Raw genomic sequence first — 72,089 nt, forward strand, 5'->3', positions numbered from 1 at the left:
GTCTCTTGCATTGCAGGCAGATTCTTTGCCAGCTGAGCCTCCAGGGAAGCAAAAGATGACATGGTTCTGTGTATTTTGTAACATTTCCAATAGAAAATCTCAGGAACGAACCTTAAATAAAAGAATTGCTATTTTCATATGCATATGATATTCTGACATTTTTTGTTCTTTTAATCTCTCTTTACTCAGTTTGGATAGTATCTACTGACTTGTCCTTGAGTCCACTGAGCCTTTCTTCTGCTGTATCCAGTCTGTTTTTAAATTAAGCCCCTTTAAATTCATAAATGCACATAGTTAATTTTATTTCAAAATATCCCTTGGTTCTTTCTTAGATTGTTTCTCTGTGAAAATTTTTTCAGTTTCTCAGCTTCTTAATATTGCTTTAGATTATATGAGTTATACTCTTTGCTAATGTCAACAATTGAGCCATCCATAGTCTACTTCTATTATTTTCCTGTTAATTATCAGTTACATATTCCTGCTACTTATACATCATACATTATTTTTTCTATTTTAAATCCTGTGTTAAAAAGAACATTTAGTTCTGGCATGATATGTGTGTGTCTTAGTCATCAAATCGTGTCTGACCCTTTGTGATCCCATGGACTGAAGTCCGCCAGGTTTCTCTGTCCACAAATTTCTCCACAAAAGGATACTTCAGAGGGTTGCCATTTACTTCTTCACAGGATCTTCTCGATCCAGGGATCGAACCCAGGTTTCCTGCATTGCAGGTGGATTCTTTTCCATCTGAATCACTATTCCTCCACAAATTATCTACTCTCTCTTCTATGAGGCATAAAAGATTAAGGTGTGATCACTTCAATCCAAGCAAGTATTAAAGCCTGTTTGAATATGGATTGTAAATTTTATAAGACTTAGTACACCTCAAGTTTGTTCCTGTTCCTTGGATATATCCCTTCCAAGTTTGGATGATGATTCTACAGGATCTTTTTCTCCTCAGTCTCAAAGAATTCAGATGATTCAGTTTTGCCCTTCAGAACATTTACGCTTAGAACTTTAGACTTTAGTCTTCTTCCTTCTCTTACTACTTTCAAAAAGTTTGGCAAATTACCCAAAGAGAAATCTGGCTTTACATTGCTCTTTTTAATTAATATACCTAACAAGAATTCATTACAAATACAAATAAAAGCAATGAAATAATTGTCAATAGGAAAAACATAAAATGTACAACTGAAATGACTGATAATCCTAAATGAATCTTGGATCACAATACTCAAACATAGGGTCCTTTCAAGCTCTGCAGGGAATTTGGCTCAGTCTTCTAGTTATCAAAGTAAACCATAAATTAAATTAGTTTTGTTATTTATACAGGTTATACACAATAACACATACTTGAGACCCATGTTTTGACACAAAAATGTTATATAAGATGAGTTATTAGAGAAAAATAGTCAGCAAATGATTTGGACAGAATGGCTGTCAGCTAATGATAATAACCAGCCAGGCTACGGTCAGACCAACATGTTCCAATGTTGGAGGAATATTCATTGACGGATCAAGTCATAATTTCAGAAAATTGTGAAATAACAACATATTCATCAATTTCCTGTCCAAAGCCAACTGTAGATGACTTGAGTCCAGAACTGAGACAAGCTAGCGTGAGATTTAGTAGCCAGAGGCCAAGCTCATGAAATATATTATGAGGTTCACCCAAATGCTTTTCTTCTACATTTGTCAATCTCCCTTTATTAGGCTATCTTATCCATCTTCTGTTTACTTCACTTCTATTACACTGTTTCATTTCTGCGGGTTTTAAATCCCCACTCACACATTTTTTATCTTTCAGTAAAAATATGATTTTTTCACATCCTAACTTGAAATCAAAGGAGACTTAGATATTTCACAACTCCCTCAAACTTTTGACAGTATGAGTTATATTAATTCAATTAATTGAATTAAATTGATTAATTGAATCCAAGCAGGGTGATGTATAAGGCGATATACTAGGCAGATTCGAAGTGTAGAACTGAGAGTTTTTCTAAAATTTCCACCAAGCAATTCCTGGGATTAATCTGGCTATCAAACAACTTGTTACCTAAAGAGTTCAGTGTAACCTCATAATACATGGTCTAGTCTGAATATTATAAAATGGTGACTTTAGGGAAAAAAATCCCCAAATTTTGTATACTTACTTAAGCATTTTTATTGCATGAAGTTGTTTGAAGTAATTTGTGCTCTCATGAGTTACTTAGGAGACCTTCCTCCAACTCAGGAGCTGACTACTCAGTCTCCTCATTGCCGTCCTCATGTCCTTTTTCCTCAGTGTGTAAATGGCAGGATTGAGGATGGGTGTAACCAAAAAGTCTAAAATAGCAAGAAGCTTATCCTCTGGTACCGTGGGAAATGGCCACATGTAAACAAAGATGCATGGTCCAAAGAACAAAACCACCACAGTGACGTGTGCTGACAGAGTAGAGAGGGCCTTGCCACAAACCACCTGAAGAGCATTTCCATACAGTGACCAGAATGAAAATATAGGAGAAAATCAACAAGAAGGAAGTGCCATGGATATGAACCCACTGATGGCAATAACCATCAATTCCATTCAATAACCATGAACTCCATTCTGTAGGAATCTATGCAAGCAAGTTTGATAAACCAAGGAAGGTCACAGTAAAAGCTGTCGATGTCATTAGGACCACAGAAAGGCAAATGGATCACAAAAACTAACTGGACCAGTGAGTGTATGAGGCCAATAGCCCAAGCACCAGACAAAAGCAAAAGGCATACCGTGGGTTCATGATGGTCAGATAGTGCAGGGGCTTACATATGACCACATAGTGGTCAAAGCCCATGGCAGTGAGCAGCACCATCTCAGATCCACCTAGGGTGTTAGGACAGATATCTGGAAGACATACCCCTGGAAGGGTATGGTTTTGTGCCCAGAGTACAGGTCAGAAATCATCTTAGGAACTGTTATGGTAGAAAAACTCAAATCAATGAATGAGAGGTTGGCTAAAAGGAAGTACATGGGGGAGTGTAGATGAGGGTCAAAGGTCACTGCAAACACAACAAGGAGATTTCCCAGAACAATTATTACATAAAACACTGTAGAGAAGACAAGGAGGAAATGCTACACTGGTCTAGAGGTAGAAAGTCCCAGGAAAACAAATTCAGACACCGAAGAGTCATTTGCTTCATACATTGGCTTGGTCTGTTGATACATAAAGACTAGAAACAAAACATAACCAAAGCATTTATCAGCACTTTTATTTAGAGAAACAGATTTAAACTTTCATCAAATATGGTTTTAAATCAGAAATCTTCACTAACAGCCATTAATATATTTTAAAAATATAATGCATTAATTTATTTCTTCACTAATGCAGCTAAAGAGTGTAACTGATATTCCTAATAAGTATCCACTATATTCCAAGTTCAATGTCAAGTTCTGAGGTGAAACAGCAATTCTGACTTTGAGAGTTAATGGACTAGATCTAGATGGGTAGATACAGGTAGATACATAGATTAAATGAATTTAAATACAGATACACTTCTGACAACTGATTTTAAGGAAAAGAACAGAGGGCTATGAGAACAATATGACACAGCACCATCATAGTTACTCAGACTCTGCTAAATATGAGTTATTTTCAAAGAGTAAATACAGTAGACCAGACTTTGGAATACCGTGTGTAAAGACCCTGAGACACGAAGGCCACTGAGGAAGGAAGGTGAATGATTGAGCTCAAGAGGAGAAACAGGCCAGAGAGGATGGAATCTTGGATCCATGATATGAACTTTGCTTTTTATCCTAGTTCAGTTCAGTTCAGATCTGTTCAGTCGCTCAGTTGTGTCTGACTCTTTGCGATCCCATGAATTGCAGCACGCCAGGCCTCCCTGTCCATCACCAACACCTGCAGTTTACGCAAACACATGTCCATCAAGTCAGTGATGCCATCCAGCCATCTCATCCTCTGTCGTCCCCTCCTCCTCCTGCCCCCAACCCCTCCCAGCATCAGGGTTTTTCCAATGAGTCAACTCTTCCCATGAAGTGGCCAAAGAATTGGAGTTTCAGCTTCAGCATCAGTCCTTCCAATGAACATCCAGGACTAATCTCCTTTAGGATAGACTAGTTGGATCTCCTTGTAGTCCAAGGGACTCTCAAGAGTCTTCTCCAACACCATAGTTCAAAAGCATCAATTTTTCGGTGCTCAGCTTTCTTCACAGTCCAACTCTCACATCCACACATGACCACTGGAAAAACCATAACCTTGATTAGATGGACCTTTGTTGGCAAAGTAATGTCACTGCTTTTTAATATGCTATCTAGGTTGGTCATAACTTTCCTTCCAAGGAGTAAGCGTCTTTTAATTTCATGGCTGCAATCACCATCTGCAGTGATTTTGGAGTCCCAAAAAATAAAGTCTGACACTGTTTCCACTGTCTCCCCATCTATTTCCCATGAAGTGATGGGACCAGATGCCATGACCTTAGTTTTCTGAATGTTGAGCTTTAAGCCAACTTTTTCACTCTCCTCTTTCACTTTCATCAAGAGGCTTTTTAGTTCGTCTTCACTCTCTGCCATAAGGGTGGTGTCATCTGCATATCTGAGGTTATTGATATTTCTCCCAGCAATCTTGATTTCAGCGTGTGCTTCTTCCAGCCCAGCGTTTCTCATGATGTACTGTGCATATAGGTTATATAAGCAGGGTGACAATGTACAGCCTTGAGGTACTCCTTTTCCTATGTGGAACAAGTGTGGTTCCATGTTCAGTTCTAACTGTTGCTTCCTGACCTGCATATAGGTTTCTCAAGAGGCAGGTCGGGTGGTCTGGTATTCCCATCTCTTTCAGAATTTTCCACAGTTTATTGTGATCCACACAGTCGAAGGCTTTGGCATAGTCAATAAAGCAGAAATAGATGTTTTTCTGGAACTCTCTTGCTTTTTCAATGATGCAGTAGAAAATCTGGGGGATATACAGTTGTATCTGATAATTATTTTGCTTTCAAATGGTTACAAAAGCTTCAATGTAAAGAATGGAAGGAGAAGGTAAACTTAGAGTGACTTCAGGAGACTGTAGAATAATCATTCTCATCCGTGGACAAGATGAAATATTCAATCAATAGTGTTGGGACAACACATAAAACTTGGTAATACGTAGATTATTGCCTCTCATCATAAACTCAAGAAAGTTTCAAAAGGATATTTAAACATCAAAAAAGGCTAACATATCCAGAGAAATAAAAATAATATTTAAGCAAATATTTAAGATGAAGTTTTCATTCTAAAAATATCTCTTATTAACAAATGAGAGAGGAAAAATAATTGGCACTATCCAAAATATTCAGTCCTGCTATACTTAGATATAAGTGGATGTACAAAATTTTTTGTATAAATATATACATACAGATATCTTATATGGATATATAAACACTATAAAATGAAAAACACACTCTGAAAAATAAGATAAAATATCAGACAGATGACTAATATTTTTATTATGAAATCAGTTCCTCCAGAAATATAAATAAAGGAAGTGTGATATACAAATTTTAAAATGAGAAAAACATGTAAGACAACCAACACATAAGATGTCCCAATAGTTGATAGTCATATGAAAAGTAAAATTCTACTAGTAATCAAAGAAATGTAGGTAAGATTGCCTTAGGTGCTATTCTATACTACAAATTTCAAAGGTTCAAAAAATTGATGACATCATGGATGAGGCTGTGAGAAGAAAGTCATACTCATACACTGATAAAAAGAATGAAAACTGATGCAGCTTCTTTAGAAGGCACATTAGAAATAGCTAAACTTCAAAATTTTCTTTACTTATGACTAAGAATCTCAATCAAGAAAATATAACATATACACATTACTGTATATAAAATAGATAAACAGCAAGCAACTATTCTGTAGCAAATGCAACTATATTTAATATCTTGTAACAATTTTTAAAGCAAAAGAATCTGAAAAAGAACATATATAAATATGTATATATAGATATGTGCTTCCCTTGTGGCTCAGTTGGTAAAGAATTCGCCTGCAATGCGGGAGACCTGGGTTTGATCCCTGGGTTGGAAGGATCCCCTGGAGAAGGGAAAGGCTACCCACTCCAGTATTATGGTCTGGAGAATTCCATGGACTGTATAGTCCATGGGGTCGCAAAGAGTCGGACACGACTGAGCAACTTTCACTTTACTTACTTATAATTAGATATATACAAACACATATGAATGAATCACTTTGCTGTATACCTAAAACTAACACAACATTGTAAATTAACTATACCTCAATAAAAAGAAAACTTGCCTAGTGTATTGACACTAGATAAGCTAAAACAAACTACAAGGGATGCTGATGATAAAAAAAATCATGAAAAGAAAAATAACGTAATTATCAACAGCAGAAAATATTCATAGTTAAATCTATATGAATTAAGTATTCATAGTTCTTCCATCTGGAGAAAAGCATTATTATTCATATACAGAACAAAGTTCAATCTATGAACATATGAATAACAGACTTTTTAATAAATGAGACATTTGCAAGAGGGTTATATAGGAAACCCATGTTCCTATATACATCTAGGGAAAAATAGAAAACTGTTTATCTTTAGTCCTTATCAGTAAATTGTTCATCTACAGGCTTATGTGCATTTATTAATTTGAGTCATAAGAAATTGTTCTTTCAGTTAGTTCACATTTGGTCAAATGTCAATTTTATAGAATTCAATCTAATATATAAGCTATTTATTCATACAAGATCTTCTAAACAACTTTAAACAAACCAAATTAGTGATGCTTTTTCCACATCTGAATTGAATACCAGGAGGCCCCCACTTGCACTGCCACCACTAAGCTTTCCTCCAGGCCCCACACCACTAACAACCACGCTCTCTCTGTCACTCTTCTCTTGGCACTCCACACCACGCCTGGGCCTCCTGTGGGCACGACTTTCCATTGCCTCAGTGAGAAAGTAGCATAAGGTGGTTGGAGCTCCCTGAAACTCTTATAGCCAAGAATAGACATGCAGGCAGCCAGGCCAGTCAGGAAGGACATTGTGAGGGTAGTTGATGTGAAGCGAGTCTTGTAGCCAAAAGAGAACACTGCAGGGGTGCTGCCAGGAGGCCCTGATACAGGGGCGGTGAATGGAGGATTTTATAGCCAGTAACAGAAAAAAAGAATTGGTCTGAGCAAAAGAGAATGAATGCGACAATCATCAGAGCTAACTGCAGTGGGTGTGACATTTCAAAGGAGCTATAATCAAGTTTCTGTCTAAGGCTTTGATCATGCAATATGTAGATTTTAAAATATACATTGTCTGGTATACAAAACAATGTATATTTACTTTGTTTCCAAATGTAAAAAAATAAATTAAAATGTTTCAAAGACCAAAAGAAAGTTCAGCTTAAAATAATACTGATAAATTTTTGTATTAGTATTAGGAAAACTAGGTGATTTTTTTCCTGTTTTTCTCTTTTCTAAACTTTCTAAACATTAAAAATCCATTAATAACACATTCTTCATTTGTTATAGGTCAGTAAGAAAGGCAAAATATTGGCATTAGTCAAACAGAAGATTATATTTGATGCAAAGGTCAATATAGTAACTGCGCAAGGAGATTAAACTTGAAAAAGTGGAGATACGTACACAGGCACTGACAGCAGGAACAATAACAACAACATGTACAAGTGACCAATGAACATATTGATAGATGCCTAGCCTTATCATCAGGACTGAATAGGAGACTCACAGTTTTCTGTTTCACCAACTGACAGGGAAAAAAGAAAGAGAAAAAGAAAAAGAGAGATGAAAATGAAAAACAATTTCCAATATTATGAAGCTATAAAAATGAAATAAATAGTTCTATATATATATAGATAGATCTGGAAAGATTTTCAGTTTAGCAGACACAAGAAAGTACATAAAAATAACACTCTGCCTTCCATTCTGGAAAAAGTATTGAGGTTCTCAAAGCGCTAAAATTAGAACTATCCTTTCATGTAACGATTTCACTTTTATATATGCAAAGGAAATGGAATCTGTATCTTGAAGAGATATTGGCAGTCCCATGTTCATTGCAGCATTACTCACATGAACCAAATTATTGAAATAAACAAAATTTCTGGTGATGAATGAACAGTTAAAGCAAATGTGATACACACACACAACACAACACAACACACACATACCAAAATATAGTTCATTCTAAAAAAAAAAATTGCGGCCGTTTGTAACAAGGTGATTAAGAGCAGAGAAAACTCTAGTAAGCCAGTCATAGAAAGCAAAACACTGAATCATATCACATATGAGAAATCTAAAAGAGTCAAATTCATGAAAGTAAAGAGTAAAATTATGGGTTTTGGGGTCTGAGGGGAGGGTGAATTGGGGAGATGTTGGTCAAAAGAGACAAAATTTCCCATATCAAGGTGAATAAGTTCTGGAGACCTAATGCACAAGCAAGTTATGCTTTATACTTGAAATTTGCTGAGAGGTAAATCTGAAGTGTTTTCACACACAAAACAATGGTAACTGTGCCAAGAGGTGGATACATTCATTAGCTTGATTGTGGTAATTATTTGATAATTATTGATAATTATTTGTCATACATAATAAAGACATATAACAAATGCTGAAGAAGCTGAAGTTCTACAAGACCTGCTAGAACTAACACCCAAAATAGATGTCCTTTTCATTATAGGGGACTGGAATGCAAAAGTAGGAAGTCAAGAAACACCTGGAGTAACAGGCAAATTTGGCCTTGGAGTCCAGAATGAAGCAGGGCAAAGGTTAACAGAGTGCTGCCAAGAGAACGCATTGGTCATAACAAACACCCTCTTGCAACAACACAAGAGAAGACTCTACACATGGACATCACCAGATGGTCAATACCGAAAACAGATTGATTATATCCTTTGCAGCTAAAGATGGAGAAGCTCTGTAGAGTCAGCAAAAACAAGACTGGGAGATGACTGAGGTTCAGATCATGAACTCCTTATTGACAAATTCAGCCTTAAATTGAAGAAAATGGGGAAAACCACTAGACCATTCAGGTATGAACTAAATCAAATCCCTTATGACTATACAGTGGAAGTGAGAAATAGATTTAAGGGACTAGATGTGATAGAGTACCTGATGAACTATGGAGGAGGTTCATGACATTGTACAGGAGACAGGGAGCAAGCACATCTCCAAGAAAAACAAATGCAAAAAAGCAATTGGCTGTCTAAGGAGGCCTTACAAATAGCTGTGAAAAGAAGAGAAGCAAAAAGCAACCGAAAAAAGGAAAGATGTATCCATTTGTATGCAGAGTTCCAAATAGCAAGGAGAGATAAGAAAGCCTACCTCAACGATCAGTGCAAAGAAATAGAGAAAAACAATAGAATGGGAAAGACTAGAGATCTCTTCAAGAAAATTAGAGATACCAAGGGAACATTTCATGCAAAGATGGGTTCAATAAAGGACAGAAATGGTATGGACCTAACAGAAGCAGAAGATATTAAGAAGGGGAGGCAAGAATACACAGAAGAACTGTACAAAAAATATCTCCATGACTCAGATAATCATGAAGGTGTGATCACTCACACTCACCTAGAGCCAGACATCCTGGAATGTGAAGACAAGTGGGCCTTAGGAAGCATCACTATGAACAAAGCTAGTGGATGTGATGGAATTCCAGTTGAGTTGTTTCCAATTCTAAAAGATGATGCTGTGAAAGTGTTGCACTCAATATGTCAGCAAATTTGGAAAACTCAGCAGTGGCTACAGGACTGGAAAAGGTCAGTTTTCATTCCAATCCCAAAGAAGGGTAATGCCAAAGAATGTTCAAACTACCGCACAATTACACTCATCTCACACGCTAGTAAGGTAATGCTCAAACTTCTCCAAGCCAGGCTTCAGCAATATGTGAACCATGAACTTCCAGATGTTCAAGCTGGTTAGAGAAAAGGCCGAGGAACCAGAGATCAAATTGCCAACATCCACTGGATCATCGAAAAAGCAAGAGAGTTCCAGAAAAACATCTATTTCTGTTTTATTGACTATGCCAAATCCTTTGACCATGTGGATCACAATGAACTGTGGAATATTCTGGAAGAGATGGGACTACCAGACGATCTGAACTGCCTCTTGAGAAACCTGTATACAGATCCAGAAGCAACAGTTAGAACTGGACATGGAACAACAGACTGGTTCCACATAGGAAAAGGAGTACCTCAAGGCTGTACATTGTCACCCCGCTTATATAACTTATATGCAGAGTACATCATGAGAAACGCTGGGCTGGAAGAAGCATAAGCTGGAATCAAGATTGCCAGGAGAAATATCAATAACCTCAGATATGCAGATCACACCACACTTATGGAAGAAAGTGAAGAACTAAAGATCAAAGTGAAAGAGGAGAGTGAAAAAGTTGGCTTAAAACTCAACATTCAGAAAACTAAGGTCATAGTATCTGGTCCCATCACTTCACGGCAAATAGATGGGGAAACACCGGCTGACTTTATTTTTGGAGGCTCCAAAATCACTGCAGATGGTGATTGCAGCCATGAAATTAAAAGACGCTTGCTCCTTGGAAAAAAAGTTATGACCTACCTAGACAGTATATAAAAAGCAGAGACATTATTTGCCAACAATGGTCCATCTACCCAAAGCTATGGTTTTTCCAGTAGTCATGTATGGATGTGAGAGTTGGACTATAAATAGCTGAGCACAGAAAAATTGATGCTTTTGAACTGTGGTGTTGGAGAAGACTCTTGAGAGTCCCTTGGACTACAAGGAGAGCCAACCAGTCCATCCCAAAGGAGATCAGTCCTGGGTATTCATTGGAGGTACTGATGTTGAAGCTGAAATTCCAATACTTTGGCCACCTGATATGAAGAGCTGACTCATTTGAAAAGACCCTGATGATGGAAAGATTGAGGGCAGGAGGAGAAGGGGACGACAGAGGATGAGAAGGTTGGATGGCATCACTGACACAATGGGCATGGGTTTGGGTGGACTCCGTAAGTTGATGATGGACACGGAGGCCTGGCGCGCTGCGGTTCATGGGGTCTCAAAATGTCAGACACGACTGAGCGACTGAACTGAACTGAATGTATAATAGACCTATATCAAAGCATCTATTTGTACACCTTAAATATACACAATATTCATAACAGTTATACCACTATTTTTCTGAAAAAATAAAAACATTTTATAAGCCACTTGCATTTTGTTGTTTGTTACTGCATAATATCATTGTAAACTATCTGAAAAAGCTTCTATTAATCATCATTTGTTGGGTCTTGTGTAGGCCTAGAAAAAGAGCTTTCCACCCATAGCAATTCAGAAATTAATCTAGTTAAGTTTGATGTTACATGAAAATGTGGTCCTGTTCTTATGAGTAATAATACTATCACCTGCTGCTGCCGCCGCTAAATCACTTCAGTCGTGTCCGACTCCATGTGATCCCATAGACGGCAGTCCACCAGGCTCCCCCATCCCTGGGATTCTCCAGGCAAGAATACTATCACCACCTATGTGCAAAGTCAAAAATATTAAAGATATCTGTGTATGTATATTCATAGCTGGTATTGACTCCTGCAAAAATTGTTACATGATGACCAGTACTACATCTTAAATTGGTATAATGTTGACGTCAGTTTATTATATTTATTTAAGTACCTGGAAACAACCATCCAAATACTGAATTAAACCTCTAATGGCAAAAAAATATTTTTATGAAAATATGTTTGTTCTCGTAAAAAACTTCTAAGACTGCACATTAAATATTACCAATAGTGAATCCTGAAAAATAGGACTACATATGGCTTTTATTTCCTAAGGCCTATATTTCTGTGTTATTTAAATGGTCTAAAACAACCTGATACTGGCTTTTGACTTAAAAATGAAATTTATTGATAAAACACAGAATAAGAGGCTCAGATGAACATACAACCCTTCAAATTCAGACTGCAGTGATGGCAGTACCATTTAGTCAAATGTTTAAAATTAGTTTTACAAGTGTGTTGATGACTGTGGCTTTGTAGTGGAGTCTGAAGTCAGGCAGGTTGATTCCTCCATTTCCATTCTTCTTTCTCAAGATTACTTTGGCTATTCGAGGTTTTTTGTATTTCCATACAAATTGTGAAATTATTTGTTCTAGTTCTGTGAAAAATACCGTTGGTAGCTTGATAGGGATTGCATTGAATCTATAGATTGCTTTGGGGTAGAATAGCCATTTTGACAATATTGATTCTTCCAATCCATGAACACGGTATGTTTCTCCATCTGTTTGTGTCCTCTTTGATTTCTTTCATCAATGTTTTATAGTTTTCTGTGTATAGGTCTTTTGTTTCTTTAGGTAGATATACTCCTAAGTATTTTATTCTTTTTGTTGCAATGGTGAATGGCATTGTTTCCTTAATTTCTCTTTCTGTTTTTTCGTTGTTAGTGTATAGGAATGCAAGGGATTTCTGTGTGTTAATTTTATATCCTGCAACTTTACTATATTCATTGATTAGCTCTAGTAATTTTCTGGAAGAGTCTTGAGGGTTTTCTATGTAGAGGATCATGTCATCTGCAAACAGCGAGAGTTTCACTTCTTCTTTTCCTATCTGGATTCCTTGTACATCTTTTTCTGCTCTGATTGCTATGGCCAAAACGTCCAACACTATGTTGAATAGCAGTGGTGAGAGTGGGCATCCTTGTCTTGTTCCTGATTTCAGAGGAAATGCTTTCAATTTTTCACCATTGAGGGTGATGTTTGCTGTGGTTTTGTCATATATAGCTTGTATTATGTTGAGGTGTGTTCCCTCTATTCCTGCTTTCTGAAGAGTTTTAATCATAAATGAGTGTTGAATTTTGTCAAAGGCTTTCTCTGCATCTATTGAGATAATCATATGGTTTTTATCTTCCAATTTGTTAATGTGGTGTATTACGTTGATTGATTTGCGGATATTAAAGAATCCTTGCATTCCTGGGATAAAGCCCACTTGGTCATGGTGTATGTTCAGACTCTACTACAAAGCCACAGTCATCAAGACAGTATGGTACTGGCACAAAGACAGGAATATAGATCAATGGAACAGAATAGAAAGTCCAGAGATAAATCCATGAACCTATGGACACCTTATCTTTGACAAAGGAGGCAAGGATATACAATGGAAAAAAGACAATCTCTTTAACAAGTGGTGCTGGGAAAACTGGTCAACCACTTGTAAAAGAATGAAACTACAACACTTTCTAACACCATACACAAAAATAAACTCAAAATGGATTAAAGATCTAAATGTAAGACCAGAAACTATAAAACTCCTAGAGGAGAACATAGGCAAAACACTCTCCAGCATAAGTCACAGCAAGATCTTCTATGACCCACCTCCCAGAATATTGGAAATAAAAGCAAAAATAAACAAATGGGACCTAATGAAACTTAAAAGCTTTTGCACAACAAAGGAAACTAAGGTGAAAAGACAGCCCTCAGATTGGGAGAAAATAATAGCAAATGAGGAAACAGACAAAGGATTAATCTCAAAAAGATACAAGCAACTCCTGAAGCTCAATTCCAGAAAAATAAATGACCCAATCAAAAAATGGGCCAAAGAACTAAACAGACATTTCTCCAAAGAAGACATACAGATAGCTAACAAACACATGAAAAGATGCTCAACATCACTCATTATCAGAGAAATGCAAATCAAAACCACAATGAGGTACCATTACACACCAGTCAGGATGGCTGCTATCCAAAAGTCTACAAGCAATAAATGCTGGAGAGGGTGTGGAGAAAAGGGAACCCTCTTACACTGTTGGTGGGAATGCAAACTAGTACAGCCCCTATGGAGAACAGTGTGGAGATTTCTTAAAAAACTGGAAATAGAACTACCATACGACACAGCAATCCCACTTCTGGGCATACACACTGAGGAATCCAGATCTGAAAGAGACACGTGCACCCCAATGTTCATCGCAGCACTGTTTATAATAGCCAGGACATGGAAGCAACCTAGATGCCCATCAGCAGATGAATGGATAAGGAAGCTGTGGTACATATACACCATGGAATATTACTCAGCTGTTAAAAAGAATTCATTTGAATTAGTTCTAATGAGATGGATGAAACTGGAGCCCATTATACAGAGTGAGGTGAGCCAGAAAGATAAAGAACATTAGAGCATACTAACACATATATACGGAATTTAGAAAGATGGTAACGATGGCCCTATAAGCAGGGCAGAAGAAGAGACGCAGAAGTACAGAACAGACTTTTGACCTCTGTGGGAGAAGGGGAGGGTGGGATGTTTCAAAAGAACAGCATGTCCTGGCTATTATAAACAGTGCTGCGATGAACATTGGGGTGCACGTGTCTCTTTCAGATCTGGATTCCTCAGTGTGTATGCCCAGAAGTGGTATTGCTGGGTCATATGGCAGTTCTATTTCCAGTTTTTTAAGAAATCTCCACACTGTTTTCCATAGTGGCTGTACTAGTTTGCATTCCCACCAACAGTGTAAGAGGGTTCCCTTTTCTCCACACCCTCTCCAGCATTTATTGCTTGTAGACTTTTGGATAGCAGCCACCCTGACTGGCGTGTAATGGAGGGGGGATCGGGATGGGGAATACATGTAACTATATGGCTGATTCATGTCAATGTATGACAAAACCCACTGAAATGTTGTAAAGTGATTGGCCTCCAACTAATAAAAACAAAAAACAAAAAAAAAAAAATAAATAAATAAAGTACCAGTGTTAGAAAAAGAGAAAAAAAAAAAAAAAAAAAGAACAGCATGTATATTATCTGTGGTGAAACAGACCACCAGGCCAGGTGGGAGGCATGAGTCAAGTGCTCGGGCCTGTTGGGCTGGGAAGATCCAGAGGAATCGGGTGGAGAGGGAGGTGGGATGGGGGACCGGGATGGGGAATTCGTGTAACTCTATGGCTGATTCATATCAATGTATGACAAAACCCACTGAAAAATAAAAAATAAAAATAAAAAAATAAAAAAAAGAAAATAAAATTAGTTTTACAAGTGTGTAAACGACTGCTTACTCATAAAAAAAAATCACAGTAGCTCCTTAACAGAAAATGTTCTCCATAAGAAATTAATGACCAAGTTAAAACTTTCTATTTGTGACAGTCTACTGCTAGTTTCTTTCTTTTTTTAAAAAACATGTTTCAATGCTATTCTCTCACATCATCCCTCCCTCGCCTTCTCCCACACAGTCCAACAGTCAGTTCTTTACATCTGTGTCTCTTTTGCTGTCTCGCATATACAGTCATCATTACCATCTTTCTAAATTCCATATATATGCATTAATATACGGTATTTGTATTTTTCTTTCTGACTTACTTTGCTCTGTATAATAGGCTCCAATTTCATCCACCTCATTAGAACTGATTCAAATGCAGTCTTTTTAATAGCTGAGTAAAGAAACTGCTAGTTTCTTTAAAGCATATCTATTGTTCAGCTGATTGATACTAATAAGGAAGAAGATGAAAGAAAAAGGGAAGAAAAGAAAGGAAGCAGAAAAGACAAGGAGAAGCAGAGGAAAGAAATAGGAAAGAGTAGAAGCAAGCAAGAAGGAATACCATGACAGCTAAAAGGGAAGCAGCAGTTGGAACAGCGTTCTAGGAATGGTTCCTGAGTTTTGTCTGCTCACTGCTTACAAACCCTCAGTAACTTCTGTCTTCACAACGTCTCAACAAGGCACATAATGGGACTGTCTACAGTTCATTTTCCCAGTCCCTTATCTCACCTCTCTGCCTCACAACCTGAACTACAAGGACACTTGCTCTTTCATTCATATCAGGGTTACCCATATTTTTGTTCTGTACTATAGCTTTCCTTTTTCATTTCCTTTTTCATGTGGCTGATTACTTTTTGTTCTAGAAATTCAGTCAATTGTTACTCAACAATGTCCCCCTCTCTCCTCCAGTCTCCTGAAATATTCCTCCATTTTGCTGTCACATCTTACTAGTGAGAGTCTCATATTCTTTTTCATGATGTTATAATTCACAATTGGCTAGTCGCTCTGTGGGCTTCCTGGGTAGCTCAGCTGATAAAGAATCTGCCTGCAAGGCAGGAGACCTCTGCTCGATTCCTGGGTTGGGAAGGTCCCCTGGGGAAGGTTTAGGCAACCCACTCCAGTGTTCTTGCCTGGAGAATCCCCATGGACAGAGGAGCCTGCTGGACTTCAGTGCATGGGGTCGCAAGGAGTCAGGAAAAACTGAGTGACTAACCACAGTTGCTCTGTTTCCACTGCTAGGAGTAAGAGCAGGAACTATGTCTTAAACATAAATCCTGACCAGATGAAGTTTTGTGGATTTAGGAGAGAAGACAAGGGTTTGGATGGCTGTAGGTTTGCAGATACATACGTCTTGAAAATTGACAATAATAGTTTCTCATTAAACACACTGATTTTTTAAATATTATTCCTAAAGAAAACTAATGCTAGTAGAATTTTTTAAAAAGCAATTTTCATTCTAGAAATTTCCACGAACAACAGGTCAAAGATGATTCACATCAAAATCAATTCCCAAGGTCCTTTCTAGTACTTAGTGAAATATAATCCATGTCCAAAAATTTCCCTGTAAATTAAAATGCAATTTAGGTGTATGAAGAGCTGCACACAACCTGAAATGACAACTTGAATTTACCCTTGGAAAGACTGGCACTTGTGTATTCAACAAGGTTCAACAAACGCATATTGAATTGAAAAACAGAGATAAGAAAGAGCTGGAGGCAAGGTGGTACATGGGGAGAAGTTTTGTAATGTTGTAGTAGAGTTGGTCATTTTAACAGGCGATTCACTTAAATTATACTCTCTCCACTTACCTGACCTTCCCAAAAAACAAATCCCAAGAAACAATATTTTCACTAAAATACAATCTCTTAAGAGCTGTTTCCCTCTTTGATCTCTATGGTTAGTTCTCCTTACAGTTACTCCAGTTTTAATAACAGCTTTGGATAACCCTTTGATGACTCAGTGACCTGAATTCCCAGGCTGTTAAATATGAGGTCTCTACCTTGAATTCCCATAGCATTAAGAGAAGAAAAAATATTAGAAGCTTGATTGAAAAGGTAAATGGGAAACAAAGTAAACCATAGTTAACAAATGATGACAACAGTATCTTCAAGGAAACTCAGCATCTCCTAACATTTTAATATCTATTGATAATTTAAATATCACTTAAACCAATACCAGTGAAAAAGGAATGCCTATTAAGACACTCATTAGTAGAAATTATTTACTATTCTATTATAAGCATATTCATGAATTATTCCTAGAAGCCCTATACCTGCTTTTACTTCATTTATATAATTACCAAACACATTTTAGCCATAATAATATCTAAGAAAATAGAAAATAAATATGTTGGCAAAGGTCAATATGCTAAAGTCAAAACTAATATTCAAATGAAATAATATTCTGAATCATGAATTTAATCCCTATGCAGATGCTGCCTCTTTTTTAGATCAGTGTTATATATTTTTTTAAAAAAAAGAGCTCATATGTCTATTAACCTTTTTGCTTTTCTGAGTATTATACCTATACTATCTCATTTATTATTTCCAACAAAACAGTGAGGAAATACAATATTCTTCCTCATCAGATGAAGAAATAAGATTATAATTTACCAATTAATAGTAGAAAGGGGACAGAATGTGTGTCTTGGCATACAGCCCTGTGTATTCTTTATTCATGAACTAAACCTAGACATACTGAATACATCTAATTCTATAATACTGCTCAGAAAAGTAATGTGTACACACAGAAGACCAAATATCACAATTCTTATATCATTTAACATTATTATAAGAGCTCCATTTCAACAGATTGTTTTAAAAAACTGATTTTTGTTAAACTGTTATTATTCTCATTTTACAAAAATTTAGACTAATTTCTACATAACATCTAGCCTAGAGAGAAATAAGCAAAAACTTTGTGTTGGAACAGTAGCATTCTCTTTTACATAAGTACACATTAGCCTAGCATGATTAAAAATAAAATGAGCTTTAAAAAAGGTGGATAACTAAAATCTTAATTCATAAAGGAAAATAATATTTACTCATTATCTTTTTAGCATTGCATTTTATATATGGAGAAGGAAATGGCAACCCACTCCAGTATTCTTGCCTGGAAAACCCCATGGACAGAGGAGCCTGACAGGCTATAGTTTGTAGGGTCACAAAGAGTCGGACACAACTGAGCAACTTCACTTCACTTCACTTTTATCTTATCAAGGTAAAATTAACATAAGGCAAAATCAATCATTTGAAAGCTACAAACTGATGGCATTTAGGCATTCATTATATTGTGGAATCATCACTTCTACCTAGTTCCAAAATGTTTTTATCCATATTGAAATGTGTATCAGTACATCAATCCTTGTTGTGGCTGAATGATATTGTTCTGTATGGATTAACACATTTGTTCATCCATTCATCAGCAGATTAATATTTAGAATGTTTTCACCTTAAGTCATTGTCAATATTTCTGTAATATTCATGTACAAGATATTGTTTTAGTACTAGTTTTTAATTCTTTGGGATTACAGACTAGGGGCAGAATTCTGAGTTTTATGGTAATTCGGTTTAACTTTTTGAGCAACTGCATAGTAGGAGGGGTATCACCCCACTGAAATGTATTTGGCATTTTCTCATGATTACACCAGAGTTTTGAGTTCAGGGGAAGCACACCACAGGTGATCTGCCATTTTGACACCTCCCAACAAGTGTCTATACCATCACCATGATTTATGTCTGGTGATGTTGACCTTGATCACCTGACTGAAATATTTCTCAGGTTGCCTCGTTGTAGGTTTACTTTCCCTACTATCCACACTGTATTTTGAGGAAAGTCACTACACTCAGCCCATACTTAAGGAATGAGTAGCCATGTTCCCCTTGATTAGGGCAGTGTGCTTCATTATTTATCTCTAATTCTCCTGCATGGGTGATTACTCTTCTACCCCGTGTACTAATTTCTTAAATCATTTACATCAGTATGAAATCATGGGTATTTATAATTTGGATTATAATCTAAAACTGCTATTGGGAGTTTTATTTTCATTAGGCACTTAAGCTTCTTTGTTATATACCTGCATCAAATTTTGTGAGTTTATGTATGTTTCATCATTCCCTTATTTTCTGGGACCAAAAGATGCTCCTGGCTTATCTTGTATCTTTATTTCCTTTCCCTACAGTAGCCATTTCTCAACAAATCCCTGGTTCCTTTAACTGGATAACAGTATTAGAAACAAACACGAGCCCATTGTTGCTAGGCTGTCATGGCATTCAGGTGCCCACAGAAGACACAGCAAATGTCTTAGAAAATATATTCAAAATTACAGTATCATAAAAATAGTTTCACTGTACTAAAATCTCCTGGGTGTAACTTATTCATTCATCTCCCTTAACCCATGAACCCTTGCCAATCACCTAACCACCACTTAACCACCTAACACTGTATCCATAGTTTTGCATTTCATACAGGTGGAATCACACAGCACATAGACTTTTCAGAATGGCTTGCTTTGTGTAGCAATAGACACTTAAAGATCCTGTATATCTTTTTGTGACATGATAGATTATTTCTGTCTATTACCAAATGATATTCCATTGTATGTGTACTGACTTTATTTAACTATTAACAGATGGAAGGACATATTGGATGGCTCTAGTTTTTGGTAATTATGGATAAGCTGCCACAAATGTTCAAATGCAGGTTTTGTATAAACAGAATTTTTAACTCAGTTTGGTAAATGCCCAGCAGTATATATGGCAATACTATCATTAGCTTTGTAAAGCTCTACCAAACTGTCTTCCAAATGTTTGTCTTAATTTAAAGTTGTTTTAATCAGGCTAGAGGTTTCTTTAGATTACTCTTTCATTGGTTGTTCCATTTGACTTCATTAAAAGCCCCATGTCATATAGTCTGAAGTCAGGCAGGATGATTCCTCCAGTTCCATTCTTCTTTCTCAAGACTGCTTTGGCTATTCAAGGTTTTTTGCACCTCCATACAAATTGTGAAATTATTTGTTCTAGTTCTGTGAAAAATACCGTTGGTAGCTTGATAGGGATTGCATTGAATCTATAGATTGCTTTGGGTAAAATAGCCATTTTGACAATTTTGATTCTTCCAATCCATGAACACGGTATGTTTCTCCATCTGTTTGTGTCCTCTTTGATTTCTTTCATCAGTGTTTTATAGTTTTCAATGTATAGGTCTTTTGTTTCTTTAGGTAGATATACTCCTAAATATTTTATTCTTTTTGTTGCAATGGTGAATGGCATTGTTTCCTTAATTTCTCTTTCTGTTTTCTCATTGTTAGTGTATAGGAATGCAAGGATTTCTGTGTGTTAATTTTATATCCTGCAACTTTACTATATTTGTTGATTAACTCCAGTAATTATCTGGTAGAGTCTTTAGGGTTTTCTATGTAGAGGATCATGTCATCTGCAAACAGCGAGAGTTTCACTTCTTCTTTTCCTATCTGGATTCCTTGTACATCTTTTTCTGCTCTGATTGCTGTGGCCAAAACTCCCAAAACTATGTTGAATAGTAGTGGTGAGAGTGGGCACCCTTTTCTTTTTCCTGATTTTAGGGTAAATGCTTTCAATTTTTCACCATTGAGGGTGATGCTTGCTGTGGGTTTGTCATATATAGCTTGTATTATGTTGAGGTATGTTCCTTCTATTCCTGCTTTCTGAAGAGTTTTAATCATAAATGGATGTTGAATTTTGTCAAAGGCTTTTTCCGCATCTATTGAGATAATCATATGGTTTTTATCTTTCAATTTGTTAATGTGGTGTTTTACATTGATTGATTTGCGTATATTAAAGAATCCTGGCATTCCTGGGATAAAGCCCACTTGGTTATGATGTATGATTTTTTTAATATGTTGTTGGATTCTGTTTGCTAGAATTTTGTTAAGGATTTTTGCATCTATGTTCATAAGTGATATTGGCCTGTAGTTTTATTTTTTTGTGGCATCTTTGTCTGGTTTTGGAATTAGGGTGATGGTGGCCTCATAAAATGAGTTTGGAAGTTTGCCTTCTTCTGCAATTTTCTGGAAGAGTTTGAGTAAGATAGGTGTTAGCTCTTCTCTAACTTTTGGTGGAATTCAGCTGTGAAGCCATCTGGTCCTTGGCTTTTGTTTGCTGGAAGATTTCTGATTACAGCTTCCATTTCCTTGCTACAATGCCACAGTCATCAAGATAGTATGGTACTGGCACAAAGACAGGAATATAGATCAATGGAACAGAATAGAAAGCCCAGAGAAAAATCCACGAAACTATGGACATCTTATCTTTGAAAAGGAGGCAAGAATATACAATGGAAAAAAGACAATCTCTTTAACAAGTGGTGCTGGGAAAACTGGTCAACCACTTGTAAAAGAATGAAACTACAACACTTTCTAACACCATACACAAAAATAAACTCAAAATGGATTAAAGATCTAAATGTAAGACCAGAAACTATAAAACTCCTAGAGGAGAACATAGGCAAAACACTCTCCAACATAAATCACAGCAAGATCTTCTATGACCCACCTCCCAGAATATTGGAAATAAAAGCAAAAATAAACAAATGGGACCTAATTTAACTTAAAAGCTTTTGCACAATAAAGGAAACTATAAGCAAGGTGAAAAGCCAGCTCTCAGACTGGGAGAAAATAATAGCAAATGAGGAAACAGACAAAGGATTACTCTAAAAAATATACAAGCAACTTCTGAAGCTCAATTCCAGAAAAATAAATGACCCAATCAAAAAATGGGCCAAAGAACTAAACAGACATTTCTCCAAAGAAGACATACAAATGGCTAACAAACACATGAAAAGATGCTCAACATCACTCATCATCAGAGAAATGCAAATCAAAACCACAATGAGGTACCATTACACGCCAGTCAGGATGGCTGCTATCCAAAAGTCTACAAGCAATAAATGCTGGAGAGGGTGTGGAGAAAAGGGAACCCTCTTACACTGTTGGTGGCAATGCAAACTAGTACAGCCCCTATGGAGAACAGTGTGGAGATTTCTTAGAAAACTGGAAATAGAACTGCCATATGACCCAGCAATCCCACTTCTGGGGATACACACCGAGGAAACCAGATCTGAAAGAGACACGTGCACCCCAGTGTTCATAGCAGCACTGTTTATAATAGCCGGGACATGGAAGCAACTTAGATGCCCATCAGCAGATGAATGGATAAGGAAGCTGTGGTACATATACACTATGGAATATTACTCAGCCATTAAAAAGAATTCATTTGAATCAGTTCTAATGAGATGCATGAAACTGGAGCCCATTATACAGAGTGAAGTAAGCCAGAAAGATAAAGAGCAATACAGTATACTAACGCATATATATGGAATTTAGAAGATGGTTCGGATAACTCTATATGCAAAACGGAAAAAGAGACACAGATATACAGAACAGACTTTTGGACTCTGTGGGAGAAGGCGAGGGTGGGATGTTTCGAGAGAACAACATCGAAACATGTATATTATCTATGGTGAAACAGATCACCAGCCCAGGTTGGATGCATGAGACAAGTGCTCGGGCCAGGGAAAATGGGAAGAGCCAGTGGGATCGGGTAGGGAGGGAGGTGGGAGGGGGGATCAGGATGGGGAATACATGTAAATCCACAGCTGACTCATGTCAATGTATGACAAAAACCACTACAATATTGTAAATAATTAGCCTCCAACTAATAAAAAATAAATGGGAAAAATAATATAAAATAAAAGCCCCATGTCCTAGAAGTCATAAATAACAATATTAACACCTTGATTAATTGAATAGAATATCCACCTCCTCCACTTGTTGTGTCTCCTAACTTGGTGGAACTGAAACTCAAAATTCATTTACTCCATATAACATAAAAATAGATATACTAGATATAGAAGATGCAAGCACAAAGTTTAGATAAAGCCTGGGAACCTGTCCAGAGACCCCAATCACTGAGAAATAGTAAAATGTCTGTTTAACAAAAGCTCTCTAACAATGAGAAGGGAAGAAAATGAATAGAAAGTCATCCTGTAGATATGCTGCATGTTAGCCACCCATTCTTGATGGACTGATGTGGAGCTGAGATGAAGGGATTTGACTCTGTCCTCTCCCAACTCCATGCTGCTGCTGCTAAGTCACTTCAGTCGTGTCCGACTCTGTGCGACCCCATAGACGGCAGCCCTCCAGACTCCCCCATCCCTGAGATTCTCCAGGCAAGAATACTGGAATGGTTTGCCATTTCCTTCTCCACCCAACCCCATATTCAAGGTTATTTTAATGTAGTTGTCATAATTAAATGTTTGTGTTCCCCTGTGTTTGAGATATTCATACAATGGAACCTAAATAAATGTTTTAAAGGGTTATCTCTGGTTTCCATTCCTAAAAATAGTCAGCTAAAGTTTAATGTACAGATGTTTCTAAACTGTGTGTCAAGACAGAACACCCTCCTTTGCCTGATCATCAGCCAAGTTGACCAGTATGGATTGATATCACTGATACTATCTACATAGTTCATGTCAAATATAATAATCTCACACTTCTACTTCATTCTTTTCATGTCTGCTTTCCAAACCCTAACCATTCATTCTCAAAGTGTGAAAAGAACACTAAAAATGTGTAGTTATATAAATTTTCTCTCAATTTCTCTAAAAACAACCATATACATTGAATGAAATATATTTAAGCATATTATTTTAGAGTAACTGGAATTTAAAATATCCTTCAACACTGTATATCTTTCAAAGAAAAAGATTCCTCCATATTATATATTTAAAAGTGCACACATGTTAGTATGTAACTGCACAGAAAACAAACTGAAACCATAACCACCAACATGTGAACAATTTTATTCTTCTGATAAAAAAAAATGTAACAGCAATGGGCAGATAGAGACACGCTTTCATATTTCCTTCTCAGACCACTAAAATGGTGGATTCTTGCCCATAAGACTAAATCATATAATATTGTAAAAATGAAAATAAAAGGTAAGCTTCCTTACTGTTTTGTTATTTTGAATAATATGTTAATATTGCCCTTTAGGTATGAGAGTGCTTAGTTGGGTCCAACTCTTTGTGACCCCATGGACCGTAGCTGGCCAGGTTCCTCTGTCCAAAAGATTATGCCTGCAGGAATACTAGAGTTGATTGTCATTTCCTATACTAGGGATCTTCCCCATCCACGGATCGTACCCATGTCTCTTGCATGTCCTACATTGGCAGGAGATTCTTGGGAGCCACTTGAGAAGCCCCAGTATTGCCTTGTACCCATTTTTCAATCATGATTATTGCTCAAATAATCAAAGAAACTTTTGACACTATAAAATGTCTCTCTATTATCCATTAAAATCCCATAAAACAAGCAGTTCAAGACTGACTGCTCTACAGTGGGCATACTTGGTGTACAGCACTGAGGGGGCACCTGAGCACACACTGGCGAGTTCATCTCCCTCTGCTCGACATCCCGCGTCCACTCACCCCAGTCATCTGGGACTAGAGTGGCGACTTAGTTCTGGGATAATGCTTTTCTTTTAAAAAAGTTAATCAAAGAAATGTTTTAAAACTGTGCTTAACTCCACCATTAGAACTTTTATTATTGTCCTCACCAGTTCTCACTCTGATCTTGACAAAAGGCACACTTTCCAGATGACATTCTTAATTCAGAGAGACCAGAATGAAGTGGCCTCAAAGTAACATAGCAGGAGTAGCTTGAAAAATTTCCTAATCCAGAGGCCTCTCTCTATAATAAATATATGCCTCACACTCCCCCATGAATGCTGGTCAGAGCAGAAAGTGGATTCTTTGTTTTGGTGCAATATGATTCTATTTCAGATTCTATTTAGAATATGGACAATGTTTTATTCTCGGGAAGAAATGTGGTCAACTATGGTGTCTCTCTGGTAAGGAGATACACTCTGCACTCTAAATTTCTTAACTTCTCCCTTAGTTCCCTTCCTTATCATATTGAAGACAATATTTTAATGCCATATTTCCATGCACACTAATTAGAAAGGTTTGGAATTGCATAACTTTCAGAAATATCAAGGATTTATTCTCCAAGGTATTGGTGGACCTTCTGGACTCTCTACATAATCAAAATGAGTACACAGTCTTACAGCTATGTAGGTCTCCTCTTTGAGGTAATATTCAGGTCCTCACAGATCCACAGTCATCAGGGCCTGCAGTTTTTTTGACTTAAGGAAAACTGTGTTCTAGGCACAGATACATAACTGTAATTAACAGAAATTTCCAAATATTGAGAAAAGTGATAGCTACTAATTTAACTCAGGAAGGAACCTGATAGAGATTATGGAGAGAAATCTCTCAAAGCCTACAACAGTAAAATAGTTACCACGGAAATGGAATTATGCTCTTGGAACTGAACAGGAGATGCAGAATGATGGCACAGGTGCAGGACTGGCCTCAGAGAGCACTGTAATGGCACTTCAGTCACGCTGTTTCCCAGCTCTGAGACTCTAACAGGCTACACTGGGAGCCAAACTCAGAATAGTAAGATATATTTGGTTCATTTTATTTTTTTGGTTATTGTGAAGATTACTTTAGACAATATGGGTGAAAATTTCTTGCATATGGGAGGTATTGAGAGACAGAGTGACAAAGAAAAAGGATTAGTTTTCCCATGACCTTAAATTAGCAATTCAAAGAAGAAAATAAATTGTCCCAATTATTTTTATTTTTAATTGTCCTAACATTTGATTTTTTTGTGTGAGTTCTGCTCTAACTAATTTGATTTTCAACTATGCTCTTAGAATCTTTAGGCTTACTTCTCCTACTTAGGGTAGAGTTGAAAATTATATACCTATTTCATGTAATTAATTTTAACAGTATTACTAATACAGTTTTTATATAATTATCTAGCAATAATACTTTGCCATTTGTAATTGAACTAAAATGATATTTACAACCTATTAGTCTACTATTAGGTGAAAAAGTAGGCATAAGCTTTTATTCTTTGATAAATCATACACCACCTACAATCTAACTTTTTCACTGAAGTGCTCAAAAGTGATTACAGATCATAGTAAGAAAATATTCAATAAATTTCTGTTTACCACACTGGAAAAAATTAAAAGCCCCTCCTACATCTATTACTTTCTAATTTTCTTTTTATTTTCATCCTTGGTACCTGATAAATCAATGGGTTTAAACCAAACCAGTATCATCAGTAGCTTCAGTTACAGACAACAGGGAGATTATATTCATGTAAAACCTCAGGGCCACAGCATTGAATTAATCATAATTCTTGATTCATAGTATATTCACAAATTTCTCAATGTCTATTTTGAATTTGTTTGCTTGTTGATTTACAAACAAAACTATAGCTATAAAAACATGACTAATATAAGAACTAAATAGCTCATAACATCATACAGCTGATAATGTAGGCATACTCCTCCTGATCCTTACTTCCCCACAGCTGGAGTTACTTACATCAGTCTAAATACATAGTTTATACACAGAAGTCCTTACAAAATACACCATTTTCTATGGCTGTTCACTTTATAAAAATTATGAGAACCTCTTTTTTCTTCATTACTATGTCTCAAAAAGCTATATCTCTGTCATTTTACATAGTTATATTTTATGCTATGTTTCTGAATAATATTCCACTGTCCTATTTGTATGTATAATTATAAATATCTCCATATATACAGTTGTAAGAATTTATCTCAAGCATGCAAATGAGACTGAAATTGTTGGACCATAGGATGTATGAGTATTGAGCTTTACAAGAAAAGGACAATTTTTTTCCAAAGTGACTATGTAAGCAAATGCTTCCATCGGCAATAAATAAGAAACCTGCTTGATTCAGAAAATATATTTTTATGTCTTTTCTTCAGATAAAATTAGAATAAACTGAACTAAATGAAAGAAGTAACCAGTCTGTGGTTCATGGGGTCACAAACAGTCAGACACGACTGAGCGACTGAACTGAACCAGTCTGTCGTGTCCAGATTTATTTTTCTTGGGCTGTGTGATTTATGGGAGCTCCAGGCCTTCCTCCTAGTGATATTTTACTCACTTTATTTAATCACCATATTAGGCAACATCTTCACTGTTGTTCATCTCTACTCCCCTATGTACTTCGTATTAGTCAATCTTTCATTCATTGCCTTATGCCTTTCATCAGTAACCACTCCTAAACTTATTTCAGACTTTCTCAAGGCAAACAAGACCATCTCCATTAGAACATGCATGTGTCAGATTTTTTTTGGATATTTTTTTTGAGGGGGTGAAATTGTGCTCCTTGTGTCCATGGCCTATGACCTTTATGTGGTCATCTGCAAGCCACTCCATTACTCTAGTATCATGAACACATACATGTGCCTTCAGCTAGTGATGACATCATGGATCACTGGCTTTGTGCATTCAATAAGCCAACTCACTATAATTATATAATTGCCTTTCTGTGGACCCAGAGAATTGATAGTATTTTCTTTGATATTCCACTGGTGATCAAGTTAGCTTTCTTGGACACTTATGTTTTAGAAATGTTGATTCATGCTGACATCGGGGTACTGGCCACCATCTGCTTCATTCTACTGCTGATCTCTTTTATATTCTGCTTGCTGTCTGCCATCAATCCAGGGACAGGGAATCCAAGGCTCTCTCCACTTGCACTGCCCACGTCACAGTGGTCATGTTATTCTTTGGTCTTGTATCTTCATCTCTCTTTTTCCACTCAGCACCACTTGGGTGGGCAAGTTCCTTGCTGTATTTTATGCAATCATCACATCACTACTAAATCCAGTCATTTATACTTTCAGAAACAAGGAGATTAGAAATGCCATTAAGCGGCTATGATGACAGACTGGATTTCTGTTGGCATTTCATCATCTCAAATTATCAGAATGTCTTCTGTGAGCACCCTAAATTAGCCACACCTATCCTGTTACTTAAGACTGGGAAGAGTTCCCCAATTCACATATAGAAATCATGTATATCTCTTGAAGGAAGTTTTGTATCAATTCTTTAGTATTTTAGAATTGCAAAAATGAGTTCCTGTTTGGGAAATGTGGCCAGTCTTTGTATGATTTTGATTTCTCTCAAGAATGACTTGAAATTAGTAAGAATTTTAATATTAATTATTATGATTCTTACTATTACTTCAACACTGACCACCATATCAGGAAATTTTCTATCATTCTATGCATTTTTTAACAGAGCATTTCACATAGGCCTTCTCTAAAGTTTTCTTTCATAAGTTAGTGCCTTATATTGCTACATTGATCTTTATAAAATGATAAATTAGTCTACCAATTAGATAACATTCTATTACCTTCTAAATATATATATATAAGTAATCATTAAATATTTCTAATCATATTCAGAAAGGAAATTGAATCATAATCCTAATCTGGAGAGGCTTTTTCTCTTAACATCATGTTTTAGTCATTTGTGAAACAGTGCAATATCTTTAAAAGACATATCTTAAATACAAGTGAAGTGAAGTGAAATTCACTCAGTTGTGTCCAACTCTTTGTTACCCGATGGACTGTACAGTCCATGGAATTCTCCAGGTCAGAATACTGGAGTAGGTAGCCTTTCCCTTCTCCAGGGAATCTTCCCAACCCAGGGATTGATCCCAGGTCTTCCGCACTGCAGGCGGATTCTTTACCAGCTGAGCTATCAGGGAAGCCCATTAAATACAAAGATGGCTATATCAACAAGCTTTGGAGATTTTGCTTTTTCCTTTCCTAGTCATAAATGGGTTAGGCAGTTCATCATTAGGTAGGTCAAAAAGTGTAACTTTGGAATAAACTATCCACTTAATTCACTAAAGTGTTCAAATAGCCTGTAAGAATTAGATTATGTACAGAGTTTGTGAATAATTTATTACTATAATAAACAAAACTTTTCTTCAGAAATCTTCCTTAAAATGTTATACAAGTTTACATCCATTTATATGAAATCTAAGGATTTAGATACACTACCAATTTCATATTCCTTTCCAAAGATGACATGATCCTTTGTATTTTGTAAATTTCCAATAAAGAATTTCAAGAATAAACCCTTAAATAAAATAATTTCTATTTTCATATGTGTATGTGTATATGCACATGTATTTTTATTCTTTTATATCTTTGTACTCACTTTGGATAATATCTATTAACTTGTCTTGAATCTACTGATTTTTTTCTTCTGCTGTATCCAATCTGTTTTTGTCTTCTTAAATTCATAATATTGCTCATTTCCTTTTTGTTTCTAAAATCACTTGGTTCTTTCTTAGATATTCTGTTCCTCTGTGTAATTTTTTTCAGTTTTCCAAATTCTTAATGCCTTTTAACTATATCAATTATTTTATACTCTCTTCTGATTTCACAAATTGTGCTTTATGTGATCTGCTTCTCTTAACTCATTTCCCACTAATTATCAATCACATATCCCTGTTTCTTGCATATTCCACAATTATTTTTTTCTATTTTACACATTGTATATAAAAGATCATGTAGCACTGATATAATAAATGCCTGCAGAAGTGATCTACTCCTTCCTCTCTGACGCATAAAATGTTAAGGTGTGATCGCTTCAATCCGATCAAGTACTACCCTATTTGATTCTGCAGTGTAGTTTTTATAAGACTTGGTACATTTCAGGTTTGCTCCTGTTCCTTGGATATATCCCTTCCACATTTGGATTATGATTCTAATAGATCTTTTGCTCCTCAGTCTGACACAGTTCAGGTGATTCAGTATTGCCTTTCAGAACTTTTGAGCTTAGAATGTCAGTCTTCTCCATTCTCCTGCTACTTTCAAAAGTAAGGCAAATTCCTCAATCAGAGTTCTGGCTTTATATTGTACTTTCTAATTTAATGTACCTAAAAAGAATCCACTAAATATATAAATCAAAGCAACAAAATAATTGCGAACAGAAAAAATATGAAATACAAACTGATTGCATAATCCTGAAAGAATTATGGATCACAAATAATCAGGACATAGGGTCCTTTCATAACTTCACGGTGAACCTGGCTCAGTCTTCTAGTTGTCAGAGCAAGCTATAAATTAAATAGGTTTTGTAATTTACACAGATCATACACACTAACACATATTTAAGACCCATGTCTTGAGAAGCAGTAGAGTTATATGAGTTACTAGAGAAAACAGTCACCAAAAAATTTGGATAGAGTAGTTGTTGGATAATAATACCATCCAGGCTATAATCAGATCAACACATTCTGATGTTTGAGAAATATTCATTGATGGATTAAGTCACAGTTTCAATACATAAATTTCCCTGTCCTAAGTCAACTGGAAATAACTTGAGTCCATTTGAAATGAAACAAGCAAGGGGACCATATTTTCAAACTCATAAAACATACTGTTTATAAGGTTCTGCTTCTTGTTTTCCTTCCCAGTATCTGTCAATTTCTATAACAGCATCTGATCCATTTTCTCTCTACTCCACTTCTCACATGCTGTTTTTGTCCCCAGGTCATAAATACTCCCAGGCACATATTTTTGTCTTTCAGAAAGAAAGATAAATTTAATTATTCATATCCAGCATTTAAATTGGAGTGTTATATATTTCATAATTTTATGAACATTTGCATATATTAGTTCTATATTAATTAACTGAATTAATAAAATTCAGTTAATTAATTAAATATAGGCAGTCTGATGCATAAGGCCATACTTTCAGTAGACACTAGTCTCTAATCATTGCTTTGTCAAAACTGTCCAAATATTTATTGGGGCTTTAATATGGCTGACAAATCTTTATCTAGAGAGTTAACTTGATAATTCAATGTAACAACATAACCAATGGTCTGGTCTAAATATTACAAAATGGTAACTCCAGAAAAAAACAGCCCCAAATTTGTGTGTTTATTTAACCACTTGTATTTCATGAAGTTGTTTGAAATAACCTGTGCTCCCATGAGTTACCTAAGAGATCTTCAAACTCAAGAACTGACCATACAGTCTCCTCATAGCCATTTTCATGTCTTTGTTCCTCAATGTGTAAATGGCAGGATTCAGGATGGGTGTAACCAAAAAGTCTAAAATGGCAAGAAACTTATCCACTGTCACTATAGGAAATGGCCACATGTAAACAAAGATGCATGGTCCAAAGAACAAAACCACCACAGAGATGTGTGCTGACAGAGTGGAGAGGGCCTTGTGCAAACCACCTGAAGCGCGTTTCCACACAGTGACCAGGATGAAAACGTAGGACATAATCAGTAAGAAGAAAGTGCCCATGGATATGAACCCACTGTTGGCAGTGACCATGAATTCCATTCTGTAGGAATCTATGCAGGCAAGTTTGATAAACCAAGGAAGGTCACAGTAAAAGCTGTCGATTTCATTAGGACCACAGAAAGGCAAATGGATCACAAAAGCTAACTGGACCACTGAGTGAATGAGGCCAATACCCCAAGCACCACACAGAAGCAAATGGCACACCCATGGTCTCATGATGGTCAGATAGTGCAGGGGCTTACATATGGCCACGTATCGGTCTAAGGCCATGGCACTGAGCAGCACCATCTCAGATCCACCCAGGGTGTGAAGGACAAATATCTGGGTGACACACCCCTGGAAGGATATGGTTTTGCATCCAGAGTACAGGTCAGAGATCATCTTAGGCACCGTTAAGGTAGAAAGACACAAATCAATGAATGAGAGGTTGGCTAAAAGGAAGTACATGGGGGAGTGCAGATGAGGGTCAAAGGTCACTGCAAACACAACAAGGAGATTCCCCAGAACAATTATTACATAAAACACTGTAGAGAAGGCAAGGAGGAAATGCTGCACTGGTCTAGAGGTAGAAAGCCCCAGGAAAACAAATTCAGATACTGAAGTGTCATTTCTTTCATACATTGGCTTTTTCTGATGATACCTAAAATCCAGAAACAAAATAACCAAAGAATTTATCAAATGTTAATATTTAAAGAAATAGATTTAAGTTTTTATCAAATTCAGTTTTATGAAGAAAAAAAATCTTCACTAACAGCCATTAATATGTTATGAAAATATCATGCATTAATTTATTTTTTCAAGTAATGCAACTAATGAGTGTAACTGATATCCTAATGAGTATCTACTATATTCTAAGTCCAATGTCAAGTTCGAGGTGAAACAGAAATTCTGACTTTTGAAGTCTTACAGGTTTGATCTAGATGGATAGATACAGGTAGATCAACATTAAATAACTTTAAATACAGATACATCTCTGCCAACTAATTTGAAGGAAATATCAGAGCACTATGATAATGTGACACATCACCATCATGATTAATAGGCTCTGCAAATATGAGTTACCACTGAAAATAGGTGGAGTAGTCCAGACTGGAAATGCCGTAGGCAAAGGCCTGAGACACCGGCCAGAGGGATGAGAATATGAATGACTGAAATCAGGCTGGAGAAATAGGCCAAACAGGATGAAATCGTGGATCCACGATAAGAATTTTTCTTTTTACCCTAAGAGCAGTAGAAAATCTGGGGGGATATTCAGCTGATCATATTTCTGTTTTCAGAGAGTTATAAAAATCTCAATGTAAAGAATGGAAGGAGAAGGTCAGAATAAACAAATAACCTCAAGAGACTATTGAAGAATCATATCATACCCATGTGGACAGGGTGAATTATTCAGTCAATGGTGTTGGCACACAGATAAACTTGTAAATACATAGATTATTGCTTCTCATCATAAACTCAAGAAAGTTTCAAAATGATATTTAAACATCAAAAAGAGTAACAAACCAAAAGAAAGAAAAATAATATTTAAACAAACATTTAACATCTAAAAGTCATTTGAAGAATATCTAATTAACAAATGAGGGAGGAAAAATAGTTGGCACTATCCACAATATTCAGTTCTTACTATACTAGATATAGTTTTATGTACAAAGTTTGCATACAAAGCTACATAGATACCTTATATAGATATATAAGCACTATAAAATAAAATTAAAAACACACTGAAAACGAGGTATAAAGTATCAGACAGATAACTAATATTTCTATGATGAAATAGATAAAGATAGAAAGTGTGGTATATGAAATTTACAATGAGAAAAACATATAAGACTACGGACACAGAAGAAGTTCTAACAGCTGATAGTCATATGAAAAGTAAAACTGTCACTAGTATTCAAAGAAATGGCAATAAGATTGCATTGGGTGCTATTCTGAATTAACAAATTTCAAAGGTTTAAAAATTGATGAAATCATGGATGAGGCTATGAGGAAAAGGTCACATTCCTATATTGATAAAGAGAAAAGAAATTCAGTTTGTTTAGAAGTATTTTAGAAATAGATACCTAAACTTCAAAATTTTCACTATTTATGACTAAGTCAAGTAAAAACATTTATACACTACTATATACAAAGTAGATAAATAGCAAAAGCTATTCTATAGCAGAGACAACTATATTGAATATCTTGCAATAATTTCTAATGGAAAAGAATCTTCAAAAGAATATATATATATATGTATATATATATTTGAATGAATCACTTTGCTGTATATCTAAAACATACAAAATAGTTAATCAACTATATTTCAATAAGAAAAGAAAATTTTTTTAGTATATTGAAACTAGATAAACTAACAGTTAAGCAACAAGAGGCATCAATGATAAAAAATTATAAAAAGATAATTTAGAAATAACAAATTCTGCAATGGAGCATATTCATAGTTAAATGAATACGAATTAAGTATTCGTAGTTCTTTCATCTTATAAGAATATTATTACTCATATATAGGAATAAAATTTATTGGTATGAAATATATGAATAACAGACATTAAAAAACTGAGAAGTTCACAAGAAAGATATCCAGGAAACCCATTTTTAAAACTTGTATGTCTAAGACGAAAATGCTTATAGCATTTATTAGTTTGAGTCATGAGATTACTCTTTCAAAGTCAGTTCATATTTGATCAACTGTCAATTTTATAGAGTTCAAACTAATATACATGCTATTTTTTTAGACATAATATTAAACTATTGTATCTTGAAACAAACCAAATTACTGATGACTGTTCCACATCTGAATTGAATACCAAGAGGCCCCTACTTGCACTGCCACCACTAAGCTTTCCCCCAGGTCCCACACCACCAACAACCACGCTCTCTCTGTCACTCCTCTCCTGGCACTCCACACCACGCCTGGGCCTCCTGTGGGCACAGCCCTCACTGCCTCATGAGAAAGAAGCAGAAGTCGGTTGGAGCCCCTTGAAACTGCTATAGCCAAGAATAGACATGCAGGCAGCCAGGCCAGTCAGGAAGGACTTTGTGAGGGTAACAGATGTGAAGGAGTCTTGTAACCAAAAGAGAACACTGCAGGGGTGGTGGCAGGCGGCCCTGATACAGGAGCAGTGAATGGAGGAGTTTATAGCCAATAACAGAAAAAAAGAATTGGACTGAGCAAGACAGAATGAATAGGACGATCATCAGAGTTAACTGCAGTGGGTGTGACATTTCAAAGGAGCTATAATCAAATCTCTATCTAAAGGCTTTGATCATGCAATATGCAGATTTTAAAATATACATTGTCTGGTATACAACACAATGTATATTCACTTTGTTTCCATATGTAAAAAATATTTAAAGCTGTTTCAAAGACCAATAAAAGGTCAGTTTTTTAAAAAAATAGTAATTAATTTTTATTGGTAGTAAGAAAATTAGGTGATTATTATTTTTCCTGTCTTTCTCTTTAATTATCAATGAAGGGATAAAGTAAATGTGATACACACACACAACACACAAACACCAACATAATATTTAGCTTAAAAAAACAAAAATTTCCTGCCATTTCCAACCACAAGAGTAACTTGTGATTAAACAGGGAGCAAGTGAAATAAGCCAGTCACAGAAAGCAAAACACTGCATACCATCATACATGAGACATCATAGCAATTCAGACACGTAGTTAAATTTGATGGTACATGAAAATTCAGGTACTGTTCTCATGAGTAATCATAAGGTTATCATCATCTAGCTGCTGCTGCTCCTGCTAAATCGTTTCAGTCGTGTCCGACTCTGTGCGACCCTATAGACAGCAGCCCACCAGGCTCCCCCGTCCCTGGGATTCTACAGGCAAGAACACTGGAGTGGGTTGCCATTTCCTTCTCCAATGCAGGAAAGTGAAGTGAAGTTGCTCAGTCGAGTCCGACTCTTAGCGACCCCATGGACTGTAGCCCACCAGGCTCCTCTGTCCATGGGATTTTCCAGGCAAGAGTACTGGAGTGGGTTGCCATTGCGCTCTCCGATCATCAACTAGATGTGAAGTCAGAAGTATTAGAGTAAGATATTTGGGTATGTATATTCATAGCCAAGTAATCCCGGCAAAAATTGTTACATAATGATCAGTACTGTCTTAAATTGGTAAAATGCTGATGGCACTTTTTTATTCGTATTTAAATAACTGGAAACAACTAAAACAACCATCCAAATACTGGATTAAAGCAAGAGCCTCTAATGGCAAAAACAGAATTCTTTTTATGAAACTATGTTTGTACTTGGAAAAAAGTTCCAAAACTGCACACCAAATATTACAAATAGTGAATCTTCAAAATAGGATACATGTGGCTTTCATCTCCTAAGGTCTACATTTCTGTATTATTTACATGGTCTAAAATAACCTGGTATTGGCTTTTGACTTAAAAATGAAATTTATTGTGAAAATACAGAATAAGAGTTCCAGATGTATAACCCTTCAGATTGTAGTGATGGTAGTACCACTTAATCAAGCATTTAAAAACTGAAATTAAAAAAAATAAAAATAAAAAAATAAAAACTGAAATAAAGTTTTACAAGTGTGTCAATAACTGTTTACTCACAGAAAATCACAATAGCCTCTTAACAGAAAGTGTTGTCCATAAGAAATCAATGGTCAAGAAAAAAATCTATTTGTGGCAGTCTACTGCTAGTGGCTATAAAATATATCTATCATTTAGCTGATTGATACTAGTAAGGAAAGAGGTGAAAAGAAAAAAGTGAGGAGACAGAAGAGACAGGGACAGTAGAGAAAAGAAAAAGGAGAGAACAGAAGCAAGCAAGAAGGAACAGCAAACAGTTAAAAAGGGAGCAGTGAGAACAGCACACCTTACGAGCGGGTCCTGAGTCTTTCTGGCCTGCTCACCAGTTACAAACTCTCAGTAACTTCTCTCTTCACAGTGTCTCAGCAAGGCACATAATGCAACAGTCTACAACCCATTTTCCCAGCCTCTTACCGCACTACTCCACCTCACAAGTCTCTTGAACTACTAGGACAATTGTTCTTTCATTGATATGAGGGTTACTCATACTTTTGTTCTGCCCTATAGTGTTCCCTACATTTTTCTCTTGGCTGATTACTTCTTGTTCTAAAATTTCTGTCAGTTATTACGCAGTGATACCCCCCTCTCTCCTTCAGTCTGCATGAGATATTCTTCCACCCTGCTATCACATCTTACTTGTGACGTTCTCATGATAACTTTTTCATGACAGCATAATTTACAAGTGACTAGTTTCTCTGTCTCCTCTGCAAAGGGCGTGAGCTTCTTGAGAGCAGGGACTATGTCTTAGAAATTCTGACCATACGAAACTGTGTGAATTTGGGAGAGAAGACAAGGGGTTGGATGACTGTGAGCATGCATGTGCATATAAACACCTCAAAAATGGATAATAGTTTCTTGGTAAACACACTGGTTTTTTATATTATTCTCATTGAAAACTGATGCCAATAGAATTAAAAAGCAATTTTCATTCTAGAAATTGCCATGAAAAAATGACAGGTCAAAGATGATTCACATCAAAACCAATTCCTAAGGTCCTTCCTAGTTCTAAGTGAAATATAATCCATGTCCAAAAATTTCCCTGTAAATTAAGAAACAGTGCAGGCATATGAAGATCTTCATGCTTCAGAAAACTCAGACTTGCCCTTGGAAAGACTGGCACTTGGATAGGTTCAACTAATTTAAACAAAAGCATGTTGAATTGAAAAATAGAAATAGAGATAAGAAAGAGTGGAAGGGAAGGTGCATGAAATGTAGCAGAGTTGCTATACTTTGCCCATAGAGGAAAAGCAGCCGGTAATTTTAACAGGCTATTCACTTAAATTATACTGTCCCCACTTACCTGACCTCACTCCCTCAAAAAAGGTCCCAGAAAACAATATTTTCACTATGAATGAACCTCTTAAGAAGTGTTTCCCTCTTTGATCTCTGTGGTTAGTACTCCTTACAACTACTCCACCTCTAACAACACTTTTGGGTGGCCTTTGATGACACAGTGACCTGAGTCCCCAGGCTATTATGAGATTTCTACCTTGAATTCCCATGCCATTAAGAGAAGAAAAAATATTAGAAGCTTGATTTAAAAAGTAAATGCGAATAAAAGGAAGCTATGATTAATAAACTGTGACAGAAAAATATAACCACGGAAACTCAGCATCTCCTAATATTTTAATACCTACTGATCAATATTATTTAGACCAATACTATTGAAAAAGGAATGCCTATTAACATACTCATTAGTAAAACTTATTTCAAATTCTAATGGAAACATATTCATGCAATATTCCTAGAAACCCTATCCCTATTTTACCTCATTGATATAATTACCAATCCCATTTTGGCCATGATAATATCTTAAAAACAGAAATTAAATATGTTGGCAAAGGCCAGAATGCTAAAGTCAAAATGAATATTCAAGTGAAATAATATTCTGATCTCAAAGTTTATGAATTCATTCCCTAGCTATGCTGCCTCTTTTTTAGATCAATGCCATGATGTATTAAAAAGAAGTTCACAAGTCTATTAAGCTTTTCACTTTTCTGAGTATAATAGCTATATGATCTCACTTATTATGTCTAACCAAACAGTGAGATGGAAATACCATATTCTTCCTCACCTGATGAGAAATAAGACTGTGACTTCTCAGTTAAGGGGAAATAATTTGTGTACCTTGACATGCAGCACTGTGATTTTTTTATTCATTAACTAACTCTGGGCATACTGAATCTCTAACTCTATAATACTGTTCAGAAAAGCAATGTGTACACACAGAAAATCAAATATGACCATTCTTATAAAATTTAACGTTATTATAAGAGCTACATTTCAACATATTGTACTAAAATTCTTTTTTTTAAACCACTATTATTCTCATTTTACAAAAACTTTGACTAATTTCTACATAACATTCAGCTTAGAAAGTAATGAGCAAAAATTAGTGCTGGAACTGTAGCATTCTCTTTTACATAAAAAATGCACATTATCCAAATATTTTAAAAAAATAAGCTAAAAAAGTTGATAACTAAAAATTCATAGTGGAAAATAATATTTTCTCATTATCTTTTTAGTGTTACATTTTATGTTATCAAGATAAATTAACATAATGTAAAATCAACCATTTGAGAGCCACAAACCAGTGGTATTTAGGCATTCATTATATTGTGGAATCATCACTTCGACCTAGTTCCAAGCTATTTTCATCCATATTGAAATGTGTATCTGATACACATTTGTGGCTGAATGATATTCGTTTGTATGGATTCCCACATTTGTCAATCCATTCAACAGTGGATGAACATTTGGATGAATACCTTTGCCCATTGTGAATAGTTCTAGATATTCATGTACAAGATTTTAATACTTGTTTCTAATTCTTTGGGGTTAAAGATTAGGAGCAGAATTGATGAGTTTTATGATAATTCTGTTTAACTTTGTGAGGAACGTCAAAGTAGGAAGGGTATCACCCCACTGAAATGTATCTGGCATTTTCTCATGATTACACCAAAGTTATGGGTTCAGGGGATGCACACCACAGGTGATCTACCATTTTTGACACCTCCCATTAAGTGTCTATACCATCACCATGATTTATGTCTGATGATGTTGACCTTGATCATCTGACTGAAATGTCAGGTTCCTTCACTGTAGATTTATCCCCTACTGTAGATTTACTTTCCGTACTATCCACACTGTATTTTGAGAAAAGTCACTATACTCAGCTCACATTTAAGGAATGAGTAGCTATGCTCCCCTTGATTAGGGTAGCGTGCTACACAATTTATCTCTAATTCTCCTGCATGAGTGATTACTTTGCTACTCCATGCACTAATTTATTCAATCATTTATATTAGTATGAAATCATGGATATTTATATTATAATCTGAATTATAATCAAATACTGCTATTGGGAGAATTTTCATTTGGCTCTTAAGCCTCTTTGATGTATATCCGCATCAAATTTTGTGAGTTTATGTATATTTGAGCATTCCCTTATTCTCTGGGACTACAAGATGCTCCTGGATTATCTTGTATCTTAATTTCCTATTCCAACAATAGCCCTATCTCTAAAGATCCCTGATTCTGTTTACGGATAATGGAATTAAAAATAAACATGTGCTCATTGTTTCTAGAGTGTCATTGCATTTAGGCCCTCACAGAAGACACGGCAAATGCCTAAGAAAATATATTTGAAATTACAGTTATCATAAAGAATTTCATTACACTAAAATCTCCTGTGCCTCACATATTCATTCATTCCCATGAATTCATGATCCCCTGACAAGCACCTAACTTTTCACTGTCTCCAGTGTGTCAAGATAGAAAACCCTCCTATGCCTGATCATCAGCCGAGTTGACTAGTGGTGGATTGACATCACTGACACTATCTACAGAGTTAATGTCAAGTGTAATAATCCCACTCTTCTACTTCATTCTTTTCATGTCTGCTTTCCAAACCCTGCCATTCATTGCCAAAGTGCAAAAAGAACACCAAAAACATGCAGTTGCATAAATTTTCTGTAATTTCTCTTTATTTCCCTAAAACAACCATTTACATTGAATGAAATATATTTAAGCATAATATTATTTTAAATTAATTGAATTTAAAATATTCCTCCATACTCTAAATCCCAAAGGAAAAAACTCCACCATACATGTGTGTGTGTGTATATACATATATATATATATATATATATAGAGAGAGAGAGAGAGAGAGAGAGAGAGAGACATGTGCACATGTAAGTATGTAACTGCATAGAAAAGAAACTGAAACCATAACGGCCAAGATGTGAATAATTGTATTCTTCTGATGAAAAAAAATGTAACAGCCATGGCAGATAGACATATATTATCATATTTCCTTCTCAGACCACTAAAGTGTTGGATTCTTGTCCTTAAGATTAAATCATATAATACTGTACAAATGAAAATAAAAGGTGAGCTTCCCTTACAATATTTTGAAGAATATTGATAATATTGCCTTTGTGTACATGTATGCTCACTTGTGTCTGACTCTTTGTGACCCCATGGTTTCTCTCTGGTAAGAAGATACACTCTACACTTTGTAAACTTCTTAACTTCTCTCTGTCATATTTAAGACAATCTTTAGATGCTATATTTCCATACACACTAATTAGAATGGTTTGGAATTTTTGCATAGCATTCAGAAATATCAAGGGTTTCTTCTCCAAGGTACATTTTGAAACTTCCAGACTCTCTATAGCATCAAAATGAGTAATTTCTACAGAGTCTTACAGCTACAGAGGTGCCCTCTTTGAGGTAATACTCAGGTAGTCACAGATCCACAATCACCAGGATCTACAGTTTTCTTTGAGTTAAAGAAAACTGTTCTGGACACAGAACAGTTATGTAACTGTAATTAATAGAAATTTCCAAATGTTGAGAAAAGTGATGGTTACTAATTTAACTCTGGAAGAAATCTGATAGAAATTATGGAGAGAAATCTCTCAAAGCCTATAATAATTAATAGTCACCCTGGAGATGGAATTATACTCTTGGAACTGAACAGGAGAGAAAGAATGACAAAACAGATGAAGGCCTGGCATCAGAAAACATTGGGATTACACTCTAGTGATGCTATTTCTCACTCTGAAACTCCAACAGATTGCATTGAGAGCCAAACTCAGACGAGAAAAAATATTTAACTTATTTCATTTGGTTATTGTAAAGATTATTTTAGACAATGTGGGTGAAAATTTCTACCATATAAGAGGTATTCAGAGAGAGAATGACAGGGAGATACAAAGAAACAGAGAGGTTTAGTTTTCCCATGACCCTAAAATTAGCAGCTCAAAGAATAAAATGAAACTTTTTTTTCAGCTTTTATTTTTAATTTTCCTAACTTTTGATTATTTTGTGAGTTCTGCTCTAACTCATTTGATTTTACCATCATACTCTTAGAATATTTAGGCTTACTTCTTACACTTAGATTAGAGTTAAAAATTACATACTTATTTTATATAACTATTTTAACAGTATTATTAATATAGTTTTATACAGCAGCATTGATCGCTGAGGAAGGCTTTCTTATCTCTCCTGGCTATTCAGCGATCAATACAAAGAAGTAGAGGAAAACAACAGAATAGGAAAGACTAGACATCTCTTCAAGAATATTAGAGATATCAAGGGAACATTTCAGGCAAAGATGGACTGAAATGGGATGGACCTAACAGAAGCAGAAGATATTAAGAAGAGGTGGCAAGAATACACAGAAGAACTGTACAAAAAAGATCTTCACGACCCAGAAAATCAAAATGGTGTGATCACTGACCTACAGCCAGACATCCTGGAATGTGAAGTCAAGTGGGCCTTAAAAAGCATCACTACGAACAAAGCTAGTGGATGCGATGGAATTCCAGTTGAACTATTTCAAATCCTGAAAGATGATGCTGTGAAAGTGCTGCACTCAATATGCCAGCAAATTTGGAAAACTCAGCAGTGGCCACAGGACTGGAAAAGGTCAGTTTTCATTCCAATCCCTAAGAAAGGCAATGCCAAAGAATGCTCAAACTACCGCACAATTGCACTCATCTCACACGCTAGTAAATTAATGCTCAAAATTCTCCAAGCCAGGCTTCAGCAATACATGAACCAAGAACTTCCAGATGTTCAAGCTGGTTTTAGAAAAGGCCGAGGAACCAGATATCAAATTGCCAATATCTGCTGGATCATTGAAAAAGCAAGAGAGTTCCAGAAAAACATCTATTTCTACTTTATTGACTATGCCAAAGCCTTTGACTGTATGGATCACAATAAACAGTGGAAAATTCTGAAAGTGATGGGAATACCAGACCACCTGACCTGCCTCTTGAGAAACCTGTATGCAGGTCAGGAAGCAACAGTTAGAACTGGACATGGAACAACAGACTGGTTCCAAATAAGAAAAGGAGTACCTCAAGGCTGTATATTGTCACCCTGCTTATTTAACTTATATGCAGAGTACATCATGAGAAACGCTGGGCTGGAAGAAGCACAACCTGGAATCAATATTGCCGGGAGAAATATTAATAACCTCAGATATGAAGATGACACCACCCTTATGGCAGAGAGTGAAGACGAACTAAAAAGCCTCTTGATGAAAGTGAAAGAGGAGAATGAAAAAGTTGGCTTAAAGCTCAATATTAAGAAAACTAAGATCATGGCATCTGGTCTCATCATCACATGGGAAATAGATGGGGGTGACAGTGGAAACAGTGTCAGACTTCATTTTTCTGGGCTCCAAAATCACTGCAGATGGTGAATGCAGTCATGAAATTAAAAGATATTTACTCCTTGGAAGGAAAGTTATGACCGACCTAGATAGCATATTAAAAAGCAGAGACATTACTTTGCCAACAAAGGTCCATCTGGTCAAGGCTATGGTTTTTCCAGTGGTCATGTATGGATTTGAGAATTGGACTGTGAAGAAAGCTGAGCGCCGAAAAATTGATGCTTTTGAACTGTGGTGTTGGAGAAGACTCTTGAGAGTCCCTTGGACTGCAAAGAGATCCAACCAGTCCATCCTAAAGGAGATAAGTCTTGGGTATTCATTGGAAGGACTGATGCTGAAGCTAGAAACTCCAGTACTTTGGCCACCTCATGCGAAGAGTTGACTCATTGGAAAAGACCTTGATGCTGGGAGGAATTGGGGGCAGGAGGAGAAGGGGACGACAGAGGATGAGATGGCTGGATGGCATAACCGACTCGATGGGCATGAGTTTGAGTAAACTCCAGGAGTTGGTGATGGACAGGGAGGCCTGGCGTGCTGCGATTCATGGGGTCGCAAAGAGTTGGACACGACAGAGTGACTGAACTGAACTGAATATAGCAGCAATATTTTGCACTTTCTAATTTAACTAAAATAACATTGACAGCCTATTAAGCTAGTATTAGGTGAAAAAGCAGGCATAAGCTTTTATTCTTTGATATAACATACACCACTTACAATCTATTTCTTTTTCACTGAAGTACTCAAAAGTCATCACAGTTCATAGTAAGAAAATATTCAATAAATTCCTGTTTACCACACTGGAAAAAAGTAAAAGCCCCTCCTACATCTATAGCTTTCTAATTCTATTTTTTTTTTTCATCATTGGTACCTGATAACTCTAGATTTAAACAAAGACAGTATCATCAATAGCTTCAGTTATAGACACAGGGAGGGTAAATCCAGACTAAACCTCAGGTCCACAGCATTGAATTGATCACAATTCTTGATTCATAGTATATTCAACATCTTTTTTAATTGTCATTTTGAATTTTTATGGTTGTTTATTCAATAATAAAACTATACCTATAAAAACATGACTAATATATGACCTAAACAGTTAATAATATCATACAGCTGATAATGTGTACATACTCATCCTGATCCTTAGCCTCCCACAGTTGGAGTTACTTACATCATTTTTAATAGATAGTTATATATACAAGTTCCTACAAAATACAGCATTTTTTATTGCTGTTTACTTTACAAAAATTATGCTAACATCTTTTTTCTTCATTATGGTGTCTCAAAAAGCTTTATATCTGTCATTTTATATAGTTGTACCTTAAAAGCTATGATTCTGAATAATATTCCATGGTCCTGTTTATATGCATAATTATAAATATCTCTATATGTACAGCTGTAAGAATTTATCTCGAGCATACACATGAGACTGAAACTGCTGGACCACAGGATGTGTGAGTATCGAGCTTTATAAGAAAAGCACAAATTTTTTTTCCAAAGTGATTATGTAAGGATATGCTTCCATCACTAATGAATAAGAAACTTGTTTGATTCAGGAAAAATATTTTTATGTATTTTCTTCATATAAAATTAGAATAAATTGAATAAATGGAAGAAATAACCAATTTGTGGTGTTTGGATTTCTTTTTCTCGGGCTGTGTGACTCATGACAACTCTAGGCCTTCTTCCTAGTGATATTTTCTTCAGTTTATTTAATCACCATTTTGGGCAACTTCTTTGTTTTCCTAATTACTGCTGACCTTCATTTCCACTCCTCTATGTACTCCCTGTTAGCCAATCTTTTGTTCATGATTCATTTCTTGCAACAGTAACTACTCCTAAACTGACCTCAAACTTTCTTAAAGCAAACAAGACCATCTCCTTTAGAGCATGCATGTGTCAGGTTGTTTTTGTTCCTCTTTTTTTCAGGTGGGGGGTGGGGGTGAGATGGTGCTGCTGGTGTCCATGGCTTGTGACCATTACGTGGCCATCTGCAAGCCACTGCATTACTCCAGCATCATGAACACAAACATGTGCATTCAGCTAGTGATGACATCCTGGATCATTGGCTTTGTGCATTCAATAAGTCAACTAGCTATAATTATACAATTGCCTTTCTGTGGACCCAGAGAATTGGATAGTTTTTTCTGTGATATTTGGTGATCAAGCTAGCTTGCATGGACACTGATATTCCCAAAAAGTTGATAAAGGCTGACAGTGGGGTACTTGCCACCATCTGCTTCATTCTACTGCTGATCTCTTACTCTTATATTCTGCTTACTCTCTGCCATCAATCGATGGACAGGGAATCCAAGGCTCTCTCCACTTGCACTACCCACATCACTGGGGTCATGTTATTCTTTGGGCCTTGCATCTTCATCTATCTGTTTCCACTCAGCACTACTTGGGTGGGCAAGTTCCTTGCTGTATTTTATGAGATCATCACATCACTACTAAATCCAGTCATTTATACTTTCAGAAATAAAAATTAGAAATGCCATTAAGAGAGTATGATGACAGACTGTGGATTTCTGTTGGCATTTCATCATCTCAAATTATCAGAATATCTTCTGTGAGTTCCCTAAATTAGCCACACCTATTCTGTTACTTAAGACTGGGAAGAGTTCCCCAATTCACATATGGAAATCATGTATATCTCTTGAGGAAAGTTTTGTGTCAATTCTTTAGTAATCCAGAAATGTCAAAATGAGTTTTTGTTTGGAAAATTTAGCCAGTCTTCATAAGTATAATTTTGATTGTTCTCAAGAATGACTTTAAATTAATAAGAATTTTAACATTAATTATTACTCTTCTTTTGTTACTTCAACACTGACACCATATCTGAAAATGTTCTACTATTCTATGCATTTCTTTTAGCGGAGCATTTCACATACACCTTCTCTAAAATTTTCTTTAATAAGTTAGTGCATTATATTGCTATATTTATTTATGCTGCTGCTGTTAAGTCACTTCAGTCGTGTCCGACTCTGTGCAAACCCATAGACAGCAGCCCACCAGGCTCCCCTGTCCCTGGGATTCTCCAGGCAAGAACAATGGAGTGGGTTGCCATTTCCTTCTCCAATGTAGGAAAGTGAAAATTAAAAGTGAAGTCGCTTAGTCGCGTCCGACTCTTAACAACCCTGGACTGCAGCCTACCAGGCTCCTCCATCCATGGGATTTTCCAGGCAAGAGTACTGGAGTGGGGTGCCATTGCCTTCTCCGATATTTATCTATATAAAATGATAAATTAGTCTATCAATTAGTTAACATTCTCTTACCTTCTGTAGACATATCTATAAAAGTAATCATTAAGTATTCCTCATTATATTCAGAAAGAAAATTGAATCATAATCATAATCTGGAGAGAGATTTGTTCCCTCAATATCATGTTTTAGTCATTTGTGAAACTGTAATTTCTTTAAAAGATACATATTAAACACAAAGATATCTATATTAACAACCTCTGGAGAATTTGTTTTTCCCTTCCTATTCATAAATGGGTTAGGCAGTTCATCATACAGGTAGGTCAAACAGTAGCTTTGAAATCAGCAATCCTTTAATTCACTGAAGTGTTCAAATAGCCTGTAAGAACTAGATTATGTTCAGAGTTCACAAATTATTTGTTACTACATTAAACAAAACAAAACTTTTCTTCAGAAATCTTCCTCAAAATGTTATACAAGTTTACATCCATTTATATGAAACCCATGGATCTAGATATACTACCAATTCCTTATTACTTTCTAAAGATGACATGGTTGTGTAGTTGCAACATTTCCAATAGAGAATCTCAGGAATAAACCCTTAAATAAAATAACTGCTATTTTCATATGTGTATGTATATATGCACATATATTCTGATATTCTTATTCTTTTCTATCTTTGTACTCACTTTGGATAATATCTATTGATTTGTATTGAATCCACTGATTTTTTTCTTTTGCTGTGTCCAGTCCATTTTTAAGTCTTCTTAAATTCATAGTATTATACATTACTTTTTCATTTCTAAAATCGTTTGGTTATTCTGAGATACTCTGTTTCTCTGTATAATTACTTTCAGTTTTTCAACTTTCTAATGTCTCTTTTAACTATATCAATTATTTTATGCTCTGCTATGATTTCACAAATTGAGCCATATTTGGTCTGCTTCTCTTTACTCATTTCCCTCTAATTATCAATCACATGTTCCCATTTCTTGCATATTCCATAGTTCCCTTTTTCTATTTTACACACTGTATATAAAAGATCATGTACCTCTGATGTAATAAATTCCTTCAGAAATGATCTACTCTTTCCTCTATGAGGCATAAAATGTTAAGGTGTGATGCCTTCAGTCCGATCAAGTACCCTATCTGAATCTTCATTGTAGTTTTTAGAAGACTTGGTACACTTCAGGTTTGATCCTGTTCCTTGGATATAACCCTTCCACGTTTGGCTTATGATTCTAATAGATCTTTAGCTCCTTAGTCTGACAGATTCAGGTAATTCAATATTGCCTTTCAGAACTTTTGAGCTTAGAACTTCAGTGTTCTCCATTCTTCTGCTACTTTCAAATACTTTTGGCAAATTCCTCAGAGTTCTGGCTTTATATTGACTTCCTAATTTAACGTAGCTAACAAGAATCCACTAAAAGTATAAATCAAAGCAATGAAATAATTGTGAACAGGAAAAATATAAAATTACAAACTGATTGCATAATCCTGAAAGAATTGTGGATCACAACACTCAGGACATAGGGTCCTTTCATAGCTTCACAGTGAACCTGACTCAGTCTTCCAGTTGTCAAAGCCAGCTATAAATTAAATAAGTTTTATAATTTACACAAACCATACACACTAACACATATTTGAAACACATGTTTTGAGACACAGTGGTGTTAGATAAGATGAGTTACTATAGAAAATAATCAGCAAAATTTGAAAAGCATAGTTGCTGTATATTAATAATAATATCTAGGCCATGATCAGATCAACACATTGTGATGTTTGAGGAACATTCATTGATGAATTAAGTCACAGTTTCAAAAACTGTGAAATACCAACACATACATAAACTTCCCTGTCCTAAGTCAATTGGAGAATGATTTGAGTCCACTGGAAATGAGACAAACATGGAAAGTGTATTTCAAACTCATAAACTATACTGTTTATGAGGCTCTCCTTTTTGTTTTCTTTCCTACTGTCAATCTCTATTATAGTATCTGTTCTGTTTTCCTTCTACTTCATTTCTCACACTCTGTTTTTATTTATGCTCCATAAATACTCGCTCATACATATTTTTGTCTTTCAGAAAGAAAGATAAATGTAGCTATTCATATCCAGCATTTAAATCAAATGAGAGTTAGATATTTCATAGTTTTCTGAAAAGTTTGCATATATTAGTTCTACATTAATTAATTCTTTGAATTAATAAAATTCAGTTGATTAATTGAATTCAGGCAGTCTGATGCATAAGGCCATACTTTCAGTAGACACTAAGTGTATAATCACTGCTTTTCCAAAACTGTCCAAATATTTCCTGGGACTTCAATTTGGCTGGCAAACAAATCATTATCTAGAGATTTAACAAGATAATTGAACGTAACCTCATAACCAATCGTCTAGTCTAAATATTATAAAATGGTCAATTCAGTTCAGTTCAGTCGCTTTGTTGTGGCTGACTTTGCGACCACATGGACTGCAGCATGCCAGGCTTCCCTATCCATCACTAGCTCCCGGAAATGTTCAAACTCATGCCCATAGAGTTAGTGTTGCCATCCAACCACTTCATACTCTGTCATCCCCTTCTCCTTCTGTCTTCAATCTTTCCCAGCATCAGGGTCTTTTTCAATGAGTCAGTTCTTCACATCAGATGACCAAAGTATTGGAGTTTCAGCTCCAATAAATAAATAATAAAATAAATAATAAAATAAATAAATAATCCTTCCAATAAATATTCAGGACTGATTTACTTTAGGACTGGCTGGCTTGAGGTCTTTGCAGTCCAAGGGACTTTCAAGGGTCTTCTCCAACATCACAGTTCAAAAGCATCAATTCTTTGGCACTCACTCAGCTTTCTTTATGGTCCAACTCTCTTATCCATACATGACTACTGGAAAACTACTACCATAGCTTTGACTAGATGGACCATTGTCGGCAAAGTAATGTCTCTGCTTTTAATATGTCGCCTAGGTTGGACATTGCTTTTCTTCCAAGGAGCAAATGTCTTTTAATTTCTTGTCTGCAGTCACCATCCACAGTAATTTTGGGGCCCAAGAAAATAAAGTCTGTCACTGTTTGCATTGTTTCCTCATTTATTCACCATGAAGTGATGGGACCAGATGCCATGATCACAGTCTTTTGAATGCTGAGTTTTAATCCAGCTTAACTTCAGAAAAAAAGAGTCCAAATTCTGCATATTTATTTAACCATTTCTATTACATGAAACTGTCTGAAGTAACTTGTGCACCCATGAGTTACTTAAGAGATCTTCAAACTCAAGAGCTGACAACTCAGTCTCCTCATAGCCATCTTCATGTCTTTGTTCCTCAATGTATAAATGGCAGGATTCAGGATGGGTGTAACCAAAAAGTCTAAAATGGCAAGAAACTTATCCACTGTCACTATAGGAAATGGCCACATGTAAACAAAGATGCATGGTCCAAAGAACAAAACCACCACAGTGACGTGTGCTGACAGAGTGGAGAGGGCCTTGTGCAAACCACCTGAAGAGTGTTTCCATACAGTGACCAGGATGAAAACGTAGGAGAAAATCAACAAGAAGAAAGTGCCCATGGATATGAACCCACTGTTGGCAGTGACCATGAATTCCACTGTGTAGGAATCTATGCAAGCAAGCTTGATAAACCACGGAAGATCACAGTAAAAGCTGTCGATTTCATTAGGACCACAGAAAGGCAAATGGATCACAAAAGCTAACTGGACCACTGAGTGAATGAGGCCAATAGTCCAAGCACCACACAGAAGCAAATGGCACACCCGTGGGCTCATGATGGTCAGATAGTGCAGGGGCTTACATATGGCCACGTATCGGTCTAAGGCCATGGCAGTGAGCAGCACCATCTCAGATCCACCCAGGGTGTGAAGGACAAATATCTGGGTGACACACCCCTGAAAGGATATGGTTTTGCATCCAGAGTACAGGTCAGAGATCATCTTAGGCACCGTTAAGGTAGAAAGACACAAATCAATGAATGAGAGGTTGGCTAAAAGGAAGTACATGGGGGAGTGCAGATGAAGGTCAAAGGTCACTGCAAACACAACAAGGAGATTCCCCAGAACAATTATTACATAAAACACTGTAGAGAAGGCAAGGAGGAAATTCTGCACTGGTCTGGAGGTAGAAAGCCCCAGGAACACAAATTCAGACATAGAAGAGTCATTTCTTCCACACATAGGCTTTTTCTGGTGATACCTAAAATCCAGAAACAAAATAACCACAGAATTTGTCAAATGTCAATATTTAAAGAAACAGATTTAAGCTTTTATCAAATTCAGTTTTATGAAGAAAAAAAATCTTCACTAACAGCCATTAATATGTTATGAAAATATCATGCATTTATTTTTTCAAGTAATGCAACTAATGAGTGTAACTGATATCCTAATGAGTATCCACTATATTCTAAGTCCAATGTCAAGTTCTGAGGTGAAACAGTAATTCTGACTTTTGAAACTTGACAGGCTAGATCTAGATGGGTAGATACAAGTAGATATTGATATTAAATAACTTTAATTATAGATACATCTCTGACAACTAATTTGAAGGAACTATCAGAGGGCCATGACAATGTGATACATCACCATCATGCTTATTCAGACTGCAAAATAGGAGTTCCCACTAAAAGTTAGTAGAATAGTCCAGACTTTGGAAAGGTCATGTGCAAAGGCCCCGAGACACAAAGGCAATAATGTGAATGACAGATCAGGCTGGAGAAATAGGCCAAACAGGATGAAATCTTGGATCCATGATAAGAATTTTGCTTTCTACCCTAAGAGCAGTAGAAAATCTGGGGGGATATTCAGCTCCAGCTTATCATATTTCTGCTTTCAGACAGTTATAAAAACCTTAATGTAAAGAATAGAAGGAGAAGGCCAGAATAAACTTAGAGTGACCTCAAGAGACTATTGAGGAATCATATCACATCAGTGTGGAGAGGGTGAATTATTCAGTCAATGGTGTTGGCACAACAGATAAACTTGTAAATACATAGATTATTGCCTCTCATCATAAACTCAAGAAAGTTTCAAAAGTATATTTAAACATCTAAAAGGGCAACAAACCAAAAGAAAGAAAAGCAATATTTAAGTAAACATTTAAGATAGAAAATTCAAAGAATATCTCTAATTAACAAATGAGGAAGGAAATATATATGCACAATATTGTTATTACTATACTTAGATACAGATATATGTACCTAGTTTTGTATAAATATCTACATGTAGATGGGGATTCCCTCGTGGCTCAGATGGTAAAGAGTCTGCCTGCAATGTGGGAGACCCAAGTTCCATCCCTGAGTCAGGAAGATCCCCTGGAGAAGGAAATGGCAACACACTCCAGTATTCTTGCCTGGAAAATCCCACGGATGGCTGGTAGCTACAGTCCACAGCATCGCAAAGAGTTGGACATGACTAAGCGACTTCACTTTCACTTTCTACATAGAGATCTCTTAGATTGAAATATAAGCACAATTTAAAAAAAAAAATGAAAACACACTGAAAAATAAGTTATAAAATATCAGACAGATGACTAATATTTCTATTATGAAATTAGTTCTTCCAAATAGATAAAGAAAAGAAGTGTGGCATACCAATTTTAAAATGAGAAAAAAATATAAGACTACTGACACAGAAGATGTCCTAACAGCTGATAGTCATATGAAAAGTAAAATTCTCACAGTAATCAAAGAAATATTACTAAGATTATGTTGGGTGCTATTCTGTACTAACTAACTTCAAAGGTTTAAAAAATTGATGAAATCATGGATGAGGCTATGAAGAAAAAGTTACATTCATAAACTGATAAAGAGAGAAGAAATGCAATTTGTTTAGAAGGTACTTTAGAAATAGATAACTAAACTTCAAAATTTTCCCTACTTATGACTAAGAACCTCAAGTCAAGTAAAAACAGATAGGCTGCTATATATAAAATAGATAAATAGCAAGGAGCTATTCTATAGCAGAGCCAACTATATTTAATATCTTGTAATAATTTATAATGGAAAAGAATCTGATAAAGTATATATATATAGAAAGAGTTACATATATATGAATTATATATATATATATAATGATGATATATATAAATACATATGAATATATATATGAATACATATGAATTAACCACTTTGTTTCCCTGGTGGTTCAGACGGTAAAGCGTCTGCCTGCAACGCAGGAGGCCTGGGTTCAATCCCTGGGTTGGGAAGGTCCCCTGGAGAAGAAAATGGCAACCCACTCCAGTACTCTTGTCTGGAAAATTCTATGAACCTAGGAGCCTGGTGGGCTACAGTCCACGGTGTCACAAAGAGTCAGACACGACTGAGTGACTTCACTTTCACTTTTAACCACTTTGCTGTATAGCTAAAACACACAAAACTATCAACTATGCTTCAATTAAAAAAGAAAATTTGCTTAGGATATTGGAACTAGATAAGTTCACACTTAAGTTACAAGGGGCATTAATGAAAAAAATTACCAAAAGAAAAATTAGAAATAACATTAAGGCCTGCAATGGAGAATCAGTTCAGTTCAGTTCAGTCACTCAGTCATGTCCGACTCTTTGTGACCCCGTGAACTGCAGCACACCAGGCCTCCCTGTCCATCACCAACTCACGGAGCCTACCCAAATTCATGTCCATTGAGTCAGTGATGCCATCCAACCATCTCATCCTCTGTCATCCCCTTCTCCTCCCGCCTTCAATCTTGCCAAGCATCAGGACCTTTTCAAATGAGTCAGCTCTTCGCATCAGGTGGCCAAAGTATTGGAGTTTCAACTTCAACATCAGTCCTTCCAATGAATATTCAGGACTGATATCCTTTAGGATGGACTGGTTGGATCTCCTTGCAGTCCAAGGGACTCTCAAGAGTCTTCTCCATCACCACAGTTCAAAAGCATCAATTCTTTGGCGTTCAGCTTTCTTTATAGTCCAGCTCTCACATCCACACATGACTACTGGAAAAACCATAGCCTTGACTATATTCGTGGTTAAATTAATATGAATTGATGTTCATAGTTTTTTTATCTTGGAAGAGCATTATTACTCATATGAAAAGTGAAAGTGAAAGTCACTCAATCATGTCTGACTCTTTGCCACCCCAAGGAATTCTCCAAGCCAGAATACTGGAGTGGATAGTCTTTCCCTTCTCCAGGAGATCTTCCTACTCCAGGTATTAAACCCAGGTCTCCCACATTTCAGGTGGATTCTTTACTAGCAGAGCCGCCAGAGAAGTCCTATTACTCATATATAGGAACTCATTGCCATGAAATATATGAACAGCAGACATTTTAAAAATGAGATGTTTACAAGAAAGATATATAGGGAATCCATTTTTAAAACTTGTATGCCTAGGGAAAAAATAGAAAATGCTCATCTTTAATTCTTATCACTAAATTGTTCCTCTCCAGGCTTAAATGCATTTATTAGTTTGAGTCTTAAGAAACTGTTCTTTCAGTGAGTTCACATTTGGTCCAATGTCAGTTTTATAGAGTTCAACCTAACATACATGCTATTTTTTTGAGACATACTGTTAAACTACTGTATCTTGAAACAAACAAACCAAATTACTGATGCTTGTTCCACACTTGAATTGAATACTAGGAGGCCCCCACTTGCACTGCCATCACTAAGCTTTCCCCCAGGCCCCACACCACTAACAACCACGCTCTCTCTGTCACTCCTCTCCTGGCACTCCACGCCATGCCTGGGCCTCCTGTGGGCACAGCCCTCACTGCCTCAGTGAGAAAGCAGCGGAAGTCGGTTGGAGCCCCTTGAAACTGCTATAGCCAAGAATAGACATGCAGGCAGCCAGGCCAGTCAGGAAGGACTTTGTGAGGGTAACAGATGTGAAGGAGTCTTGTAGCCAAAAGAGAACATTGCAGGGGTGGTGCCAGGCGGCCCTGATACAGCGGCAGTGAATGGAGGAGTTTATAACCAATAACAGAAAAAAAGAATTGGACTGAGCAAGACAGAATGAATAGGACAATCATCAGAGTTAACTGCAGTGGGTGTGACATTTCAAAGGAGCTATAATCAAGTCTCTTATCTAAAAGCTTTGATCATGCAATGTGTAGATTTTAAAATATACATAGTCTGGTATACAAAACAAGGTATATTCACTTTGTTTCCAAATGTAAAAGAATACATAAAAAATTTTTCAAATTTGGTTTCAAAAATCAAAAGAAAGTTCAGTTTTTTAAAAAGTACTAATTAAAATTTTTACTGGTAGTAGGAAATTAGGTGATTATTTTTTTCCTGTTTTTCTTTTTTAAACTTCTAATGTTAAAAATGAATTATTAATACAGGGTCACTTCATCTGATATAGTTCAATAAGAAGAGGAAATACTGGCATTAGTCAAATAAAATATTGCTTTTGATAGAAAGGTCAATATAGTAACTGCACAGGGAGGAGATCAAACTTAAAAAAGTGGGGATACATGCACAGGCACCCACAATAGGAACAATAGCAACAACATGTACAAGTGACCAGTGAACATAGTGACAGATGCCCAGCCTTATCATGAGCAGTGACTAGGAAACACAGTTTTCTGCTTCACCAACTGACAGGGAAAAAGAAAGAAAAAGAGTAAAGACACGTGAAAATGAAAAATATCACCAATATTACCAGGATTTCAATATAAAAGCTACATTATACTTTATTCATGGAATTGCCAGTTGACAAAGTTTATTAGAGTTTAAAACACACAAATCTACTTATTGACATAGCTGTACAAGAGCAACTATTATGCTTATGTACCACCCATATTTATATAAAATGTATATATGTCTATATATACACACACACACATATACATATCATAGAATGCTGTTGATGCATGACAATCAATAGAGAATGCATTAATCACACTGCAGAATATATGTATATACATATATATATATATACATATATATATATATATATACTGTGGAATACTATGAAGCTATAAAAATTAAACAGTTTTATATATACATATTTAGAAACATTTTCAATTTAAGGGACAAAAGAAAGTACATAAAAATAATATTTTGCCTGCCATTGTGGAAAAAGTGCTGAGGTTCTCAAAAAAATTAAATTAGAACTACCTTTTCATGTAGAATTTTCAGTACTTTTATATGCAAAGGAAATGAAATCAGTATCTTGAAGAGATATTGACAATGCTATGTTCATTGCAACACTACTCACATTAATCAAATATGAAACCAAATGAATTTTCTGATGATTAATGAATGGATAAAGCAAATGTGATACACAGACACACCACACACACACACACACACCCAAAAATAATATTTGGCTTAAAAAAAAATTTCCTGCCATTTCCAACAAACACAAGAGCAACTTGTGATTAAACATGGAGAAAGTGAAATAAGCCAGTCACAGAAAGCAAAACACTGCATGCTATCATACATGAGATATCATTGCAATTCAGAAACCTAGCTAAATTTGATGGTACACGAAAATTCAGGATCTGTTCTCATAAATAAGCATAAGGTTATCATCATCTAGATGTGAAGTCAAACGTATTAGAGTAAGATATTTGTGTATGTATTTCCATAGCCAAGTATTAATTCTGGCAAAAATTGTTACATGATGATCAGTACTATGTCTTAAATTGGTAAAATGCTGATGGCAGCTTTTTATATGTATTTAAATAACTGGAAACAACTAAAACAACTATCCAAATACTAGATTACAGCAAGAGCCTCTAATGGCAAAAACAGAATTCTTTTTATGAAACTATGTTTGTACTTGAAAAAATGTTCTAAAACGGCACACCAAATATTACAAATAGTGAATCCTCAAAATAGGATTCCTCCACCATCTCCTAAGGCCTACATTTCTGTATTATTTAAATGGTCTAAAGCAACCTGGTATTGGCTTTTGACTTAAAAATGAAATTTATTGTGAAAATACAGAATTAAGAGTCTCTGATGTATAACCCTTCAAATTCAGATTGTAGTGATGGTAGTACCATTTAATCAAGCATTAAAAACTGAAATAAAGTTTTACAAGTGTGTCAACAACTGTTTAGTCAAAGAAAATCACAATGGCTCCTTAACAGAAAATGTTCTCTATGAGAAATTAATGGCCAAGAAAAAACCTATTTGTGGCAGTCTACTGCTAGGGGCTATAAAATATATCTATCATTTAGCTGATTAATACAGTAAGAAAGGAGATGAAAAGGAAGGAAAGAGAGAAGACAGAAGAGACAGGGACAGTAGAGAAAAGAAAAAGGAGAGAACAGAAGCAAGCAAGAAGGAACAGCAAACAGTTAAAAAGGGAGCAGTGAGAACAGCACACCTTAGGAGCGGGTCCTGAGTCTTTCTGGCCTGCTCACCAGTTACAAACTCTCAGTAACTTCTCTCTTCACAGTGTCTCAGCAAGGCACATAATGCAAGTCTGCAACCCATTTTTCCAGCCTCTGATCTGACCTCTCCACCTCACAAATCTCTTGAACTAGGAGGGCTATTGTTCTTTCATTAATATCCAGGTTATCCATACTTTTGTTCAGCCCTATGGTATTCCCTGGCCTTTTCCACTTGGCCGATTACTTCTTGTTCTAAAATTTCTGTCAGTTATTACGCAGTGATACCCGCCTCTCTCCTCCAGTCTGCATGAGATATTCTTCCACCCTGCTATCACATCTTACTTGTGAGGTTCTCATGATGCTTTTTCATGACAGCATAATTTACAATTGACTAGTTTCTTTGTCTCCTCTGCAAAGGCTATGAACTTCTTGAGAGCAGGGACTATGTCTTAGTCATAAACAATGACCATACGAAATCATGCAAATTTGGGAGAGATAACAAGGGGTTGGGTGGCTGTGGGCATGCATATGCACATACCTTGAAAATTGATAATAGTTTCTTGGTAAACACACTGGGTTTTTATATTATTTTCATTGAAAACTGATGCCAGTAGAATTAAAAAGCAATTTTCATTCTAGAAATTGCCATGAAAACAGGTCAAAGATGATTCACATCAAAACCAATTCCCAAGGTCCTTCCTAGTTCTAAATGAAATATAATCCAGATCTAAAAATTTCCCTGTAAATTCAGATACAAATCCAGACACATGAAGAGCTTCTTGCAATCTGAAAAGTAAAACTTCCCCTTGGAAAGACTGGCACTTGTATAGGTTCAACAAGGTTCAACAAATGTATGTTGAGTTGAAAAACAGAAATAGAGATAAGAGTGGGAGGCAAAGTGGTGGGGTGGAGGGGGGAGAATTTTTATAATGTTGTAGCTGAGTTGCTATACTTTGCCCATAGAGGGAAAACAGCTAGTAATTTTAACAGGCTATTCACTTAAATTATACTGTCCCCACTTACCTGACCTCACTCCCCAAAAAAAGGTCCCTGAAAATCACTATGAATGAACCTCTTGAGAAGTGTTTCCCTCTTTGATCTCTGTGGTTAGTACTCCTTACAACTACCTCAGCTCTAACAACACTTTTGGGTGGCCTTTGATGACTCAGTGACCTGAGTCCCCAGGCCGTTTATTATGAGATTTCTACCTTAAATTCCCATGCCATTAAGAGAAGAAAAAATGTTAGAAGCTTGATTTAAAAAGTAAAAGTGAAACAAAGGAGGCTATGAATAATGAACTATGACAGCAATATCTTCAAGGAAACTCAGGATCTCCTTACATTTTAATACATATTGATAAATATCATTAAGACCAATACTAGTGAAAAAGGAATGCTTGTTAACAAATTAGCAAAAATTATTTTAGAATTCTATTACAAGCATATTCAAGAAATAAATTCCTAGCATCCCTATCCCTGCTTTTTACCTCATTTATATAATTAATTACCAAACCCATTTTCGCCATGATAATATCTTAAAAACAGAAATTAAATAGGTTGGCAAAGGTCAGAATGCTAAAGTTAAAACCAATATTCAAGTGAAATAATATTCTGATTTCAAAGTCCATGAATTTAATCCCTGTGCTATGCTGCCTCTTTTTCAGATCAATCCCATGATGTATTAAAAAGGAGCTCACGTGCCTATTAAACTTTTCACTTTTCTGAGTATTATACCTACATGATCTCATATTATGTCTAACCAAACGGTGAGATGGAAATCCAATATTCTTCCACACCTGATGAGAAATAAGACTGTGACTTCTCAGTTAATACTAGAAAAGGGGAAATAATTTGTGTACCTTGGCAGTCAGCACTGTAATTTTTTATTAATTTACAAGTCTGGACATACTGAATATCTCTAACTCTATAATACTGCTCAGAAAAGCAATGTGTACACACAGATCAAATATCACCATTCATAGAAAATTTAACATTATTATAAGTAAGCTACATTTCAACACATTTTACTAAAATTCCTTTTGTTAAATGCTATCATTCTCATTTTACAAAAATTTAGACTGTTTTCTATATAACATTCCACCTAGAAAGAAATGAGCACAACTTAGTGCTGGAACTGTAGCATTCTCTTTAACATCAAAAGTACATACTAGCCAAGAATGGTTTTGAACAAAAAAATGAGCTAAAAAAAACGTTTAATAACTAAAATCTTAATAGTAATGGAAGATAATATTTGCTCATTGATCTTTTTAGTGTTATATTTTATGTTATCAAGATAAATTAACATAATGTAAAATCAACCATTTGAGAGCTACAAACCAGTGGCATTTAGGCATTCATTATATTGTGGAATCATCACTTCGACCTAGTTCCAAACTATTTTCATCCATACTGAAATGTGTATCTGATACACATTTGTGGTTGAATGATATTCCTTTGTATGGATTACCACATTTGTCAATCCATTCATCAGCGGATGAACATTTGGATGAACACCTTTGCCCATTGTGAATAGTTCTATATATTTATGTACAAGATTTTGTTTTAATACCTGTTTTTAATTCTTTGGGGTTAAAGACTAGAAGCAGAATTGATGAGTTCTGTTTACTTTTTGAGGAACTGTAAAGTATGAAGGGTATCACTTCATTGAAATTTATTTGACATTTTTCTCATAATTACACAAGAGTTATGGGTTCAGGTTCTTAAAAAGATGGGAATACCAGACCACCTGACCTGCCCCTTGAGAAACCCATATGCAGGAGAAGAAGCAACAGTTAGAACTGGACATGGAACAACAGACTGTTTCCAAATAGGAAAAGAAATACGTCAAGGCTGTATATTGTCACCCTCCTTATTTAACTTATATGCAGATCACATCATGAGAAACACTGGGCTTGACAAAGCACAAACTGGAATCAAGACTTCTTGGAGAAATATCAATAACCTCAGATATGCAGATGACACCACCCTTATGGCAGAAAGTGAAGAAGAACTAAAGGGCTTCTTGATGAAAGTGAAAGAGGAGAGTGAAAAAGTTGGCTTAAAGCTCAATATTCAGAAAACTAAGATCATGGCCTCTGGTTCCATCATTTCATGGCAAATAGATGGAGAAACAGTGGAAACAGTGACAGAGTTTATTTTGGGGGGCTCCAAAATCATTGCAAATGGTGACTGCAGTCATGAAATTAAAAGATACTTACTCCTTGGAAGGAAAGTTATGACCAACCTAGACAGCATATTAAAAAGCAGAGACATTACTTTGCCAACAAAGGTCCATCTGGTCAAAGCTATGGTTTTTCCAGTAGTCATGTATGCGTGTGAGAGTTGGACTATAAAGAAAGCTGGGTGCCAAAGAACTGATGATTTTGAACTGTGGTGTTGGAGAAGACTCTTGAGAGTCCCTTGGACAGCAAGGAGATCCAACAAGTCCATCCTAAATGAAATCAGTCCTGAATATTCATTGGAACGACTGATGTTGAAGCTGAAACTCCAATACTTTGGCCATCTGATGTGAAGAGCTGACTCAATGGAAAAGGCTGTGATGCTGGGATAGATTGAAGGCGGGAGGAGAAGGGGACCGCAGAGGATGAGTTGGTTGCATGGCATCACCGACTCAATGGACATGAGTTTGGGTAAACTCTGGGAGCTGGTGATGGACAAGGAGGCCTGATGTGCTGCAGTCCACGGGGTCGCAAAGAGTCGGACATGACTGAGTGACTGAATTGAACTGATCGTTTCAGGGGAAGCACATCATAGGTTATCTGCCATTTTTGACATCTCCCATTAAGTGTCTATATCATCAGTATGATTTATGTCTATTGATTTTGACTTTGATCAACTGACTGAAACTTCAGGTTGCCTCACTATAGATTTACTCTCCCTGCTATTCACACTGAATTTTGAGAATTCACTACACTCTGCCCATACTTAAATAATGAGGAGTTATTTTCCTCTTGATTAGAGTAGCGTGCTACAAAATTTATCTCTAATTCTTCTGCATGGGTGACTACTCTTCTATTCCATGTACTAATTTATTCAATCATTAGTATGAATCATGGACATTTATTTTATAAACTGGATTATAATCAAATACTGCTATTGGGAGCATTTTCATTTGGCTCTTAAACCTCTTTGATGTATATCCACATCAAATTTTGTAAGTTTATGTATGTTTGAGCATTTTCTTATTTTCTAGGACTAAAAGATGCTCCTGGTTTATCTTGTATCTTAATTTCCTATTCCCATAATAACCATATCTCCAAAGATCTCTGGTTCCTTTTACTGGATAACGGTATTAGAAAAAAACACATGCTCATTGTTTCTACAGTTTCATTGTATTTAAGCCCTCACAGAAGATATGGCAAATGCCTAAGACAATATAGTCAAAAACACAGTATCATAAAAGATTTCACTGTGCTAAACTCTCCTGTGCTTCACGTATTCATTCATTCCCATTAACTCATGAGCCCCTGACAAGCACCTAAGTTTTCACTGTCTCCATAGTTTTGCATCTTCCAGAATATCATAAAAGTGGAATCATACCATATATAGACTTTAGAGATTGGCTTCCTTCATGTAGCAATAGACACTTAAATATCCTCTATATCTTTTCATGACTTAATAGATTATTTTTTTTTATTATGGAATAATATCCCGTTGTTGGAGAGGACAATGGCAACCCACTCCAGTACTCTTGCCTAGAAAATCCCATGGAAGGAGGAGCCTGGTAGGCTGCAGTCCGTGGAGTTGCTAGGAGTCGGACACAACTGAGTGATTTCTCTTTCACTTTTCACTTTCATGCATTGGAGAAGGAAATGGCAACCCACTCCAGCGTTCTTGCCTGGAGAATCCCAGGACGGGCTCGCACAGAGTTGGACACCACTGAAGAAACTTAGCAGCAGCAGCATCCCATTGTACGAGTGTACCACACTTTATTTAACCATTCTTGGATGTCTCTAGTTTTTGGTAATTATGAATAAAGCTGTCACAAACATTCAAATGCAGGCTTTGTATGAACAGAATTTTTAACTAAGTTTGGTAAATACCTAGCAGTACTATTACTTTAGCATATTTATTTCTCTAAAAACCAACATTTACATTGAAACAACCATTACAATGGAATATATTTATGCACAATATTATTTTAAATAAATTAGAATTTAAAATATCCTTCCATACTCTATATCTTCCAAACAAAAAGACTCCTCCATATGTATATACTGACATGTGCACATGTAAGTATGTAACAGCATAGAAAAAAAAGTGAAATATAGCCTCCAAATGTGAGCAAATTTATGCTTCTGATGGAAAAAAGGTAGCAATGGGCAGATAGAGACATACTATCATATTTCCTTCTCAGATCTCTAAAGTGTTGGATTTTTGTCCATAAAGCTAAAATTATATAATATTTTATAAAACTAAATAAAAGGTAGGCTTCCCTTACTGTTTTGTTGTTTTGAAGAATATTGATAATATTGCCTTTTGCATAAGTGCATGCTCAGTTGTGTCCAACTTTTTACCTGATGGACCATAGCCCACCAGGTTCCTCTGCCCAAAAGACTGTGCCAGCAAGAATACTGGAGTAGGTTGTCATTTCCTATTCTAGGGGATCTTCTCCATCCAGCAATTGTACCTGTGTCTTTTGTGGCTCCTACACTAACCAGTGAAATCTTTACTGCTGAGTCACCTGAGAAGTCCCAATCTTGCCTTGTACTCAATCTTAAATCGGGATCATTGCTCAAATAATCAAAGAAGTTTTGACACTTTAAATTGTCTCTCTATTCTTCATTGTATGTGTGCTCTATTCTTCATTAAAACCCCATAAAACAAGCAGTCCAAGGCTGACTGCTCTACAGTGGGCATACTTGGTGTCCATTACTGAGTAAGCAGCTGAGCACGCACACACTAACTAGTCCATCTCCCTCTGCTAGTCAGCCCATGTCCACTCACCCAAGGCATCTGGGACTAGAAATGGCAACTTAGTTCTGGAATACTGTTTTTCTTTTTTAAAAAGTTAATCAAAGAAATGTTTTAAAACTGTGCTTAACTCCACCATTAGAATTTTATTATTATCCTCACCCTGACCTTGACAAAAGGCACAATTTCCAGATGACATTCTCAATTCAGAGAGACAAGAATAAAGTGGTCTCAAAGGAACATAGCATGGGTAGCTTGAGAGTTTCCTACTCCAGAGGCCACTCTCTACACTAAATATATGCCTCACACTCCCCCATAAATGCTGGTCACAATAGAAAGTGGTACTTTGCTTTGATGCAAAATGATTCTACTTCGGATTCTATTTAGAATATGGAGAATGCTTTATCCTGGGGGAAAAATGTGGTCAAATATGGTGTCTCTCTGGTAAGAAGATACACTCTACACTTTGTCAATTTCTTAACTTCCTCCTTAGTTCCTTTCCTCTGTCATATTTAAGAAAATGTTTTAATGCCATATTCCCATGCACATTAATTAGAATGGTTTGGAATTATGCATAGTTTTCAGAAATATCAAGAGTTTCTTCTCTAAGGTACATCTTGGAACTTCTGGACTCTATATATCATCAAAACGAGTAACTTCTACACAGTCTCACAGCTCCGTAGGTCCCCTTTTTGAGGTAGTATTCAGGTCTTCACAGATCCACAATCATCAGGGTCTACAGTTCTCTTGAGTTAAGGAAAACTGTATTCTAGGCACAGATGCATAACTGTAATTAACAGAAATTTCCAAATATTGAGAAAAGTGCTGGTTACTAATTTAACTCAGGAAGGAACCTGATAGAGATTATGGAAAGAAATTTCTCAAAGCCTACAGTAGTCAATAGTTACCCTGGAAATGGAATTATGCTCTTGGAACTGAACAGGAGATGCAGAATGACAGCACAGATGCAGGACTGGCCTCAGAGAGCACTGGGATTGCACTTCAGTCATGCTGTTTCCCAGCTCTGAGACTCTAACAGGTTACACTGGGAGCCAAACTCAGAAGAGTAAGATATATTTCGTTCTTTTATTTTTATTTGGTTAAGGTGAAGATTATAGACAATGTGGGTGAAAATTTCTGGCATAATGAGAGGTATTCAGAGAGAGTGGCAGGGAGAGAGAAAGAAACAGAGAGGTTTAGTTTTCCCCTGACCCTGAAGTTACCAGCTCAAAAATGAAAATTAAAGTTGCCCATTTTAAAAATTTTTACTGTTTAATTTTTCTTGAGTTTTTTTGTGAGTTCTGCTCTAACTCATTTGATTTTATATTTATACTCTTAGAATCTTTATGGTTACTTCCACTTAAGGTAAAGTTGAAAATTACATGCTGATTTACATAAGTGTTGTTAATATAGTTTTAATATAGCTATCCTAGTAGCAATATTTTGCCCTTTCTAATTTAACTAAAGCAATATTAAAAGCCTATTAAGTTAGCATTAGGTGAAAAGGCTGGCATAAGCTTTTATTCTTTGATATAACATATACCACTTACAATCTATTTCTTTTTCACCGAAGTGCTCAAAAGTGATCACAGTTCATAGTAAGAAAATATTCAATAAATTCCTGTTTACCACACTGGAAAAAAGTAAAAGCCCCTCCTACATCTATAGCTTTCTAATTCTATTTCTATTTTCATCCTTGGTCCCTGATAACTCTGTGGATTTAAACAAAAACAGTATCATCAATAGCTTCAGCTACAGACAACAGGGAGGGTAAATCCAGACTAAACCTCAGGTCCACAGTATTGAATTGATATAATTCTTGATTCATAGTATATTCACACCATTTCTAATGGCAATTTTGGATTTACTTGTTTATTTAATAATAAAGCTATAACTATAAAACATAACTAATACAAGACTTGAATAGTTATAATATCATATAGCTGATGATATGTGCATCCTCATCCTGATCCTTAGGTGCCCAGAGCTGGAGTTACTTACATCATTTTTTAATACATAGTTGTATATAGAAGTTCCTACAAAATACAGCATTTTCTATTGCTATTCATTTTATAAAAATTATGCTAATCTCTTTTTTCTTCATTACCATGTCTCAAAAAGCTACATCTCTGTCATTTTATATAGCTGTACTTTATTTGCTATGTTTCTGAATATTCCATTTTCCTGTTTATGTGCATAATTATAAATGTCTCCATATATACAGTTGTAAGAATTTATCTCATGCATGCAAATGAGACTGAAATTGCTGGACCATAGGATGTGTGAGTATTGAGCTTTATTAAGAAAAGCACAAATTTTTTTCCAAAGTGCCTATGTAAGAATATGCTTTCATCAGCAATAAATAAGAAACCTGCTTTATTCAGAAAATATATTTTCATTTCTTTTCTTCAGATAAAATTAGAAGAAACTGAACTAAATGAAAGAAGTAACCAGTCTGTAGTGTCTGAATTTATCTTTCTTGGGCTGTGTGATTCATGGGAGCTCCAGGCCTTCCTCCTAGTGATATTTTCTTCACTTTATTTAATCACCATTTTAGGCAACATCTTCATTGTTCTTCTAATTACTGCTGACCTTCATCTCCACTGCCCTATGTACTTCCTGTTAGCCAATCTTTCGTTCATTGACTTATGCCTTTCATCAGTAACCACTCCTAAAATGATCACAGACTTTCTCAAGGCAAATAAGACCATCTCTTTTGGAAGCTGCATGTGTCAGATTTTTTTTGGACATTTTTTTGGAGGGGGTGAGATGGTGCTCCTTGTGTCAATGGCCTATGACCGTTACGTGGCCATCTGCAAGCCACTCCACTACTCTAGCATTATGAACACACAAATGTGCATTCGGCTAGTGATGACATCATGGATCATTGGCTTTGTGCATTCAATTAGCCAACTAGCTATAATTATACAATTGCCTTTCTGTGGACCCAGAGAATTGGATAGCTTTTTCTGTGATATTCCATTGGTGATCAAGCTAGCTTGCATGGACACTTGTATTTTAGAAATGTTGATAAATGCTGACAGTGGGGTACTCGCCACCATCTGCTTCATTCTATTGCTGATCTCTTACTCTTATATTCTACTTACTCTCTGCCATCAGTCGAAGGATGGGGCATCCAAGGCTCTCTCCACTTGCACTGCCCACATTACAGTGGTCATGTTATTCTTTGGGCCCCGTATCTTCATCTACCTGTTTCCACTCAACATCACTTGGGTGGACAAGTTTCTTGCTGTATTTTATGCAGCCATCACACCACTACTAAATCCAGTTATTTACACTTTAAGAAACAAAGAGATTAGAAATGCCATTAAGAGACTATGATGATAACCTATGGATTTCTGTTGGTATTTCATGATCTCACATTATAAGAATGTGATAATTCCCAATTCACATATGGAAACTATATGTATCTCTTGGCGAAAGTTTTGTGTCGATTCTATAGAATTCCAGTATTATCAAAATGAGTCCCTGTTTGGGAAATTTGGTCAGTCTTTAGAGCTATGATTTTGTTTGTTCTCAAGAATGATTTGGAATTAACAACAATGTTAATGCTAATTATTACTATCTGTACTGCTACTCCAACAAAGACCACCACACCTGGAATTTTTCTAATCTGTTATGCATTTCTTCTAGCAAAACATTTCATGTGGATCTTCTCTAACTTTTTTTTTAAATAAGTTTGTACACTGAAGGCAGGGGTTTGTGCATGCTCAGTCATGTCTGACTCTTCGTGATGCCACAGACTGTAGCCCACCAGGTCCCTCTGTCTATGGAATTTTCCAATGGAGTGGGTTGCCATTTCCTACAACAAGATTTTCCCTACTCAGGGATCAAACCCACATCTCCTGCATCTCTTGCACTGGCAAGCAGATTCTTTACCACTGAGCCAGTGCATTGAATCCTGCTATTTTTATTTTACAAATTGATAAATTAGTCTATTGATTAGTTAACATTCTAGCTACCTTCTGGAGAGAGAGCTATAGAGGGAATCATTAAGTATTCCTAATCATATTCAGAAAGAAATTTGAGTCATAATCATAATATGGAGAGAGTGTTGTGTCCTCAACATCATGTCTCAGTCATTTCTGAAACAGTGTCTTTAAGAGATACATATTCAATACAAAGATGGCTTTTGGAGATTTTGCTTTTTCTCTTCCTATTCATAAATGGGTCAGGCAGTTATTTTACAGGGTGAGTCAAAATATCTAGTTTTTTTTTTTTTTTTTTTTTTTTTTTTTTTTTTTAATTTTATTTTATTAGTTGGAGGCCAATTATTTCACAACATTTCAGTGGGTTTTGTCATACATTGACACGAATCAGCCATTGAGTTACACGTATTCCCCATCCCGATCCCCCCTCCCACCTCCCTCTCCACCCGACTCCCCTGGGTCCTCCCAGTGCACCAGGCCTGAGCACTCGTCTCATGCATCCCACCTGGGCTAGTGATCTGATTCACCATAGATAATATACATGCTGTTCTTTTGAAACATCCCACCCTCACCTTCTCCCACGGAGTTCAAAAGTCTGTTCTGTACTTCTGTGTTTCTTTTTCTGTTTTGCATATAGGGTTATCGTTACCATCTTTCTAAATTCCGTATATATGTGTTAGTATGCTGTAATGTTCTTTATCTTTCTGGCTTACTTCACTCTGTATAATGGGCTCCAGTTTCGTCCATCTCATTAGAACTGATTCAAATGAATTCCTTTTAACGGCTGAGTAATATTCCATGGTGTATATGTACCACAGCTTCCTTATCCATTCATCTGCGGATGGGCATCTAGGCTGCTTCCATGTCCTGGCTATTATAAACAGTGCTGCGATGAACATTGGGGTGCACGTGTCTATTTCAGATCTGGTTTGAAAACAGTGTGGAGATTTCTTAAAAAACTGGAAATAGAACTGCCATATGACCCAGCAATACCACTTCTGGGCAAAATATCTAGTTTTGAAATAAACTATTCATTTAATTCACTGAAGCGTTCACATAATCTTTAAGAACTAGATTATGTACAGAGTTTGTGAATTATTCATTACTACCTATAACAAAACAAAACTTTCTTCAAAAATCTTACTCTGGGCCTCAAAATTTTATATAAATTTATATCCATTTATCTGAAATCAGTGGATCTAGATATACTTCAAATTTCACATTACTTTTTAAAGATGACATGGTCTTGTATATTTTGTAACATTTCCAATAGAGAATCTCAGGAATAAACCCTTAAATAAAATAATTGCCATTTTCATATGTATATGTATATATGATACACATATGATCATATATGTATATATGATATGTATTCTGACTTTTAAAATGTTTCTACATCTGCATACTCAGTTTGTATACTATTAACTTGTCTTCGATAACATTGATGTTTTTCCTTTTATGCTTTGCACATCTTGTTTTAAAGTTACTCCAGTATTTTGGCCTGAGAAATCCCAAGGACAGAGTTGCCTAGTGGGCTACAGTCCATGGGATCACAAAGAGTCGGACATGACTTTGTAACTAAAAAAAACCAAAAACAAATTCATAATTTCACATTTCTTTTCATTTTCTTTTTATTGAAGGATAATTACTTCACAGAATTTTGTTGTTTTCTGTCAAACCTCAACATGAATAAGTCATAGGTATATATATTTTCCTTCCTTTTGAACCTCCCTCCCATCTCCTGCCCCATCTCACCCCTCTAGATTGATACAGAGGCCCTGTTTGAGCTTTCTGAGGCATACAACAAATTCCTGTTGGCTATCTATTTTACATATGGTAATGTAAGTTTCCATGTTATACTCTTTCCATACATCTCACCCTCTCCTCCCCTCTCCCCATGTCCATAAGTCTATTCTCTATGTCTGTTTCTCCATTGCTGCCCTGAAAATAAATTTTTCAGTACCATTTTTCTAGGTTCTGTTTATATGCATTAGAACACAATATTTATCTTTCTCTTTCTGACTCACTTTACTCTGTACAATAAGTTCTAGGTTCATCCACCTCATCAGAACTGACTCAAATGCATTTGTTTTAATGGCTGAGTAATATTCCATTGAGTATATGTACCACAACTTCTTTATCCATTCATCTGTTGATGGACATCTAGGTTGCTTCCATGTTCTAGCTATTGTAAAGAGTGCTCCAATGAACAATGGGATACATGTGTCTTTTTCAACTTCGGTTTCTTCAGGGTATATGCCTAGGAGTGGGATTGCTGGGTCATATGGTGGTTTTATTCCTAGCTTTTTAAGAAATCTCCATACCGTCTTCCATAGTGGCTGTATCAGTTTACATTCCCACCAACAGTGCAAAAGGGCTCCCTTTTCTCCACACCCTCTTCAGCCTTTATTGTTTGTAGACTTTTTGATGAGGGCCATTCTGACTGGTGTGAGGTGAGATCTCATTATAGTTTTAATTTGCATTTCTCTAATAATGAGTGACGTTGAGCATCTTTTCACGTGTTTGTTAGCCATCTGTGTGTCTTCTTTGGAGAAATGTCTGTTTAGGTCTTTTTCCCACTTTTTGACTGGGTTGTTTGTTTTTCTGGCATTGAGTTGAATGAGCAGCTTGTATATTTTGGAAATTAATCCTTTGTCAGTTGCTATTATTTTCTCCCATTCTGAGGGAAACCTTTTCACCTTGCTTAGAGTTTCCTTGGCTGTGCAAAAGCTTTTAAGTTCAATCAGGTCCTACTTGTTAACTTTTGTTTCTATTTCCTTTACTCTAAGAGGTGGGTCATAGAGGATCTTGCTTTGATTTCTGTCATCAAGGGTTCTACCTATGTTTTCCTCTAAGAGTTTTATAGTTTCTGGTCTTACATTTAGGTCTCTAATCCATTTTGAGTTCATCCAGATGTATGGTGTTAGGAAGTGTTCTAATTTCATTCTTTTACATGTAACTGTCCAGTTTTCCCAGCACCATTTATTGAAGAGCCTGTCTTTGCCCCATTGTATATTCTTGCATCCTTTGTCAAAAATAAGTTACCGATAGGTGCATGGGTTTGTTTCTTGGCTTTCTATCTTGTTCTATTGGTCTATACTTCTGTTTTTGCACCAGTACCATACTGTCTTGATGACTGTAGCTTTGTAGTATAATCTGAAGTCAGGAAGGTTGATTCCTCCAGCTCCATTCTTCTTTCTCAAGACTGCTTTGGCCATTCAGGGTCTATTGTGTTTCCATATGAATTGTGAAATTTTTTGTTCTAGTTCTGTGAAAAATGCCATTGGTAATTTGATAGGGATTGCATTGAATCTGTAGATTGCATTTGGTAGTAGTCATTTTCACAATATTGATTCTTCCTATCCAGGAACATGGAATATCTCTATCTGTTTATGTGCTCTTTGATTTCTTTCATCAGCATCTTATAATTTTCTGTGTATAGTTCTTTTGTCTCCTTAGGTAAATTTATTCCTAGATATTTAGTTCTTTTTGTTGCAATGGTGAATAGGATTGATTCCTTAATTTCTTTTTCTGATTGTTCATTGTTAGTATATATAAATGCAACTGTGTATTGATTTTGTATCCTGCAACTTTGCTAAATTCACTGATTAGCTCTAGTAATTTTTCCATACTATCTTTAGGGCTTTCTATGTACAGTATCATGCCATCTGTAGACAGTGAGAGCTTTACTTCCTCTTTTCCAATCTGGATTCCTTTTATTTCTTTTTCTTCTTTGCTGTAGCTAGGACTTCCAGAACTATGAATAGTTCTGAATAACACTGGTGAAACATTTGTTTTGTTCCTGATCTGAGGGGGAATGCTGTCCGTTTTTCACCATTGAGAATAATGTTTGCTGTAGGCTTTTCAAATATGGCCTTTACTATGCTGACGTGTGCCCATTTTTTGAAGAGTTTTAATTATAAATGGGTGCTTAATTTTGTCAAAGGCTTTTTCTGCATCTATTGAGATTATCATATGATTTTTATCTTTCAATTTGTGAATATGGAGTATCACATTGATTGATTTGTGTATATTGAAAATTCCTTGTATTCCTGGAATAAACCCAACTTGGTGATGGTGTATGAACTTTTTGATGTGTTGCTGAATTCTGTTTGCTAAAAATTTTTTGAGGATTATTGAATCTATGTTCATCAGTGATACTGGCCTGTAGTTTTCTTTCTTTGTTTTGTCTTTGTCTGGTTTTGACATCAGGGTGATGGTGGCCTCGAAGTTTGGAAGTGTTCCTTCCTCTGCAATTTTCTGAAAGAGTTTTAGAAGGATAGGCATTAGCTCTTCTCTAAATATTTGTGTTTTTTTTTTTTCATTTATTTTTATTAGTTGGAGGCTAATTACTTTACAATATTGTAGTGGTTTTTGCCATACATTGACATGAATCAGCCATGGATTTACATGTGTTCCCCATCCTGATCCCCCCTCTCACCTCCCTCCCCATCCCGTCCCTCTGAGTCTTCCCAGTGCACCAGCCCTGAGCACTTGTCTCATGAATCCAACCTGGGCTGGAGACCTGTTTCACACTTGATAATATACATGTTTCAATGCTATTCTCTCAGATCATTCCACCCTTGCCTTCTCTCACAGATTCCAAAACTCTGTTCTGTACATCTGTGTCTCTTTTTCTGTCCTGCATATAGGGTTATCGTTACGATTTTTTAAATTCCTTATATTTGATAGAATTCTCCAGTGAAGCCATCCGGTCCTGGGCTTTTGTCTTTGGGAGATTTTTTTTTTTTTTATCACAGCTTCAATTTCAGTGCTTGTAATTGGGTTGTTCATAATTTCTATTTCTTCCTGGTTTAGTATTGGAAGATTGAACTTTTCTAAGAATCTGTTCATTTCTTCCAGATTATCCATTTTATTGCCATATAGTTGTTCACAATAGTCTCTTATAATCCTTTGTATTCTGCATTGTCTATTGTAACCGCTCCTTTTTCATTCTAAATTTGTTGTTTTCTCTTTTTTTCTTGATGAATCTGGCTAAAGGCTTGTCCATTTTGTTTATCTTCTCAAAGAATCAGCTTTTAGTTTTATTAATCTTTACCATTGTTTCTTCATTTCTTTTTCATGTATTTCTGCTCAGATCTTTAGGATTTCTTTCCTTCTACTAATTTTGGGGGTTTTTTTGTTCTTGTTTTTCCAGTTGTTTTACATGTAAAGTTAGGTTGTCTATTTGATGATTTTCTTGTTTCTTAAGGTAGGATTGTATTGCTATAAACTTCCCTTCTTAGGACTACTTTCACTGCATCCCATAGGTTTTGAGTTGTCATGTTTTCATTGTCATTTGCTTCTAGAAATTTTTTTATTTCTTCACTAACCTATTGGTTATTTAGAACTGCGTCGCTCTAAAGTTCTCTAAGTGCACATGTTCCATGTTCCATGTGCACTTGAGAAGAAGGTTCATCCTTCTGCATTTGGATGGAATGTCCTGAAGATATCAATGAGATCCATTTCATCAATGTATCATTTAAGATTTGTGTTTCATTATCAATTTTCTGTTTTGATGATCTATCCATTGGTGTGAGTGGAGTGTCAAAGTCTCCTGCTATTAATGTGTTACTGTCAATTTCTCCTTTTATGCCTGTTAGTGTTTGTCTTATGTATTGAGATGCTCCTATGTTGGGTGCATAGATATTTACAATTGTTATGTCTTCTTCCTGGATTGATTTCTTGCTCATTGTGTAGTTTCCTTCTTTATTTCTTGCAATCTTCTTTATTTTAAGGTCTATTTTGTTTGATATGAGGATTGCTACTCTAGCTTTCTTTTGCTTTCCATTTGCATGGAATATATTTTTCCATCCTCTCACTTGCAGTCTATATGTGTTTTGAGGTCTGAAGTGAGTTTCTTGTAGACAGCATATATTTGGGTCTTGTTTTTGAATCCATTCAACCAGTCTGTGTCTTTTTGTTGGAGCATTTAATCCATTTACATTTAATTATTGATATATATGTTCCTATTGCCACTTTCTTAATTTCTTGGGGTTGATTTTGTACATCTTTTTTCCTTCTCTTGTATTTCTTGACTATTCAAGTCTGTTTAACATTTGTTGTGAACCTGGTTTGATGGTACTGAATTCTCTTAACTTCTGCTTGTCTGAAAAACTTTTTTTCCTCTATCAGTTTGAATGAGATCCTTCCTAGGTACAGAAATCTTGGCTGTAGATTTTTCCCTTTCAGTACTTTAAATGTACCCTGTCAGTCCCTTCTAGCCTGCAGAGTTTCTGCTGAAAGATCAG

At 36.0% G+C, this 72,089-nt stretch overlaps 3 protein-coding genes and 3 pseudogenes across 3 annotated transcripts; 3 read left to right on the forward strand and 3 right to left on the reverse strand.

Moving 5' to 3' along the window:
* Positions 1-2,209: 2,209 nt before the first annotated feature.
* On the reverse strand, positions 2,210-3,166 carry LOC136171586 (olfactory receptor 4F15-like; annotated as a pseudogene).
* Positions 3,167-25,350: 22,184 nt separating this feature from the next.
* Positions 25,351-27,786, forward strand: LOC136172587 (olfactory receptor 4F4-like; annotated as a pseudogene).
* Positions 27,787-30,869: 3,083 nt separating this feature from the next.
* On the reverse strand, positions 30,870-31,805 carry LOC136172241 (olfactory receptor 4F6-like). Its single transcript, XM_065941453.1, has one exon. It carries the CDS (start codon positions 31,803-31,805, stop codon positions 30,870-30,872), a length of 936 nt encoding a protein of 311 aa, XP_065797525.1.
* A 474-nt stretch (positions 31,806-32,279) lies between these two features.
* On the forward strand, positions 32,280-44,926 carry LOC136172588 (olfactory receptor 4K3-like; annotated as a pseudogene).
* Positions 44,927-48,892: 3,966 nt separating this feature from the next.
* LOC136172054 (olfactory receptor 4F15-like) lies at positions 48,893-49,828 on the reverse strand. Its single transcript, XM_065941173.1, has one exon. The coding sequence runs from the start codon at positions 49,826-49,828 to the stop codon at positions 48,893-48,895; it is 936 nt and encodes a 311-aa protein (XP_065797245.1).
* A 12,450-nt stretch (positions 49,829-62,278) lies between these two features.
* Positions 62,279-65,230, forward strand: LOC136172589 (olfactory receptor 4F4-like). The gene is made up of 2 exons (XM_065942012.1): positions 62,279-62,332; positions 64,301-65,230. The coding sequence occupies exons 1-2, from the start codon at positions 62,279-62,281 to the stop codon at positions 65,228-65,230; spliced, it is 984 nt and encodes a 327-aa protein (XP_065798084.1).
* The last annotated feature ends 6,859 nt before the right edge of the window (positions 65,231-72,089 follow it).

The sequence above is a fragment of the Muntiacus reevesi genome, chromosome 7 (assembly GCF_963930625.1).
Source record: "Muntiacus reevesi chromosome 7, mMunRee1.1, whole genome shotgun sequence".
Taxonomy (NCBI): domain Eukaryota; kingdom Metazoa; phylum Chordata; class Mammalia; order Artiodactyla; family Cervidae; genus Muntiacus; species Muntiacus reevesi.

Bases quoted from the DNA above. Each gene is read 5' to 3' on its own strand.
- LOC136172241 (XM_065941453.1), bottom strand. From the start codon at position 31,805: ATGTATGAAAGAAATGACACTTCAGTATCTGAATTTGTTTTCCTGGGG.
- LOC136172054 (XM_065941173.1), bottom strand. From the start codon at position 49,828: ATGTGTGGAAGAAATGACTCTTCTATGTCTGAATTTGTGTTCCTGGGG.
- LOC136172589 (XM_065942012.1), top strand. From the start codon at position 62,279: ATGGAGAATGCTTTATCCTGGGGGAAAAATGTGGTCAAATATGGTGTC. The intron at 62,333-64,300 runs GTAAGAAGATAC...TCTTTTCTTCAG, and splicing joins TCAAATATGGTGTCTCTCTG to ATAAAATTAGAAGAAACTGA.